This window comes from Peromyscus californicus, unplaced genomic scaffold (assembly GCF_007827085.1).
Source record: "Peromyscus californicus insignis strain IS unplaced genomic scaffold, ASM782708v3 Scaffold_10__1_contigs__length_136768540, whole genome shotgun sequence".
In the NCBI taxonomy this organism is placed as follows: domain Eukaryota; kingdom Metazoa; phylum Chordata; class Mammalia; order Rodentia; family Cricetidae; genus Peromyscus; species Peromyscus californicus.
The window spans coordinates 80,901,390-80,973,478 of NW_026294391.1; the positions used below are offsets into that span (position 1 = coordinate 80,901,390).

Below are 72,089 nucleotides of genomic sequence, written 5' to 3' on the forward strand. Positions count from 1 at the left end.
CTGGTCATCCCCAAAGTTCCCCTAATAGGGTTTATGTTTTGTGTTCACAATATGTAGATATATGAAGTACCACTTTTAAAAAGGAATATTGGATTTGTGATGGAGCCAAGTTGGTAGCGTCCTTGTCTAGCAAGAATAAAACCCTGGGTTTGATCTCCAGCAACACATAAATCAGGTTTGATGGTGTACCACTTGCAATCTTAACATGCAGTAGGTACAATCAGAAATTTCAGGACTTCAAATTCCTCTTCCACTACATAGACATGTGGAGTCCAGCACAGGATACACAAGATCCTGTCACAAAAAAAAAAAAAAAAAAAAAAAAAAAAAACAGAAGAAAGATTCATTATTTTTATTTAGGTACTATCCATTTTGTTTTACCTGACCATAATATATTACATCAATAAGTAGCCCATTTCACACTACACAATTCTGCTAGAGCCCTCACTGACAGGACTCAGTTAGTCTCTCTCTGCAGGGTGAGTATGTGACCCAAGATAGGCCTATCAGATTTTCTTTACCGAGAATTTGGTTGTTGAGTGAATTTTGGATGACCTGTAGAAGTGAAGTCAATTGGATGTAGGAGATGAGATGCGAATACACTGGAGAGATGGTGCTGGAGTAGCAACAGCTGAGGTTTTTATATTGCTCTGGTTCTTTGACTTTCGGGAGTCTGGCTTTTCTATGTTTACAAAACTCCCAAGACAATAAATTCAAGTGAAGAAGAGGAATTCTGCAATCTGTCGGAGATGTAAATGTAAAAAAAATGTTTGCATCATGAGGACCATTACTATGGGATGAATAATTTTTAGTATGGGCCTGGAGAGCTAGATTAGTGGTTAAGAGAACTAACTGTTCTTGCAGAAGTTCTCAGATAGTGGTATATAATCATCTATAACTCCAGTTACTTTGGCCTCCTTGTGCACCAGGCGTGCATGTGGTGAACATTCATTCGTCCATGCAAAACACTCATATACATAAAATAAAATAAAATAAAAAATTTAATTAAATAATTTTAAATTAGTAAAGTCTTTTTTTATCCAGTAACTATATAGGTTGTCATATTCATTCACTCAACAAAATGGTTACTGGTGCTTGCTATGTGTAAGACAGATAAAATATAAAGAAAAAAGGGAGGTAATTTTTAGTTTTAGTAGTTTCTGCTGGATACCTGGAAACATTTCAGACTTTAGTAGTAAGGTTTATATTCATGAATATCACAAATTTTTCCAATAAACATATAAACATAGAATTTATAGTAATACCCAAATTATCTTCATTTGTAAAACACAAAACTTTCTCATCAGCAATAGGTGACATTAAAAAATTTGTATATACTGCAATTATTTTAGCTGTGGAACACAGTAAATGTGAACAACTTAAAATAATCTTTAGTGCTTAAAATTGTCTCTGTTAATGTAGAGAAAACTATGTATTGAATTAATCAATATGGTTACAGAAATGCAAAGGTAAAATTTCACATAGAGAGACTAAACTAAAAATAAAAACATAACATTATACTCCTCTGAACAACTTATTCATGAATATTCCACAGACATAAATCAAACATGAAAAACAAAAACTTCCCCAAAGTCTAATTTTCAAATAATTCAGTTTTGGATTATTCAAGCCAAATTGATCAATCATTTCTATTACACAAAGCACAGAATAGCAAGACATTAACACCCTGACATTATCTTTAACTAATATGACAGATTTAACAGATCATGTATTCTGAGTATGTATGACCTATTTTGTTTTGTGTTTTGTTTGGGATATGAAACATGAATTAAATGTAATTATATGTGCACTCATCTTTCCTTTGGGGGCCATGACAGTCCAATTTTCAGTATTAATTACGGGAATAAATTTATGAGTTGAAAAGGCATTTATGGTTATCTTTTTAATGTAATATTTTTATTTTTGAAATTACTATATAACTACATAATTTTCCCCCTTGCCCCCAAATCCCTCCCTTACACCCCCTTGCTTTCTCTGAAACTAGTGGCCTCTTTTCTTCAATTGTTGCTATATACACAACTGGCTCAGTCCATATAATACTACCTGCATGTGTAAGATTATCTTATAAATAGTTTCCTCCTCTTTCCCTCTTTTATTTATATCAAATCAACATGGTAAAACTCTGTGTTTGACTGAAAATATGTAAAGCTGCAAAACTGAAGAAATGTCCCTTGATGATAATAATTAACAATCTAAGAAATATCTAATAATTGCCACCTTAACATATATATATTTCTTAGACTTCATGAAGACATCAGCATATATGTAAATTTCATTCTATGCATTTAGCATTCCAGCAACAGTCAAGTATTTCTAAATGTACTGTTCTAAAATCATGGCAAAATTCTTTAGCTCCCTTATACTTTCTATTCTAAAAATATAAGAAGTAAAAGCAACCCCCACCGTGTTATTATCTCAGAATGTTCCAAGTACTACTTTATTATATTTTTCTTCAGAATACATTGTAATAATGGTAAGATGGAATCCTCTAAATGATTTGAGAGGATTCAGAGTAGCAATGAAAAACTGAGTGTTAATAATAGTGGAAAATATCTGGTTTAAGCACTTTGTATCATGAATGTACTTAGCTTAGTAGCAAAGTTTTCTACCTCTCCAAAGATGCAACATTATCACTCTCAGATATTCAAAGTTATTTATTTTTATTTTATGTGTGTGACTGTTTTGCCTGAGTGTATGTGCATCACAGGGGTGCCTGGTGCTCTTAGAGGCCAGAAGGCGGTATCCAATCCCCTGGAACTGGAGTAACCAACTGTTTTTACCATCATGCAAAAGGTGCTGGGAACAGATGCCAGGTCTACAGATGCCAGGTCCTCTCTGCAAGAAGAGTCAGTTCTCTTAACTCTTGAGTCATCTCTTTAACCTCCATTCTTTTAAAACAATCAAGTAGGTTGTCTAGATATACATTTGTATGTAGTTTCATTTAATCTGTGATAGACGAATAAACATGGAAAGGGAAAATGTCACTATTGATGAAGGAGAACTTCTGAATACCAGAAGACATAATACTAAGTTCATAGTCAGTAGGACTTCTACACATACCAGTAAGTCACACACCAGTGCTATAGGTCTTTGATCTGTGGGTCTGAAAACTCAGGCCCTTATCCAGCAAGGATGTTGTTAGAAATGGAATCTCAGATTCTGCTTGAGATAGATGCAATCAGAAACTCTGAGTGGCCTCCAGCAATCTATTTTAACAAGTTTTCCAGGTGATTCTGATGCACACTAAGGTTTGCAAGTCATTGGTGAGTGGTACATTTAATCTAACAAGTCAAATATGTAACTCACTAGGAGTGAGTAGTTCGTGAATTTTGTATTATGTTATCCTAAGGACTTTACAATTGCTTAACGTTGTAAAGAAAAAAATGAACTTCAGCGTTAAACACATCACAGCATAGGAACCTTGCAAATTTAATTTTCCTCCTTTCCTTCCCCAGCTATCTCAAAACAGTTTATGTCAAATTATGTCATTGCTCCCATTATAACCCTCTAATGGCTGCCTATCCTACTTAAACTGAAAACTACTTCCCTTCTTGCTATTTATATCTACTTTTGGAATACAGTGTATTCTGAATACATGTTATTGGAAATATTTCCCTGCTAGAATGCTGGTTAGTGAAAGCCATAGTTTTCATCCATTTCGCTCCCTGCTGACTTTCAAGTGGCTAAAACAGTGCCTGGCATATAGTTGGAACTTGGTAAATATTAGGAAAATGAGGGAAGGAAGGAGGGGTGAATAAGAAGAGAAGAAGGCAAGCAGAAGGGATGGAAATCTTAAGTCACTCTTTGCAATTAGTATGGTAATATCTACATAATATTAAAATTCTATATCTGTCTAAATACCTGAAATATATGGTTATACTTAGAATCTTTACTGTTCACCTATCAATGCATTTTTTAGTATCCCTAATCTAGGTTACTTCTTTACCTCTCAACTAAACTGAAAACCATCTTATCTACCAATAACATCACAATCCCAGCTATTTATAAAAAATTGCTCTTTATTATTTTTCTCGAATACATTTCCCATTCTTTTACTTGGAGTCTGTCTTACTCACTTTTTAAAAATATTTATTTCTTATAGCAGCTTGGGAGATGGCTTAGTTGATAAAGTATCTGCCCACAAACATGAGGACCTAATTTGTATCCCCAGCTTGTCAAATCCTGTTCATGACAGCAGAGGTCTGTAACCTCAGTGTAGGGGAGGTGGCAGAGACAGAAAGACCCCTGGAGCTCCTTGGCTAACTAGGTTTAGTGAAAGACTCTGTTTCAAAAATTAAGGTGGGCATTGACGGAAGAAGATACTCAACATGAACCTCTGGTCTTCCCACGCACACCTGGGCACATACATACACTACATACACACATACACAAATTGTTTACTTCTTATATTAAACTTTAAACTGTACTTACTTTATGCCTAATTAATTGGTAAGTTTAGCCAATTTTCATTCAGTGATATAATATATAAATTAAAGAGTCATGATATTTACTTTTTGTTTTTGTATAGCATCTTTCATAATAGTCTGTACTTGCTTGGCTTTATTTTATTTATAATTTTTAGAATTTTATTTTCTCTAGTAAGAATATTTAATGTGCTCTCTCTCTCTCTCTCTCTCTCTCTCTCTCTCTCTCTCTCTCTTTTTTTTTTTACAAATTTTAAGTGTAAAATATGGTAGCATTAACTATACATCAATTTGCATTGCAGATCACTAAGATTTATTCATCTCTCATAACTGAAAATGTATGCATGTTGGTCAGCAGTTCCTTCTAACTGCTTCCTATATATATTTCTGCTGTTTTCAACATCTTGTCCATTGTGAATAGTGCTACAGTGAACACTGGAGTCTTCTTTGAGATCCTGTTCTCAATTACTTTTAAGTACTTAGAAATGTGATTGTTGGACCATGTAATAGTTATATTTTTAATTTCTGAGGCTTTACTACCTGTTCTCCATGGTGGCTGCAACATTTTCAATTTTGACCAGCAGTGTCCAATCTGTCTCTTTCTACCACATACTTGCCGATAATGTATTACTTTTTTTTAATGATAGCCATCTTGGGGTGTCTGTGATTGTGAGAGTGTAAATTGTCAACATGAAAGACTCCAGGATAACCTGGGAGACAGTCCTCTGTGCATGGCTTTGGAGAATCATCCTGATTACCTTAATTGATTTGGGAAGACCTCATTGTGGGTGGCATCTTTCCCTAGCTAGGATACTGGGTGGTATAAATGGATAATGAGAACTAAGCAGCAGCATGTACAAATCACTCTCTGGTTCCTTATTCTGGTTATGTTGTAACCAGCTGTTTCAAGCTCCTGACACATTGACTTCCCCAACATGTTAGACTGTACCCTTGAATGGGGATATTACCCTTTCTTCCTTAAGTTGCTTTCATCAGAGTACTTTGTAACAGTAACACGAAAATAAATCAAGAAAGATATGATATCCAAATGTAGTTATGGTATATATTTCCCAAGATGAACAGTGATGATCCTTTCATATACCTGAGGATCACTTGTGTGTCTTCCTTGCAAAAATATCTATTCATGTCCTAAAATCATTTTTTAGTTAAGATATTCTGATTTTGCTCTTGAGTTGTATGGGTTTCTTGCATATTTTGGAGAACAAACCCTTTATTTGATGTATGACTTAGAAATATCTTGTTCCATTTCATGAGGTTTTTTTTTCACTTATAAATATTGTCAAGACTAATTTTATGACATTACTGGCCTATCTTGTCTTGTCTCTCACTCTGTAGCCTAGGCTGACCTGAAATATGGCCATCCTGCCTTAATCTCTTGAGTGCTAGTGTTACATGTTTGGGCTACCAGGGCCAACTTCCTACTTTAATAGTAAAAGAAGATTTGGGCAACATAAATTCTTCACATATGCCCATTAAATAATATGAATGGATACATATAATTTTATATATTTAAAATAAATAAAAGAGCTATAGATATAGATATTTTTAAGGATACTCAGGACAGGGGTAGGAGTGGAGAAATGGATTAGCGTTTAAGAGCATACTGGTCTTCCAGAGGACCCAAATTCAGTTCCGAGCACCATTTTTGGGTAATTCACAACCACTTGTAGTTCCAGCCCCAGGAAATCTGACACCATTTTCTGTCACTCCCACACACATTCGTGTATGTGCACACACACACACACACACACACACACACACACACACACACACACATTTAATAATAAAATAAACATTTAAAACAAAGAATGAGTTGCTGAATGTGGAGACACCCACCTTTAAACCCGCACTCCAGAAGCAAAGGCAGGCATATCTGTGAATTCAGGGCCAACATGGTCTACATAATGAGTTCCAGAACAGCCAAAGTATTGTAGAAGGACCCTGCCTCAAAACAACAACAAAAGAATTAAAAGAACTAGTTGTTCTTTCTAAAAACAGAACACACAGGACATTCATAAAAATGGACCAACATACTCTAAAGAAATTGTCAAAAATTTTATAGTATCTTGTACAGATGAATTTCCTTTAATAAAGCAATTGAGTTGGGTATCAATTAGGAAAAAAGGAAAATGACATTGATATTTTCACAAATTAAAATCTGTAGCATGAATCTTAAAAGTTCTTATTAATAAAATCAAACCTGAGGCCAGTTATTGGGGTGAAATGCTGGATGGTCAGAGAGACAGAACAAGCCACACCTAACCTCACCTGGCCAACTTCTCAGCTGATCTTGTTTCCTCAGACTGGAAGCCTCTGTGTCCTCATATCCAAATGGCTCTCAGCTGAACTGCTGCTAGAAAGCCTGAACGCTTAACCAGTCAAATGCTTAACCAGGCCAAATGCTTAACCAGCCAAATGCTTAACCAGCCAAATGCTTAACCAGCCAAATGCTTAACCAGGCCAAATGCTTCTAGTTTCTGGTCCTCATGCCTTATATATCTTTCTGCTTTCTGCCTCACTCCCTGGGATTAAAGGCTTGCTTTCTGGGATTAAAGGCGTGAGTCACCATGCTTGGCTGTATCCTTGAACACATGGATTTCTGCCTCTGGAATGCTAGGATTAAAGGCGTGTGCTACCACTGCCTAACTTCTATGTTTAATATTGTGGCTGTTCTGTCTCTGACCCCAGATAAATTTATTAGGGTTCACAATATTTTGGGGAACACAATACCACCACAAAAATCCCATTTCTAAATTACTCATGAGATAACTAGGAAATTGTAATGTAAGTTCTAAACTGCTTAAAATTGATTTTGAGATACCACAATCAAAAGTTTTAACTTCAGTAGAAATGGCATATTTTTCTACCGTCTAATTCTACCATTTCCCCAACTCTACACTTGGTGACTCCCTATTGTGTCCCCTTGAAAAGAGTGTGGAGGATTTTATTGTTTCAACTTCCTGAAACTACCTAGGAATTTGAAAAGGCTTTCAGATGCTTGTTCTCTACTTGTTTCTCATACAAGTTTTCATGTCAAACTAGTTAGTAAAGACTTTGGGACAGAAGAAACCTGACTTTATTTTATTTATACACTTGCATATGGTTCCCACTTCTGTGTTGTTTGGGCTCCAAATTGACTTTTTGTATGGGTTATAAAATCAATTAATCGTTTTAATGTTTCACAATGTATTCTTATTCCAGGACAGTTTAAAATAGTATATCATGGAATAATGCTGCCACAAAGATTCACTGGCTAGTCATGTTTCATTTCTCTTAAAAATCAGGTTTGTAGTGTAGAAAACTGTTTTTCAAATTCATGATCATTTCCAGGTTCCTGCTATTAGGAATAATGCTGCTATGAACATAGTTGAGCAAGTGTCCTTGTGGCATGATTGAGCATTCCTTGGGTATATGCCCAAGAGTGGTATAGCTGGGTCTTGAGGAAGATTGATTACAGCTTGGGCTACTAGTAATAGTAGAGAGGGTGCCTGAACTGGCTTACCCCAGTAATTAGATCGGTGAATACCCTAACTATCATCATAAAGCCTTTCTCCAGTAACTGATGGAAGCAGATACAGAAATCCACAGCCAAACACCAGGCCAAGCTCCAGGAGTCCAGTCGAAGAGAGAGAAGAGGAATTCTATGAGCAAGGGGCATCAAGATCATGATGGGGAAACCTACAGAGACAACCAAACCAAACTAATGGGAACTCATGAAATTTAGACCAACACCTGTGGAGTCTCCACGGGACTGGACTAGGCCCTCTGTGTAAGTGAGACAGTTATGTAGCTTGATCTGCTTAAGGGGCCCCCTGGCAGTAGGATCAGGATCCATCCCTGGTGCATGAGCTGGCTTTTTGGAGCCCACAACCTATAGTGGGACACTTTGCACAGCCTGGAGGCAGGGGTAGCGGCTTGGACGTGCCTCTACTGAATGGACCAGACTCTGGTGACTCCCCATTGGAGGCCTTGCCTTCTTGTAGGAGGGAATGGGGCATGGGTTGGTGGAGGGAAGGCTAGAGGGGTGGGAAGACGGAAGAGGGGGATCTGTGATTTGTATGTAAAATGAATAAAACATTTCTTAATAAAAAAATTCAAAGTTGTTCTTGGATATAACATCTGTACCTCTTGCTAAGCTGATCATTACCAATGTTCAATTTTTGGATGGGTGTGATGTGCAAAAATATGTTTAACAGAAATGAAGTGATAAGGAAAAAATGCAAGCAGACTCCAAATAAGCAAGATGAAATCTTTAATCAGCTAAGCATGTTTCATGTTTTACAATTTCGTTTGGAATACTAATAATGGACCAACACACTTGACAGGTGGAAGCGCTTGAGGGCCATTGAGCATTGAATTTTCCAAAAGTAGAGCAATTACAGAAACACCTGTGTTAAATAACCAAGCACTGATTTGCTATGAAAATATGCAGAGTGTTTAACAGCCCTCCAAAATCATGATTTGCTTTTGATAGACTTGGTGCGTTTACAATGAGTCAATAACTGTTTATTGTCATGTAAACCATTCCACTTTATAAATTAGTCCAAACCATCACTATCTTTATGAAATGCATATGGAAGTGGAGGTACATGCAGTGAAAAGAGTTGTTTGTTCTCTTACAGGAAACAGGAAGAAAGAGAAGGAAAGAAAGAAAGGGAAAGCAAACCTACACCTTCTTTGTTTGTCTCACGAGAAATTTTGTGTCTGATTTTAAGAGTGAGGTTTTGTACCCTGCCTTAAAAGTGGTCATTAGAGACCTTTATTTTTCACATCTGATAAAACAACAAAAGAGTTGAACTACTACTGTGGTAGTTGGCAGTGTATGATACACACAAGGAAAAGGAGGGCTCAGTGCTCTCCACTGTTGGAAGACGAGTGAGGAAAGAAACAGCATTTTCATGCCGAAAGCACATTGCAAAGGGGCTGTGCAGCACTTGATGTCAAGAGCAAGACAGGGCTCCATTTGCTTCCTATTTGCTTGTCCCTGAACATGTCCCCCACGTCTTTCCCAGACTTACCAGCTGTCTTTGAGTTTACTTCCTGGTTACAAGTTTTAAACCAATAATACCGAGCCCCTGGAGTTTAAGACTTTGAAAACAACGCTAAAATGACATGAAGGCAGCCTGAGGCTGTTGGAAATAAAGTTGACTCACCATAATGTGAACTTTGTCTACAACATCTATTAAAGCAGGTTTTTTGAGATCTGCTGGTCAGCAGTGAGATTGCTTTCTTTTAAGATATCCCAAAGAATATTTATTGGGACATTTCTATATATGCCATTTAATGCAGGATAGACTGTTCTTAGAAGCATAGATTGAGTCTTCTAAAATCTGCTAAAGTTTTATTTTGGAGTACTCATTTTTTTTTATTTTGATGTCTGATTATCTCAGAATTACTTTTTACCTCTATTCTAGATGAGCTCAGTGAACTAAATATAACTCCAATGGAGTTTGAAGAACTGAAAATAAACTGTAAACCAATCAGAAAAGAAATAACTAGTGTTTCCAATCCCTTTGGCCTTACGGCAGTGATTTGCCTTCCAGCCTACCTTCTGTTATTGGGCAAGGGAAAATAAAAAGAGCTGTTTCATGTTAAGTGAAGTATAACATAAACAGGATTAATTCTTCCACTGAGCCAGTTATCTGGATTAGAAGAGAAGAGAAGACTTGATTAATAGGTGTATAATGACTTTGTAACACTTTGTGTTTGGAAGGAATATCCTAAAACACACAATCCTTTAACACCACCCCTAAATACACACACACACACACACACACACACACACACACACACACACACACACACACACAATTTGAAAAGAAGACTATTTTCCATTTTCAAAGTTGAGACAGAGAGAAGTGACTTTTATGAAACTGTTAGAAGCAACATGAATGAAGGCACACAAATGCACAATCATACTTGTAACTGAAGTTTTTCTGTGTCCCACCTGGCCCATGGTCAGAACAAATGTCTCTTACCCTCCAGTCTTGCAGCCGCTTGGATCCAAGTTAAACACACAGAGGCTTATATTAATTAAAACTGCTCGGCCATTAGCTCAAGTGTCCTACTGACTAGCTCTCACACTTAAACTCAGCCCATTTTCATTAATCTGTATGTCACCACTTTTTCCATGGCTTTACCTATGTGCCATTATATGCTGCTCCCTGGATGGCAGGCTGGCATCTCCTGACTCAGCCTTCCTCTTCCCAGAATTCTCCTTGTCTGCTTATCCTGCCTATACTCCCTCCCTGGCTAATGGCCAATCAGCATTTTATTTATCAACCAATCAGAGCAACACATATTCACAGCATACAGAACATCCCACAGCACCTCTCCTTTTCTCTGTGTTTACTTGGGTCTGAGCAGCTGTGGGCCTGAGCAGGACTGGAGAAATCTCCAGCTACACATACTAGGGAATTATTTTACAGAATAGTTTGTAAAGTACGGGACTTGGGACTAGAGGTATGAAGGCTTATTGTTTATCTAATGGTACAATGATTTCTAGTAAATGAATACCCACAAAATCCCACTGGCATACAATATATGTTTGTGGTGATATTTTGTGTATGCTCAAACAGATAAAGCTTGCCTGAAGATCAGAGGGCAAAGCCAGCCACCAGTTAGCCATAGAGGCTAAGCAGTGGTGGCACACACCTTTAAACCCAGCACTTGGGATCTCAGTCCCTTACTATCAGTACTTAGGAGGCACACAGGCCTTTTATCCCACCACTAGGGAGGTTGAGACAGGAAGTGATATGGCTGGGCAGAGAAAGGAATATAAGGCAGGAGGAGAAAAGAGCTCACTCTTTTCAGCTGAGGAGTTGGTGAGGTGAGAGGTGTGTGTGGCTTGTTCCTTTGTCTCTCTGATCTTTCAGCCTTTACCCTGACATCTGGCTCCGGGTTTTTATTAAGACCAGTTAGGATTCATGCTACATATGCTTACTGTTTACATGTCTTGAATGATTTTTCCATTCTTTTTTTTTTTTTTTTTTGGTTTTTCGAGACAGGGTTTCTCTGTGTAGCTTTGCGCCTCTCCTGGGACTCACTTGGTAGCCCAGGCTGGCCTCGAACTCACGGAGATCCGCCTGGCTCTGCCTCCCGAGTGCTGGGATTAAAGGCATGCGCCAGCACCGCCTGGAGATTTTTCCATTCTTTTTTGTTGTTGTTTGGGCTTCCTCATGTGCCTAGTAATATTTAACTGGCTATTGATTCATCCAGGGCGACCTGGGCAACACATCTTTCCTTATTTCACATCTTTCATCATTACTTAAGGCATGTTCTTATGGCAGTGAGAAAGGAAGAAGAGAGAAATCTTAGACATGTAGTTCTTCCTAAGTGTCCTTTTGTTTCATTGTTGCTAATAACAAATGAGTTCATGCCCTAAAACCGAGGGTCACAGTAGAAGACCTTGGCATATAAAGTAACAGAGTCACCTTTCTTTGCAATGTGGTTACTGGTAGTCTACCTATGCCTGAGTGGATGACCCCATATCCCCCATATAGGAGAACTAATTGAATTGAGTGGGTTGAAAATAAAAGTGACATGAATATGGGTGAGAGATGTGTTGGTGGAGGCACTGGAGGAGGGACATTATCAAGATGCATTGCATACATGTATGGAATTAAAAAAAAACATGGCAAAGGGTCCTGGATAAAAGAAGGGTGAAGCTACTTTTATCTACTCTGGTTCTAATGGGAAAACTGCAGCCTCATCCCCAATGTTATAACTGAAACAGAAAGAAAAAATTATCTAACTTCTGGAGAGGTTAAGCTTTAGTTTGTTAATTTTCTATTTTTATATTCATCAGTTTGTCTCATATTCTGTGACAGTAATGTAAAACCCTGAAAATCTAAGCTTCAGGCGGGGTAAGGTCAAGCTCAGTTGAGTAACTCAGATATCTGAGTTGCCAGAAGCTGTCTCAACAACTGTTTCTATGTTTCTACATTCCTGAGGATGCAGGGATAAGAAAGCAACACGATGATCACTATGAAGGCTTCATCCATAACATGAGTCCTTTCCACTCATATTTTATTTGTCAAAGCATCACATGGCCTCAAGAAAAGATTCTGAGCATTTTTTCCATATTTGTTATATGTATCTAAATTTGATAAAAGTCTGTTTAGGGCCCATTTTAAACTTGATTATTTGAGTTTTTCGATTGAGCTTTGGTCAATCGTTTCCTACCATTCAATAGGGTGTGTCGTTGCTAATTTTGCCCTGGGCTACTGAAGTCCTCTGCAGAAAGTCATTGTCTATTTTGAGACCTTGAAGTGTTTGCATCTAGGAGTTCAAATGTATTACTTCTTCCATTAGGCTTTTGGATCATTTGAGGTGTCTTTGTAAAGAGGAAGGTGGAGGAAGTTCCATCTTCCCCTGCACCACTTGTTGAAGAGGCTTTTTCTTTTCCAGTTACATCTTTAGTGTTTTTGGAAAGTGCTGATTGGCTATAGATGTTGACATTTAGTTGGCTGTAAATGTAAAGGTTTATTTCTGAGGTCTCTACTCTGTTCTACTGGCCTATCTATCTGTTTTCAAGCCACCATAGTGTTTTTGGTTGCTATAGCTGTCTTCAAATCAGATATCCTAATTCTTGTAGCTTTGATCTTTGTGTCAAGATTGCTTTGGCAAGGTTTCTTGTGCTTCTCTATAAATTTGGGGTTTTGTTCTTCATTGAAGAATTCCATTGGTATTTTGGTCAGGATTGCATTGAATCTGTAAACCAATTTAAGTACTACAGATGTTTTGGCAATATTAATTCTTACAATTTGTGACCATGGAAAGTTTTTCCATATTTATTGTATTCTTTTCAATTTCTTTCATCAGTCTCTGCAACTTTAATTGTGCTGTTGTCTACTTGCTTAACCTACTCCTGTGTATTTTACTTTTTGTAGGCGCTGTGAATAGGATTACTGCCCTGATTTCTCTCTTAGAACTCTCTTTGGTGTACAAGCAGGCACTGATTTTTGTGTGAGTATTTTATGTTCCTGACCTTCTAAATTTAGTTGACTTTATCAATTCTAAGAGTCTTTTATAGTGTAATGGTTAGTTCTTTCTATGTACAAAAATCATATCATGTAGGAATGGAGAGATGGCTCAGCAGTTCAGAACCTCGGTTGCCCAATCACCCATATGACAACCTACAACTGTCTGTAACTTCAGTTTCAGGGTATCTGACACACTCGCTGACCTTTATTAGTATTTGGCATGCACCTGGTACATACACATATACACAAGCACATACTCATACATTTTCCTTGTCTAATTGTTCTAGTACAAACTTCTAACACTATGTTGAATAAGAGAGGGAAAAATGGACACCTGTGTCTTGCTGATAATAGGGGTAATGTTTTCAGGTTTCCTACTCTCTGAGACAGTGGCAGCAGATTTGCCATACACAGTCTTAATTATATTGAGATGCGTTCCTTCTACACCTAATTTATTCAAGTTTTATATCATGTAGGTATGTTGAATTTAATCAAATACTGCATCTGTATCTATTGAGATGCTAATATGATTTTTATTCTTCATTCTGTCGATGTGAGGCATTGAATTTTATTGATTTACATTTGTTGAATCATCCTTAAATTCCTAGCATAAATCTAATTTGATCATGATGAGTGATCTTTTTGACATGCTATTAGATTTTATTTGCTAGGATTTTTTTGACAATTTTTACAGCTTTGTTCATCACTCATATCAGTGTACAGATTTTTTTTTTTTACTGTTGTGTCCTTGTTTTGATATCAAGATATATTAGCCTCATGAGCTGAACTCAGAATTTTCTTCCCTTTCAAATCCTTTCAATATTTTGAGAAGAATTAACATTAGATCTTCTTTATGTATTTGGTAGATCAGCAGTGAAGCTACCTGTTCCTGATTCTTTGTTGTGTGATATTGTATTATCAAAGTAATTTTAATACTTTGCATTTCCTTGTTTTCAATTTCTATGTTTTTATAGTTTAATTTTGGTTGGTTATATGTGTTCAGGAATTAATTCATCTCATCTAGACTTTCCAGATTGTGAGCAGAGATGATTTTCTAATAATCTATAATAATATTACATATGTGTGTAGCATCATAAAATAAATCTAATTTGATCATGATGATTGATCTTTCTAACATGCTATTTGTTTATTTACTATATTTTTTTTGTTTTCTGAGATAAGATTTCTTTTGTGTAATAGCCCTAGCTGTCCAGAAACTTGCTCTGTAGATGAGGTTGCCTCAAAGTCACCAAGATCTGCCTGCCTCTGCTTCCCAAGTGTTGGGAATAGAGGCATGTTCCACCATGCCTGGCTTATTTGTTATCTTTCTATTTGCTACTATTTATCTTCTTTTTCATCTTCATTTTATTTGCATTCCTTCTCTTTACTTACTCAAGTTAAAGGTTTGTAGATTTTAGCTATATTTTCACAATACAAATTCTTTGTTTAGTGGGCCTTTTGTGCTATTTTTGACTTTAGTCATTTATTTGTGCTTTGATGTTTGCTATTTATTTCCTTTAGCTAATTTGCTTTTATAGGCCCTTGAAATACATCATTAGGATGCTTATTTGAAATAATTCTAGTACAGGGGCATTGGGAGACAGAGTCTCTGGTCTGGAACTCATGGCATAAACCATGCTGGCCTTGAACCTTCAGTGACCATCATGTTCCATCTTTCGAGTGTTGGGATTATAGGCATGTACTACCACACCTGGCTATTTCTATTTCATGATGTAGCCAGAAAGTTTGGTATGCTGAATTTCACTTTCATTTTTTATAAGAAAAAATGTTAAGATCCCATCTGATTTCTTCAATGATGTTGTTTATTCAGTAATGTGTTGCTACATTTCCGTTAATTTTTATTATTTCTGATGGTTCTTTTCTTCATCATCATCTAGTTTTATTCTACTAGGTTTAGAGAACTTACATGAAATTACTTCAACTTCTTTTTAACTCTTGGAACTTACATATTCTGGAGACTGTTCATTTGCTGGAGAAAACAATTTTGTAGAGGTTGGATGAAATGTTCTATAAATCTCTATTAAGTCTATTTTCTCTATATTATAGTTTAGTTTCTTTGCTGATTTGTTTGTCTTGAAGATCTAGCTATTGTTAAAGGGAAGACTTTGATTTTTTCTATTACAGTATTGCATATTGTATGTTACTATATTCTGCCTCTACCTTTAAATGCAGTATTATCTGTTTTATAAAATAGGATGCTGTCTATAAATACATATATGATATGTTTTCTTATAGAATTTATCAATCTATGTTAATCTTTTACTCTTTATAGCTCTTATTTTCAAATGTATTTTGCATGATATAAGCTAGGTGACTCCTGATCTCTTTTGGCATCACTTTATTATGATCAATCCATGTGAATCTGTTAAATGGGTAACAAATTTTTAAGATATATATTGAGAAAATACACTCACAATTACAGAATGGAGTACACAGTAGAAGTTGTCCTCTGATCTGTTTGGGAATGAATCCACCTTGTAACCAAGAGCTGGGAGAAGGGGCCTGTGTCCCTTCTCTAGCTCCTTATCAGAGGTCATGTACCATGGCAACAAGCACCGCCTCCTTTGGGCTATATAGCCCAGGGTCATGGGTGGAGCAAATACCACTACAATTCCCCCTTTTGTCTAAATAAGAAGGTTCTAATCTTAATGTAAACTATATATAATAAGAATAATTATTAAGTATTGTCCTGAAAAAACAAGGGTAATAACATAAAAAAAATGAAACTACAACCAACAAGAATAGCATCAAACAAGTGACACATACTAAAATCCAGAGAAGTCTGGAGCATAGGTAAATGGCACATTACAGAAATCATTCCAAAAAGTGTTCTATCCTGAAGAACGTGAATCTAATACTGAATATGTTCTAGCTAAGATACAAGAAGATTGTAACTGTTACTATTAGTCTTCAATCCCATCAAAGACCTGAGAAGGAATATAATAATACCTGAGAAATGGGAGTAGGATACAAGCAACTTCCAGGACTCTGGTGAGAGTAGACAGAGACAGCTGGCAACCTGGACAGTTACTTAGAGTGTCTCAGTATCATTGTTGTGTTCAAATTGGATACAGGCCTAGAGTATCTGTCAGACCATTTTCAGAAGCAGGTTTTTTTGAAAGACCATCTTACCCTGTCTTGGCAGAGTTCAATAGTCGCTTTTCCTTGTGTCCCGCTGGTTAAGAAGAGACAGTATTCATACTGTTAGCAGTCAAAGCAAGGGCAGTTCTTAGCCCAGTAGGCCATTTTGTGCCAAGAGGAAGACAAACTTCCAAAGGGGAATGTCTCAGAAGCCCAACATTCTCTTGGTATCTTTTCCCATCTTTTGGTTTCCAGTTCCATGCATATCATTGCTGACGAAGCTGTTTTCTTACAAATATTCTTTGGGTGTTGTAGTCACATCCATTCAGGAGTCTATACTTTAGCTGGGGAATTTAGTACAACAATATTCAAGATTTTGTAGAAACGTGAGGATTTATCTCATCAAATTTCTTTTATTTGATTTAAATAACATTTGTTTAGTTTCTCTTCCCTCATTCATTTTTTTTTCTGATTTGGTGATTTGTTGTTTGGATAAGATCTTATTGTTTTCCATTTCTCTTTTGTGCATCCATCTTACCAGTGGTTTGCATGCTTTCATGATTATAGCAATCACTCTTTTGATTCTGGATATAGGACTTTTTTAAGCATCTTTTGTCAAGCTAATCTGATGGTAAAAGGTATCTGCATTTGCTTTCCATGAAATTTTTTTAAAGTGTATCTTCATATTTTTTAAAGCATAGCTTTGTTGGATATGGTATTCCTGATTCATACTTATTTTCATTCAAAACTTGGACTATGTCATTCTATTCCTTCCTGCTCTGTAAATTTTATTGTGCAAATTGTTTTTTAGGATAATGGATGCTATATTAATGTGATTTAGTGTTTTCATGCTGCAGTTTTAGAATTCTCTTTGTCTTACTTTGTATTAACCACTGAGCCTCTTTTATGTTCATTTCTATATGAGGTCTTATATGACTCTTGATATCCTTATCTTTCTCAAAATTACAGATTTTTTAGTGATTATTTCATTGTATACATTTGGTATGCTTTTTACAGTCTCTCTTCTGAGTACCTGTAGAAGATTTTTTTTATTCAATTGTGCACTGCAGTTCTTGATGGTCCATATCCTTCTTTTTCATTTTTCTTTTTTAATTTTTGTCTGATTAGAATATATCAGAGATCTGTCACCATGTTTAAATATTCTTTTTTCTGCTTTGTATAATTTATTGTTAAATCTTTCAAGTTTGGTCTTTTTTAAAAACTGACTTACTTAGATCTCTATTTCCAAGATTTATTTCAACATCTCTAATTTTGCTGAATTTCATATAGTACACTGTTTTCCTAATTTAATTGAATTGTTTTTATTCTCTTGGATCTCATTAAGGTTATGATTCATCATTTTAAGATTCTTTTGTTGGTTACTTTGTCAGTATTGCTTTTCTCTACAATAAAGCTATTATGTTCTTTTGGAGATTTTGTGTTGTCTTATTTTTCATATTTCTTGTTTTCCTGTGTTAAGATTTAGCCATCTGCTGTATTTTATGTGATGGACCTCATCGCAAGTAGATTTTCCCTAAGGATTTGTCTGGATATGCTACCAGAGTATGTAATAGTGCCTTTTGTTACTGATTGACACCGTAGTGTAGCTCTTATATAGATTCTTTGTTTACAATATATGATACACTATCTCTTGAGTCTATTCATGTTTTGAGAACTTTGATTGGCTCCAACAGGTGCAGTATGGACAGCAGTAGATGTATGGCACTTACTGTGTCATCATCTGGGTAATGAATATATTGGCTTCAGTCAGGCAATTTTCTGTGGTACTGCCATGATATAATTTGGTGCTGGCAATGGCTTTTAGCTCTGGCAGCCCCAGCAGCAGTAGAAGACCTTAAGCTCTACCTTCAAACCAGATGTTCTTGTAGGTTCAGTCAGGCTATGCCCAGGAGAAAGAAGTAGAGAGAACTTCAGGATCCCCTTGGTTTGCTCTCTCTATATATCCCAACAGCAATGCCTGTAATCTGACAGCAGTGCACAAGACATAGAAATGGAGTGGCAGATTGTGGTAGGAAGTACACTTTATTCTCCAGCCACTGCAATGGTGAGTTCCTGAGGGTCCAGACATATAAATTCTAATGAATAACAAATCTCTATCCTCACTTTCAAAGAGTGGGCCAACTCTCACCTATTAAAAGTTACTGGAAAGTTAGTTAAGCAGGCAATAAACAATAGTAGAATTGTTGGTCAAAAAGTAAGTTGCTTTGATAGAGGAGATGTTGATGATGCCACAACAGTAGGAGATTCATCCACTTGTAAGGAGAAAAGGTATTTCTATTTGGCAATATTACAAGACAGCAAGGGTAACAACTGGTCACTCAGTTAAAGAGGCTCAGAGGCCAAAGGCCCTCTGTCACCCTAGTAAAACTGATATTGTTACGTGAGGTTACACCTTTTTCTAAGTGACAGAGGAAACTCTATATGACTAGTTTCAGAAGCATTATCTCTTGGAGGCTGTATTAGTTACTCTTCTATTGCTGTGAGAAGACAACATGACTAAGACAATGGAGAAAACATTTAATTAGGGGCTGGCTTACAGTTTCAAAGGTTTAGTCCATGACCATCATGGCAGTGAGCATGGCTGCAGGCAGGCAGGCATGGCAATGGAGCAATAGTTGAGAGCTTGAGTTTGATTCACAAACACACTACAGGGGGGTGGAAAACAAGAAAAAATAGAAACAGAGGTGTGCAGTGGGGGAGGCTGGGCCTGGAGTGGGCTTCTGAAACCTCAAACCCACCCCCAGTGATTCTTGTCCTCCAAAGAGGCCACACCACCTAATTCAACCTAAATAGTCTACAAACTGCAAATCAAACACCCAAAAGCCTATGGGGCCATTTTCATTCAAACCACCAGAGAGGCCATTACAATTCTTTGATTCTGTCATTGCATTGCATTGATATCTTGATAAAAAACAAATCAGTGCATTTATTCTGAACTGTAGACCTGCTTTACCAAAAGGAATGTTCACGGCCATGGTAGAATTAATGTACTGTTTGTTGAACCTTCTCCTTTTCTCTCCAGAGGAAGTGTGTCTGTGGAAGAAAGTCGCAAAGCAAGGCTCTTCAGGAGGATTGATTTTTCATAGTTCAATATCTTCAGCACATTTAGGAGAGAAGGGGAATGCCTGGCACCCTGAGCTTTTAAGAAAGGATGGGCTTTTATGCTTTTAAAGTTGGTTTAGAGTGTTTCTTGTCCATTTGTTTTACAGACCATGCCAAGCTTTTTACCTGTTTGCTTCAGCTTATTCTGAAAAAGGTTTAGGAGGTTTGGCTTCATTTGCTCCTTAGTGTGTCTGTTTCAAAAGAACATGACCACCTCTATAGATCGAAGGTTCCACCAGACCATCTCATATCATTAGAGTTTGATTGCATGAAGCATTTCATTCCCTTCTCACTCCTCCTTAGTTGTGTCCTCTCCCTATTCATTTAGAAAGGGGACAACCACTCATAGATACAGTACCTTGACTTGATTATATCACATATAAAGCAATCATAGTGCTAATCAGGCTGCTTCTGATGATCTTGCTCCATGCTCCATGGCTACAGCTATCAGCAGCACACAGCAGGGCCTGATGACTCCCATATTTATCAGCCCCACCCAGGATAAAGCATACCAATTAATCTCCAGTCACACTGGATTGAAGACTGATATTCATTATTTTAATGAAAACAGTAAGAAAGGCCACTATTGAGACAGTCAAAGCTATCCAGTTATTCTGTTGCATGTTCTGCTTACCAATACACAAAAAAATGCAGTCAGGATTAGAAAGACAGGACACTTGCATAAAAGAGAATAAAGAGCAGGTGCCCAGAGCCCTATGCTCCTTACCAACGAGCTCTCATAAAGCTTTTTAATCCTTTGCTAGAAGAGAAGATGGAGGAGGTCGCTCTTATCTCAGGAGGGAACTGTTTCCAAAAGACTGACGCGACATCATGTAAAATGCTGGTGTGTCTGCCTTTTGGTTTCTTTTCCTGGAGCCCATGTTACATTTTTTTCAGAGGTTTTTCTGTGCTCTTATTCTGCATTGTGCTTTGAACTGAACTCAAATCTTCAGAGGAAAAGGTTATTTTATCAACTGGCACATATGACAGACATAATAAGCACATTTTTTCTTTTCTCTTTTCCACAAAACTATCATTCCTGTAACATAAAAAGCTCTTTACAAACATCATAAAGTCTCTTTTAAAAATCCTCTTCATAGAAATATCATGCTTTCTTTCATATGTAGAACCTAATCTTAAAATTATGTGTATGTATACACAACAGAGAGAGAGAGAGAGAGAGAGACAGAGAGACAGAGAGACAGAGAGACAGAGAGACAGAGAGAGACAAAGAGAGAGAAACATTTAGGCCATAAGACTAGAAAACAGATCTTGAACAGGGAAGAAGAGATCTTAAAGGAGTAGAGTTGATAATGAAATACATGTAATAGAAGTGAAGGATGCAACTAACTTGGGGAAAAAGTACACCAGCTGCAGAGAGAGAGAGAGAAAGAGAGAGAGACAGAGACAGAGACAGAGAGAAACAGAGAGAGAGAGAGAGCACAGGAGTGAGATGGGGGAAACAAATGAGAACAAAGTATAATGATATACATGTATGATGATATCATGGTGGAAGCCAACACTTTGTATGCCAACCTTAAAACAATGACTAAACAAAGTCATTCTTGAGAAATTTAAAATAAGTGCTGAGACATTACTATGATATACCAGAGACTGCACTACATACAGAGGATATATGCTGCTTGGATTCTAATGGCTCCCTCTGGGGAGGGGGTGAGAAGGTGTAGCATCAATGACTCAGACACTGGGAATTCGTTAAAAGCAAATAATGAACACCTTTATTCAATAACAGGGAAGGCCTTATATACCCTCCTCCCAGCGCCCAGTCTGTGTGGTTGTCCCTCATTGGCACAATCAGGAACTCTGACATCACATCAACTGTTGCTAGGTCCTCAGGCAGACTCAGCATGATCTGGAACTCTGACAGCGACTAGGAACTCTGACAGCAACTGTTGTTAGGCCCTCAGGCAGACTCCAGGTTGGCTCTTAAGGAGTACATTATAAGCATTCCTTGGCTATTTGTCTGAGCCAATTTCCTCCACCCTATGGGCCTGTCCTACTACAGATATAACCATGCGTAATTCTGGAAATCCTGGATTTTGAGAAACTGTTTTAAATTTTGGGGTGCAGGTACAGGGATAGTTGTACACACTGCTTTTCTTGGTAAGCACTTCTGATATGGGAATATTTGGGTATGTCAGTTTCAGTCCATAAGCATGTGTGGCCTTTAGGTAGAGGTGCTTACTTAAGAGATAATAGAGAAATGATAACTATACTTTCTTCGGGCATTTGTGGCCTCTAGTACAGATATTCTCAGAACTACTGCTTTGGGGTCCTTGCCCTACTTGACCAGTTTTTGTCTTCTGTTTTCAGAATTTCTTTCTTTGAAGAAGTAATCCTAAAGTCATTTAGGAACCAGACCAGGGATCAGAACCCCCAAATACTTCCAACATTTGGGGCCTCCAGCTAGGACAGGACCAAGGACACTTTGGGATTGTGGCCAAGGACACAAATGGAGGCCCCTAGTCCTAAACTCCTTGTTCCATTTCTATCTCCTGTCCTCATCACTTCATTTTATATACTTTCTGTAGACAAAATAGGCCTCAAGAGGGCCTCTTCAATATTTGAAGTCCACTTACATGGGAATACCAGTAATTTTTGCTGCTGAGTACGCAGAAAGAGAGTGAGCGTTCAAAAATTTACAGTATATTCAAATAATGAAACTTAGCTAGAAATACACTCTTTGTTTTCTCTCTCTTTTTTGTGCATTATTTTAGATCTCTTTCTTTTCAATTAAACATAGCAATAAGTATACATACTAATTAGCAGAATCACAAAAGGCAGTGGGCTCTGGCACAATGTGACTCACTCTAACCTTTTCAGACATTGAGTCTTAATTTTTTTAGTGCACAGAAAACTTGAATTTTCTCTGGGTACAGTCACAGAGTCTGCCCTGGAGTCCAGCCCAGACTCAACTCTGGTTGAAAAGCTGAGCTGTGATTAGTGGTCTATACATTATGACATATTTCCACACTTCCTTATACATTTCTGGGAGACACATTTTACTGGAGGCAGAACATCATCTCTTTGTCTCTTAAAGTGTGGACAGCGGCAAAAGTGCTATGAGGTATTATGGAGCAACTGTTCATGGCCAAAGAAGGGAAGAAGAGACCTATTTCCTTGGCTTTCTCTGCTTCAGCAAACTCATTTCTAACTTCCTTTTATAACATTCCAATTCATTTAAACAGGAAATCAAGTCAAGTACATTTTCCAACCCATCACATCTCTAACTGGGATTTCTGGTTTATAAATAATTTACATATGGTAGGAGTACTTACCAAATGGCATTTGATCTCAGAGCCAACATTTTCAACAGAAGTGATTTAAAGTGATTCCTTTATGTATAGCATACAGGTTCAGAGTTCACTTCAGTAATTACTCATTACAACTGCCTTTGGATAATCCTTCCACTGGGACTTTTGTGACCACTTTCAGTAAAATAGGAGTGCCAGTATTAGAAATGGGATATCACATTTAAATCCTAGTCCCTAGTCAGTTGTGATTTGGAGTAAACTGCCTGACCTCTCTGTGCCTGTTTCCATATTTGGAAAATAGAAATATTATTTGTCTTCTTCATTTGCAATGTAAACTTACATAGCATAGTTGTTTCTTTTTCTCATTTCTTAAATTTTTTGAATGCTACCTGTTACAGGAGAGATGCTTAATATTTATTGAACAAAGAATATTTAACTCAGAGTTATTATATGGATTAAAAAATAGATACAAAGAGAGTAGAAATATCTGACACATTGTAAACCATCAATAGGTGTTAAGTTACTGTTATCATGATTATGCTCTCAATCTTGAATGTAAATGAGAAGGTTTCCTGCTACATTTGGAAGCTAGTTATTTTTAAAATCATGGTTTTATAAGGAAGTGCCAGGAAAGTTCAGAACTTGATCATATGTGGCCTTCTTATGACTGAAGACACGGAAGAAAGTTCTTGAAAAATCTAGGGCTTGTTGTAGTAAAAGCTATGTATAATTTCCTATTTATCCTTACATTCATCCCTTTCTCCTTTCCTTGAAATGAAAATAGATATATTAAATATAGAACTAGGGATGTGCCTCATTGGTAGAGTACTTGCCTAGCATTATCAAGGCACCAAGTTAGGGATTAATCTAATCTCACCAAGAAACATAGACAGAGATAGAGAGATATATGTATACAATACAGGTACACTGTCAAATATTCACATATTTCTTTAAAAAGAAAGGGATAAAATTCATCTATAATCTAATCAGTGTGTTAATATATATTAACTAGTCTTTTTACTGTGACTTTATATACATATATGTATTTCTCAGACTTCTTGGTTTATGTACATTTATATGTATATGTATATATGGACAAGTGAATGCGTATATACATAATACTTAGAGAGCAACAGGCTGCATATTTTTATCTCAGTGTTTCACTGAAGAATTGTTTTGTGTTATCAATGATAATTCTACAATATGCAACTGTTCTAAAATTGAACTTCTTCCAGAGAATTGCATTAGTTAGCATGGAGAATGAAGGATGGAGAACTCAAGATTTCAGCTTGAGTTCTAAGGAAATCCCTAGAAAGATGTTGAAGCCCTGTTAAGTAAAATTTCTGAGAGTCAAATGCATCCAGATTATTGCTCAGAGATGAAACTGTTTAAAATTAATTTTAATTCTATTTTATTGGGAGCTGAAACACATTAAAATCACTTTTAATTAATGACTATTCCCAGGTTGTGTTAGTTTCTGTCCAGTATAGGCTTTCACAATCATGCCTTTTAAGTGAGTTCTGTCATTTATTGAGGATGCATTGTATCTCAGCAATGGTGCTAGACGCTTTACAGCATAGTATTTCAAAGAATAATTTCAGCAGTATTTAGAGGGACCTAATGTTGCTACTTTCATCTAAACCACTATGGGAGATACAAAGATTCATGAGACTCATATTGGTTGCTTTTAAAACTCGTAACAATTATCTCTTGGGGCTATTGTAAGATTTGAGAAGATGTATGTAATATAGCACACATCAGATCAGTGAGATAATAAATTTTCAATGAATCCCATCACTAATACTGATCAGGATGAAGATGATGGTAATGATAATTGATTGATGGTGAGGATGATGAATATAATGGCATGATGTAAAGGAGTAATAACTGCTGTGGGATGTTCTGTGTGGCAAATATGTTGCTGATTGGTCAATAAATAAAACAATGATTGGCCATTGGCTAGGCAGGAAGTATAGGTGGGACAAGGAAGAGAATAAAGCTGGGAAGTGGAAGGCTGAGTCAGAGAGACACTGTCAGCCGCCATGATGAGAAACAGCATGTGAAGATGCCAGTAAGCCACGAGCCATGTGGCAAGGTATAGATGAATGGAAATGGATTAATTTAAGCTGTAAGAACAGTTAGCAAGAAGCCTGCCACGGCCATACAGTTTGTAACCAATATAAGTCTCTGTGTTTACTTGGTCGTGTCTGAGTGGCTGTGGGACTGGCAGGTGAGAGAGATTTGCCCTGACTGTGGGCCAGGCAGGATAACTCAAGCTACAAATGGTGTCCAACGTGGTGGCAAGAGTTTCCACCTAAAAACTGAGAAAAAAGATTCTAAAACGGAGCTAAAAACAGTTCCTAATTGTCTCTCTCAAATGAGCAGCAGCTGCCAGTTTGAGCTACTGGTGGGTTCCTAGCGTGCACGCTCAACCTGCCGTATAGTGGGAATGAGGCCTCTGCAAGTGGCACATTAAGCTGCGTGGTGGCTTTAGCCTTTGCTAGTACAAAACAAAAAAAAGAGGTTTCTGGGCTACACGCTGCTTGGATAAAAGCATAGACCCAACATAGATCCCAGAGCTGGCGGTAAACCACCACCATGTTGGGAAGCTGAGGTAGGCGGAGCCAGCAGCCACAGCTGCTGCAGTTTAAAGCAATAGATTCACAATAAGACAGATTCAGATCGCCGTTTCATTCTTACAAATGATGCAGTTTAAAGCAAGAGATTCACAATAAGACAGATGCAGATGTAATAGTTTACAATGTGTGTAAAATATATGTAGGCTTGAAAGAGACAAAAAAGGTGATATATACAGATATAGAAACAAATACATAGTTTTAAAAAATAAAGTCTTTAAAGAGACAGTAAAATTAATATAAAAAATAAGCCACGTGAAGATGAATATTACACAGAGAATCTGGATTGTGTTGTCTTTGGGATTCTTAACTGCAGAGAGATATTTGATTGTAAAGGAAGCTGAGTTAAACCAATATGCATATTTTAAAGATATCTTGACTTCAAAATTTGGATGTAAGAATGTGTTGCTTTGGTAAGGAGACTCTGCTTTTGTTCCCACAGAAAGCCAGAGGCTATGGATTTGTTCCAGATTAATATACATCAGGTTTGACCAGCTAAGACCCCCTGAAATGTCTCAGATGGCACCATGGCCGAGATGATCCAACATCCAGAATGGTTTCAAGGCAACTGGCTCAGACGATACACCCTCATGGACTACTCCATAATCATAAAATTTTCTTTGTGTCCCCACAAGATACAGCGCCCCCCTCCAGCAGGAAGTAGTAAGAGAAGCTACGCCCAAATTCCCAAATTATATGCAATTTTACTTTGTTAAGGTTAAAATCTTCCTTTTTGAAAAAAAAAAGGGGGAAGTGCTGTGGGATGCTCTGTATGGCAAATGTGTTGCTGATTGGTCAATAAATAAAACACTGATTGGCCATTGGCTAGGCAGGAAGCATAGGCGGGACAAGGAGGAGAATAAAGCTGGGAAGTGGAAGGCTGAGTCAGAGAGACACAGCCAGCCACCATGATGAGAAACAGCATGTGAAGATGCCAGTAAGCCATGAGCCATGTGGCAAGGTATAGATTAATGGAAATGGATTAAGCTGTAAGAATAGTTAGCAAGAAGCCTGCTACAGCCATACAGTTTGTAACCAATATAAGTCTCTGTGTTTACTTGGTCGGGTCTGAGTGGCTGTGGGACTGGCAGGTGAGAGAGATTTGTACTGACTGTGGGCCAGGCAGGAAAACTCAAGCTACAAATAACCATGGAAGGTGAGATGAAGCCAGTGCATCCTCTGAGTATCTGGGTACTCTGGCTGAGGCAATGGATTTATCAACTTGTTATCTGTTTCTCTTTTCTTTAAAGAACAGTTGGAATAGTGACATTAGGAGAGACATCCAAGGTCAGTGTCCTTAATGGTAGACACAATAGGAAGGGGCATTTTTTATGTTTCTGAGTTATTTGATGACCTTAAGAAATGTTTCTCAGCCTTTCAAATGAAGATCAAAATTGAATTAATTTTTTTTCAATTATTTTTCCAACATTACAGTTTAAATAATGACTATTTTTTGGTCAGTTTTCACAAGGTGGTCATGTGGGAGTGGAGTTAATTATAAAGAAATACACATTTATTACCATATCAGAACACTCCAGGTAGTGCTTAATTAAAGATTAATATTTTTTAAATTAGCATATGACACCTAGTGTTTCTAGAGAAAAGAAAGTCAGGGTTTAAAGTTAAGAGGTAAGGGACTAGATCTTGAAGGTCAGAGATCCCCTTAGACAGAAGATGACCCAGTGAACTTGAGTTATATATCATCTCAGAGGTTCATTTTCCAATTCTTTTCAAAATCCAGTTTATAATAGTCATGTTGCATATTTACATTTCAGTCTATGGTATGCAAAGTATCCTCATGTATATTCTCTTCTTTTGATCTTTACAGTGACCCTGAAAGGAGTTAGGCAAGCATTATTGTACACATTCAGCAAATGAGAAAATCTAATTTCAGAAAGATAAAATGACTGTTAAAGTCACCTAGCTAATGTGTTTTATAAGAGTCAAAATCTTTGTTTATATGCTCCATACAATGTCTTTGTATTACTTGAAGCAGAATATCAGTGATGTTGATTTTTGATTTTTAAGAAAATATTTATTTTGTTTTATGAATCTGAGTGTTTTGCCTACATGTATATCTGTGCTTCATATGCAGTTTGGTGCCCCCAGAGGCAAGAAGAGAGAGTCAGATCCCCTGGGACTGGAGTTAAGGATGATATTGAGCCACCACGGGACTCAAACACAGGTCCTCTGGAAGAGGATCCAGTACTCTTAACATCTGAACCATCTTTCTAGCTCCCCATTTTTGCTTTTATTAATTTTAAGAAGGATCTTGTTCAGTACATATGAATGTTGTAAACATTCATGTTTTTCCAAGATGCACAGACCTGAGTTCTAAGTCCAGTTCCCCCACCAAATAAGTGTGTGATGTTCAACAAGTGACATTCCTTCTCTGAGTCTTTCCCCTTATCCATAAAATGAAGACACAATTCATTTATTCAGGGCTTCTTCAGAGCATGTGTTAGTATCATCTTCATAAGTAAAGGGCCCTAAGGAAAGAAAATGTACATTGCTTTGTTCAACACTGCACAGGATGTGATAGAGATGAGCTGGTTTGCTACCCAGAATGGTCTAAATTTTGCATAGCAAAGGGTAATTACCTATAAAGTTCAAAAGTGTGAAGAAGTGAACAAATCCATTTCTAATGTGCCACTATGCTTCTGGACATCTACTTCCTCAGTGTAACAACAGGTAAAGAGCAGAAATTCCCTACTGTCTCACAATTCACTATAATCCCCAACTCTAGGAAACCCTCTACTAAGTGATGACAAGGATGATGGATATCTGCAATTACTCTACAAAGCAGTGCCCCTCACCTAACTGAAAAAGGAGGGTGTTTGTGATTCTTTTCATTTATGGACTAGGTACTTTATTCCAAAGCTTAGAATTAGGTCTTGATAGTGCTGTTAACAGAGATGATTGCTGGTGAATAATAAGTGCATGCCATCAAATGGCCAACTTGTTTTCATTTTTGTTAATGACAGGGTCTGATGTACTCAAGATGTCTTGAACTCTTTTCATAACACAAGGGTGGTTGGAACTCTTGTGTCTACTTTGCAAGTGCTGGGATTACAGATGTGAACCAACATGACTTACCAAGGGCAAACTTTTTGAGGAGATTTGTCTTTAATTAGATTTTTATTACAGTATATGCTATGTATTCTCTATGCCCAGGAAGCCAACATTTGATGGCATCTGCTCCCAATTTTTCCTCAGCTAATTCCTCATTATTCTTCATATCCCAGTGCCACACATAAGGTTAATGGCAGTTCTAGTTGCTAGAAGTCATCTCTGTTTTGTTTTGGATCTTGTAGTTTTTGTTTGTTTTGTTTTTCATGAGCACCAAATGATTCTGCTTCTTGGAAATACAACATTGTATTTTATTGACTTAGAATGAAGTTCTTCTCACTCATGAAGTGCTGATAGGGCTATCAATGAAGGCTATTTCCTTTTCTCTAACCAAATAATAGGAATGTGATCTGCAGTAGGCTACAGTGACTCTCCTGCACAGTAATACGTACCCTTAGCAACATTGCAGCAGCAAGAAATTGAGGCAAATCCTTTGAAGATCCTATCTGATTTTTCCTGATTTCTTTATGTCTGAAGCCCCTCTGCTTCTTCTGACTTCTCAGATCTCTGGTTTATAGCGAATTTCCTTTTATTCTTTCAATACTTTCTCTTTGCTTTTGCTAAACTAACAGGTTTTGGTTCCTTGTAAGCAACCAACCACATCACACATCTTTGTTGTGTGTTCTCATGGTGCATATATACATTTCCTTAATAAAACTTGCTATCTTTAGAGAATCTACATTTTGCTTGATTCTGGCTAATGTCAGTCACTTTTAGTGGGCAGTGAGCTCTAGGAGAGAAAATAAATATCCTAAATTCTCAGGATATTGTTTGTGATTTTTGAGAACTTGAGTATGTAATGGTTAAAAAAAAAAGAAAGGTGAAGTGGGTACCTTTCAGGCCCTGCTTAGGTACGCCACTAAGCAAACACTACATGCAACAGAGTTAGTGCAAGAGATTTATGGGGGGGGGGGCAGAGAAGTGAAAGAACAAAAGGCCCTTTTGGAGTGGGACACCAGAGAGGCAAGCAGAGAGACAGATGGAAAGACAGAGAGAACAGGGAGGAGACAAGAGGAAGAAGAGAGGCAAGAGAAATAAGAGTGCTAAGAGAGGAGCAAGAGGTAAGAGAGAGAGAGAGAGAGAGAGAGAGAGAGAGAGAGAGAGAGAGAGCGAGCTATGCTTGGAGGGCACTTTTTTGTTCTTTTTGTTTTGTTTTGTTTTCTTTCCATTTTCCTTTATTAAGAAATTTTCTACTCACTCTACATACCACCCACAGATCCCCCTCCTCCCTCCTCCCACCCTCCAGCCCTCCCTCCCAAGCCACCTACCCCACATTCCCCCATCCCCTAAATCAAGTTCTCCCATGGGGAGTCAGCAGAGTCCGGCACACTGAGCCTAGGCAGGTCCAAGTCCCTCCCCACTGCACCAAGGCTGCACAAGGCATCACACCACAGGCACTGGACTCCCTAAAGCCTGCCCATGCACCAGGGATGGATACCAATCCCCTTGCCTGGGTGCTCCTCAAACAGTTCAAGCCAAACAACCGTCTTCCATATCCAGAGGGCCTAGTCCAGTCCCATGGGGGCTCCACGGCCACTAGTCTACAGTTAGTTCATGGGCTTCCACTAGTGTAGCCGGTCATCTCTGCACGTCTTCCCATCATGATCTCCACATCCCCCGCCTGCAGAATCCCTCTTCTCTCTCTCATCGATTGAATTCAGCCTGGCGCCTGGCAATGGATCTGTGCATCTGCCACCATCAGTCACTGGACAAAGGCTCTATGATGATGTTTAGGGTATTCACTAGACTGGACACCACAGTAGACCAGTCCAGGCACCTGGAGGGCACTTTTAAGGGGTGTACATGTCGCATAGCTGATGGTGGAAAGGCACCTGGTGACAGGTGACGAAGTAACTAACTGCTTTGTTGGCATAGCAGAAACTAACAACTTTGATTAACTTAAAGAATAAATGAATGATGCGGGGGCATCTTTGTGGATTTCTGTGGGCCTCTCTAGTACTTTGCTTCTTCCTATTCTCATGTGGTCTTCATTTACCATGGTCTCCTATTCCTTGTTCTCCCTCTCTCTTCTTGATCCAGCTGGGATCTCCCGCTCCCCCAAGCTCTCTTTCCCTCGACCCTCGCCCTTCATTACCCCCATTCACATCCAGGCTGTTCATGTAGATCTCATCCATTTCTCCGTCATTGGGTGAGCCCCGTGTCTTTCTTGGGGTCCTGTTTTCCAGGTAGCCTCCCAGGTGTTGTGAGTAGAAGTCCAGTCATCCTTGTTCCACATCTAGTATCCTCCTATGAGTGAGTACATAACATGTTTGTCTTTCTGAGTCTGGGTTACCTCACTCAGGATGATTTTTTCTAGATCCATCCATTTGCCTGCAAACCTCATGATGTCATTGTTTTTCTCTGCTGAGTAGTATTCCATTGTGTATATGTACCACATTTTATTTATCCATTCTTCAGTTGAAGGGCATCTAGGTTGTTTCCAGGTTCTGGCTATTACAAACAATGCTGATATGAACATAGTTGAGCAAGTGCCCTTCTATTTTTTCTTGCTTTACCTACTCCCTTCAAAATGGAACCACAACTTTCACTTGTAAATCCCCATCAACTAGCATGATACCTGGGATCGATCCAGTAAGTGCTCTGCTCATTGGTGTTAAAAAAAATGACTTGAATGTTGAATTATCCAGCTAGTTGAAGTCTCTCTGCCTCAGTTTTAGTGGCATATTTACAATCCTCTTTCACACTATTTGTGACTTTCAACTTTTTATTACAGATGACTAGACACTTAATATACTGTGATTGTTATTATTCTTTCTTCACACATATATACACATTGGCAGCATCTGATAGCTTTGTAACAGAATAAATCCCAAACATAGAATTTCAAATTGGTTCAAATGGAAGAGAAATGGGAACGCTTTTATGATGTTTCTTAAATGGACAACTATACCATCATTCTAAATAAGACCAACTAAGGTTGAAATTAGTTTGAGGAAATATTAAGGTAGTTGGTAGTAGGTGAACATTGGAACCTTCAGTAAAACACTAGATTTGTTTTGGAATAATACTAATTCAATGTATAGAATGAAACCTGTAGTCGGAAGGTTTCATGGGTCCCACCTGGCCCCCACAGATCTGCCGCCACTTGTAAAATAATCACTCAGAGGCTTAATATTATTTATAACAGCTCGAACCATTAGCTCAGGCTTATTACTGACTAGCATTTACACTTGAATGAACCCATAATTCTTGTCTATATTTAGCCAGTGGCTTGGTACCTTTTCTCAGTTCTGCCTTGTCATCTTGCTTCCTCTGTGTCTGGCTGGTGACTCCTGACTCTGCCCTTCCTCTTCCCAGCATTCTCCTAGTCTGCTCGTCCCACCTATACATTCTGCCTGGCTACTGGCCAATCAGCAGTTTATTAAACCAGTGTACAAGAGTATTATCCCACAGCAGAAACCCCAATTTTTAAATTAGAAAAAAATATAAATCTTCATTTTTACTAAAATGTGCCATGATAAAGGAATAATGAGGAAAAGCTAAAGACTAAATAGGCATATTTATACAATGAATCATAAATAAATCTTTGTGTTAGACCTCCAGTTCAGTGTACTGAAGAATCAAGTTTATTAGAATAATGTTAGATGAGGCAGTATTTTCGTAAAAAATTATGCGGGGGCTGGAGAGATTGCTCAGCATTTAAGAGTACTGGTTGTTCTTCCAGAGGACTGGGATTCAATTACCAGCACCTACATGCTAGTTCACAACTCTCAGTAACTATGGTTCTAGGAGATCCCATACCCTCCGTGGTTTCTGAGGGCACCAGGCATATATGTGGTACGTAGATATTCATGCAGACAAAACATCCACACACATCAAATAAGCTAATAATAAATAAATAAATAAATAAATACATAAGTAAATAAATAAATAAATAAATAGATAAATGGAGTACATTTAGTACTTTTTTAAACAGTATGCAGGGCCCAGTATATTTGTTTGTAACAGTTTAGGTGCTGACATACTTTTCAAACTCAATTTGAAAAAGAAATCCTTTTGAAAGAGCTATATCCCTAGCCTCAATTTTCCTAATATCTCAATTCAACCTCCCATGTATATAGAGGCAGAGAAATCACCTTTTCCATGGCACCTCAAGCAATAGAACTACTGTTTTTCCTTCTCTTATCACTAAGAACACCTTTCATTCCACATTGCCATATAACACCAAATTCTATTATTAGGTCTCATGTTGATATATGAGTATGAGTTTAGGAGACAGATAGACCTAAGTTTGAATCCTAGCTTTGCTTTTCACTGTCTTCATCATTTGGCACATCATTTGACTCTTTGAGTGTCATTTTTTCATCTCTGAACTGTATTATAAGTATTCCAGTCATGGACGTATGAAACAGCTGTTACATTGTTTACCATTTGCTAAGCAAAACAAAATATTGTTACTATTATTATTTTATTATTAAAATAATGTGCTGCTGTGAGATATCTGTTAAAATTCAAATTGTCTTGAGAGTGACACATTTGGGCATTGTCAACAACTATCACTATAGTTTAAGTAAACCAGCAGATATTTGAGCACAGGACCTGCATGTTTTAGTCAGTGGAATCTTGGAGCCAGAACAAAGTAACTGGAGATTAAGACAGATGGGGGCCCCACAGACCCCACACGCTTTTGTGAAAGGGCCCTAAGGTAAGGTGGTTTTAAGGAGAATGGCTGCCATAGACTCATATGTTTGAATTCTTGGTTTCCAGTTGATAGAACTGTCTGAGAAGGTTTAGGAGGTGTGATCTTGTTGGAGGAGGTATGCTACTGGAGGCATGCTTTGAGATTTCAGAAGGCCACACTATTCCCAGATAGCTTGCTCTCTCTCTTCCACGTGGTTGTTGTCTCAATATATAAGCTCTCCGCTATTACTCCAGTTCCATGCTTGCCTGTCTGCTGCCATGCTCACCACCATGATGAACATGGACTCACCATTTGAAACTGTATGCCACACATAAGCTCTTTTATAAGTTACCTTGGTCATGGTTTCTCCTCACAACAATAAAAAAAAGTAACTAAGGCATGCAGAAAGCAGATTTGAGACCAGTGTCTGGAGAGCTAAGTTAATATATTAATGTTATAGGCAATTGTTAACCGAATACCAGCCCAGAACATAGAAACAGACTAGAAAGAGACAAAAGAAAGGATCATAAAGAAACAGCAATGGGAATTAACCATCATTTCTGTAACAGAATTAAATCACCAGAAGATATCAATCCTTGTGTTATAATTTATGCTTAATTACTTAAAATAAATTATATACTATTTTTTAGACAAAGTGAATTTGATAGCTTCCAGCTATTAAATTGGCAATATCTTTTTTATTCCCCAGTGCATGCAATACCTCACTCTTTCTAACCTTTGTAATGTTTTATTTTAAACTCTCATGCTATCTTCAAAGGAATATTAAGCTTTCACTTTACATTTTAAATGATATGTACCTGGTTTACACATCATAATACAACTCCCTGTGCACCCAAATTGCTTTGACAAGTGGAAATTTGAATGGTAAGAGCCTTTTAATGGAAATTCACATTTTTGGTGTAATTCTCTACAATACAGGGATTGTACATTTTCTAAATAAGATATGTGACACCACAGGCAAGGTTAGATTGCCCTTATCTTATGGAGCTGAGCAGAGTTTCCATTTTTTGAATAGTATCAGATAAGCACTCTATAAAGGTACTACAACAGTTCATTCACTGGCTCTATTTTCTCAAATGTGTAACTACATGCAGTGCACAACAGGTTGGAAAAAGTGAAACTGCATTTAAAAAAATTCTGTGGTCGAATTTCTATATTCTTTGCTGCTGATATCACCACCTGGAGCGTTCAAATAGGTAATAAATCTATTTGAGCAAAGTCATAGCAAATGCCTCTGTACAGAGAAAAGGGCTCCATAAGGGAACCCACAGGACTGCAGGCCATTCTCATGTAGCAAAATCCCACTTAAAACAAATCTCCCCTTTCTCTTGGGATCGCCTGTAATCCCGGGATTAGGTGGATCAGCATTGGCAGTGGCTGCTCTTTGCTCAGAGACTTTGCTCAAGTTATATGGGGCTCATTCTGTTTTTCTTCAAATTTCAAAACCTAGTGTAGAGAACATTTTACTTAGTAATGAATTTCTCAAGGTGGTCTTTGATCCATGATTCTACTTTATATTCTCCAGGGGCAAATCTGATCCTCAAAAGCCTAATTTCATCACTTTGGGATGAATCACAAAAGCAAATGTTGCCTAGAGTCTCTATCTTCCCAATAGACTGTGAGAAAGACATGACTTACTTTACCTTGTTTCACTGTTCTCTACTGTAGTACCCCATGCTGTAATTAAACACTAGTTAAATGTTTGTAAAGTGAATACATGGCATACTGTACTAATGGATGTAGCTAGCACTAATAACACACTTGTTTGCTATTGGACAAAATTAGCTTAAACTGGGTAATGTATATGAGCACTTTTAAACTTTGGCAAAGACATACATGTTGAATTAATGTGTAAAGAGCTTGACAAACTTTTGGTTTTTCAAATTTCTCTTTGTGAAAAAAAACAGGTCAAATGAAAACTTTCTATATATTTAACTTTAGGTGATTGAAATATTGAGAGTAAAGCAGAAAACCATAGTATTTTTCCAAAAGATTTCTTGACTTTCAACTCACCTTGCTTTCCTTACTGCTAAGTCATAGGTGTATTGATCTTTGGCAGGGTCCAGCAATGTTAATTTTACTCATGTTGGGCAAATGAGATGTCTTTTCTTTGAATGTGTTAATTCCTGTCTATTGCACATACAGATGCACAAACTATTGTAATGGGGATTTCTCCAATGTGTGTTATAAATATAGTACATTAAGTAGATATATGTGCTATACATTTTTCATAAATTCAAAAGATTTGAGAGTCAGGAAGCTTTGAATTATAAATGTTATTTTCTTTAGTTTCCATCTGAAAATTTCCAAGAGATCTACAACGTTTAAACTCTCATCCCATTCCTCTAAGAAAGAGTAGGAGGAAGATATTAAAAAGAGTTTCTGCTCCACCTTCTCAGATCATTACTTTATTTTCCAGAAGTGTATCCTATTCCGGGAAGACAGATATGTCCCATTGATTTTAGAAATATGTTGTTCCATGGCTGCAATTTCTTTCTCTGAAATCATCTTCTGGTATTTTAAATTTATTACCAATTGGCTGCTGCAGTGTGGTTTTCAGTTGCTGAAAATTTAGAGTCCATTACAAAAGTGAGGTTTGGAGTAATTTCCTGGACTATGTTGGATGCCAAAGTCCCCTCACACTGATTTTTTTGTCACTCTTTTGGCTTCCAGTCTCAATGGGCAGATCCATCTTTGTATTTGTGAAGATATGCTACAAGGAACACTTTCCATGGAAGCCTTCATCAAGAGTGTAATCTTCTATTTTGTAAGAGAGAAACCCGAAGCAGAAATATTAAAACACATCTGGAAAACAAAATCCACACCAGAAATCCGGATCTGATCTGTTGGATGGCTTCATCTGCTCCTAGGCCTCATGGCACAATCAGTGCTGCTATTTGTCATGAATGTCTAGGTCATGGAAGTCAATACTCAGATTCATTCCCCTGAAACAAATGATTAATTTTCCTATACACAATGATAGAACTGGTGGTCTAGGCCAAAGAGGAAATAGCCCTTTTAACGGACAAAAGCTCAGGAGACCTCCTCCTTCAAAAGGAACAGGATATTAAAAGAAGTCTAAGTAAAGGTCTAATTTTGATGATGCTTCTTAGGAACACTTCACCTGGCAACTCTTAGTTGTCTCACTAGCATTTGGTTGTAATTAGGCAGAGTTCCAAGAACATTTGGAAGAAAGGTTCCTTCAGTTACCCTTGGCCACAGACTCCAACATTCTTATACTAAGCATGACACTAGGTATTTAGAGTTTGGTGGCACAGGTTTAATTTAAGTCTCAGTGTCCATCAGTAACCACGCTCACTGAAAACAAAATAAGAACTCACAGGACTTGGATAATGTAATAAACTAGCAGTTGTCAGTAAGTTTGAGGTTGTCATCAGTACACATGTTTTAACACACCCTTACTATTTTCAATGGATGTTCTGTAACTGTTTTCCTTGCCCTAAATTGGATACTGAAATAAATAAGGTCCTATATCTCTGAAAATAAGTGAAGATGCTTACATTTCTTATATTCTGTATTTTTATTAGACCAAAACATTTGAAAAAATCAATTTCTTTTCCACCTGCCTATCAAAGCCTGGATTAAGGATTTATAAGAATTGAAGACAGCAGTTGCGAAGCACAGAGCACTCCCTGACTGCTCCTCTCCCTTCACTTCTCCCAGAGCAATGCCAGAATACTGATTTGGGGGGAGGGTTCATTTCTGGTGAAGGAAATGTACTTTTAAATATTTCGCTTTGAAATGTGAATGTGATTATGATTATTGTACAAATGCTGTTGGCATTGCTGGCATATTTAAGTTTCAGCACATAATGCACAGTCTTGATTTAGAAACTTAAATAGTTTATTTTTTAAGAGCTTTCCATTTCACCTTTAAGCTTGTGTTACATAAGCTTAATGGACTCACTCAGCTTCATTGTGGAGAGATCCACCAGGTGAATAGCAGTAAGCTCATGAGCTTTGAAGGGCTTATTTTGCCAGACTTCACCTCCAGCTTACTGTTTAGAGATGTACTGTTCTGTATGCACTGATTCTTTCACCGCAAAACTCTGATAATATTTATTGCAGAATGAAAATGTCTTTTGCCCCTTTCCTCCCCATTTCTTTTTGCACAAATACAGTAAGTTGGATTTTAACTGAATTAAACTGACAAATCCAAATGTCTGAAATTTAGAATTGAATTTATGGATTTCATCTACAGCACATCAGCATCAAAATGTCAGAGACAGTAAGTCACAGCAAGGGGAAGTTTCGATGGGTTTGGAACTTTCAGTTCATGTCATTGTTGTGTCATCTCACATTGGGCAGAGCAGTGGGACTGAAGGGCTTGGTGAGACAAATTTAGTGCTTAAATATTCCTTCAAACTTGAGATTGACTCTGGCATAAGTGTGGAATAAAGCATATCTTTAGAGGAATGTGTGCAGTTTTCACAGAAAGAAAAGGAAAAATGCTAGAGATGATTGAACCAGAACCCATTTCAGCAAAAACACATACACTAGATTGTGATTTGAAAGCTCAAATACCAATGTCTTTGGTTATTTAGGAGAAATAGAAATAGATGTCTTGCTTTGTTCTTCTGGTTTTTCTTTTTCTTTTTTTTTTTTTTTTGGTTTTTCGAGACAGGGTTTCTCTGTGTAGCTTTGCACCTTTTCCTGGAACTCACTTGGTAGCCCAGGCTGGCCTCGAACTCACAGAGATCCACCTGGCTCTGCCTCCCGAGTGCTGGGATTAAAGGCGTGCGCCACCACCGCCTGGCTGCTTTGTTCTTCTGAAGGAAGACAACTGTTCAGTTTTTACTCACGGTTTTAAAGTATTTCTACCATTCTCAGGTTTCTGAATGTTTACCAGATATTTGAACCTCAGATGCTTCCAAATATTCAAATTTATCTGAGAATTTTATACATCTAAGGAGATATATAAACTGTGCAAATGAATTGTGTGTTATTTTTCAAAATAATATTAAAATATGCTTATGCTATTGTTATGGGGTACCCACCAGAGATGACCACTCAGACACAGTCTATAGCAAATTGAAAGTATTTATTCCAGTTATCTAGGACAACCCTCAGATGTTTGGGGACCCATTTAGAGCAAGAGGCTTTTAAAGGCAAACTTACATCCTGGTATCTTGCTATGCACGCATAAGCAAGCAGATTAACGGAAGCTAAGATAAGATAGCTAGAGCATCTTGACCTTGGGTTCTTAGAATAGAGTTGGGTAATTTTCCATGAGATTCTCCATTAAAAAGATCAAATTCTAGTTAACCTAAATGGCCTCAGCAAGAATCCAAGGTAGAAAAATCCCTGCACTGCTGTGCCCTGTTACACTATGAAGGATCATCCTTGGTTAACATTGTATGGTGATTTCCTCCAAATTGCAACCTTCCCTCCTGGAAATGGGAAGGTATAAGACTCAAGAGGTAAACAAAATGTCACATGTGTAGGAAAGTGAAAACTTGGAAAATTCTTGAAGGTCCATCTCCAGCTTTATAGAAAGAGCTTTAACAACTACTAGAAGAGGAGACTCTGACCACCAGTCAAGCTGTTAAGCTCCTATAAATAGCCCCAATAAAATCTCACGGGTTCACCAAGTTGACCTATGGCACAATCATTGCTTTTGTCTGACATGGGTCCCATTCCTGGGGTGAGTGAGTGAGTGTGTGTGTGTGCACAAGTGTGTATGTGTGTAAGTTGCTTCTCTCCAAAAAATTCTGTCAGACAGCAGTTACTGAAATTTATGCAGAAAGAAATTTTAGATTTGGGGCTGGATTGTCCTGTGCTAGGATCTTTCCAAGCAGGGGCTGTGTAAAGTGATAACATGGAAACTTCTGACCTCTATTCCATAGCCCTACAGCAGAAAAGCCATCTCCCTGCCATGACCTCACAGTATGTAACACTAACTATTGCCAATACCATTGTGCAGGTCTTGTATAGGCCACCATGTTATTGAGATTGTATGGGTGCGTCATAACTGTCATGTCTAAAAGATACTTTTTCACACCAGATTTCCTGGTCTTCTGCTTGGTAAAACCTTTCTGACCTCCTTTCTGTGATGTTCCCTGAGCCTTGAGAGTAGAGGTTGTGTTGTAGATTTATCAATTGGGGCAAAATACATGACACTTATTCTCTTTGTTCTGACCAGTTTTGGAATTTCTGTGGTGGTCTCTGCCTGTCACACGCACACACACACACACACACACACATACACACACACACACACACAAAAAAAAAACAACAAAACAAAACAAAACAAAAAAAACCCCCACAAACCCAGCTTATTTGACGATTAAAATATACTTACTTGTGGATACAAGGACAAATACTTATAAGCAATTGGGAATTATACTGTGTTTAGTGATGTGATAGCAGTATGTTTTCCTCCAGGGTCTGTGACTTCACCAGCTGTAGGTAGTTGCCTAGGTTTTCTAGTACTAGGTGTGAATTCTCTACTATTAAGCAGGGCTTATGTCTAACTAGGCAGCTGCTGGTTACCTTTAAGATAAAAGTGCCACTATTATATCTTAGGATATCTTTCCTAACCAGTCACTGTTATGGTTCTCAGGCTTAGGGATAGGTAGGACTATTGATTGCTTTTCCCCTAGACAGCTCAGCTCACACAGTACCTTCAGATACTATGAGAGCTAATCCTCAGGAAGAAAACTTACAGGTAAGTTCTAGCTAGATTCCTCCAAGTGCTGTGTCCAAAGTGTGTGATATGTTTAGCAATAGTTCTGGGAAGCAACAGGGGCAATGACAGTAATGTAAATTTGTTTTGTGTTTCTCTTGAACTCCTCTAATCAACAACCCAAAGAGAGATTTCCCATGCCTGACACTGGGCAGTGCCTCTTTAGGGGGTGGAGTCATTATAGCTCGCTCTCTATATATACATGAATAATATATGTATATATATATAATTTTATTCACATGAGTGTTTTGTTTGTATATATGTCTGTGTACCATATATGAACTTGTTGCCTGAAGAGGCCAGAAGAGGGCATTGGATCCTCTGGAACTGGAATTACAGATAGTTGTGAGCACACATGTGGTGTGGGTGCTGGGAATCAAATCTTTGGAAGAGTAGAAAATTCTCTTAACTGCTGAGCCATCCCTCTAGCCCCCTGTATACTAACTTTTAAGTAAGTTCATAAAGATAGTTTTTCCATGGCTTTTCAAGATATCCTTATGGTTATTTATCTGTCTTCTTATTTCTAACTCTGTATTCCCCTTACTCTTCCTCCCCAGTTAAAGTATCCATGTTTTTCCCATTTTCTACTCATAGCACATACGTCATATTATCTCCCTCTATAGAGTCTTGTCAACTCTGTCAATAGTTTCTTTCTACTTTCCTGGCTTCTATGGTTGCTTAGGTTATATACTTAACTCTAAAGACTCATAAGTAAAATCCAAAAATAAGAGAGAGTATGCATTTTTTGAGGTTGGGTCACATTGCTTAATATTATACTTGCCAGATCCAACCATTTACCTGACATGTTCATGATTTTATTTTTCTTTACAGTTAAATAGTATTCCATATTGCACATGTACAACATTTTCCTTATCCATACATTACTTGAAGGACATTTAGAGTATTTCTATTTTCCAGCTATTGTGAATAGAGCAGCAATGAAAGTAGATGAACAAGTATCTGTAGAACAGGATGCATATTCCTTTGGGAATATATCAATGAGTGGTATAGTGGGATTACATAGTAGATCTACTTTTAGCTTTTCAAGAATTCTCCACAGTGATTTCCAGAATAGCTGGACCAGTTTGCAATGTCACCAACAGTGAATGAGTATTTCCCTTTTCCAACAAACTAAGCAGCATTTGTTATCAGTTGTTTTCTTGATTTTAGTTATTCTGACTGGGGTGTGATGAAATTACAAATTACTTTTAGTATGCATTTCCGTAATTGTTAAGAATGTTGCCTTAATTAGGGTTACTATTGCTGTGATGAAACACAATGATCAAATAAATTGGGGAGAAAAGGGTTTATTTGTCTTACTCTTCCACATCACAGTTAATAATCAAAGGAAGTCAGGACAGGAACTCAAGCAGGGCAGGAATTTGGAGGCAGGAACTGATGCAGAGATCATGGACGAGTGTTGCTTACTGGCTTCCTCCCCATGGCTTGCTCAGGCAGTTTTCTGATAGAAATCAAGACCAGCAGCCCTGCTATGGAACAATCTTTTTGTATAATATGAATATGCATTACTGTCATTGGTTAATAAAGAGCTGATGTGCCAATAAGGAAGCAAGAATTTTCAGGGTAGAAGAATGCTGGGAAGGAGAAGGACAAAGTCTGAGGAGTTGTGGGAGATGCAGAAGAAGCAGGAGATAAACCTGCAGTTGAAAGAAGGTACTGCCACATGGCAGAGGATAGATAAGAAATATGTGTTAATTTAAAATGTGTTAGCTAGGAACAAGCCTGAGCTATTGGTCATGCATTTATAATTAATATTAAGTCTCAGTGTCATGATTTGGGAGCTAGCAGGAGGGCCAGGAAAATCCACCTACACAGCCCAGGCATGGCACCACCCACAATGGACTGGGCTTTCCCCCATCAATCACTAATTATGAAAATGCTCCACAGATTTGCCTACAGTATGATCTTATGAAGACATTTTCCCAAATGATGTTCCCTCCTCTCTGATGACTCTTGCCTGTGTTAAGTTGATGTAGAATTATCCAGCACAGATATTAAACAACTTAAAAATTTCTTCTTACAAGTTTTATTTCTTCTTTTAAAAACACTCTGTTCATATCCATATACCATTTTTAATGGGAGTTGCTTTTAATTATTTGTTTTTGAGTTCTTTGTATAGTCTGGATATTAATCCTCTGTCAGCTATATAGCTGACAAAAATCATCTCCCATTCTGTGATCTTCCTCTTCAATTGGCTATTTCTTTTGCTATAAAAGGGGTTTTTAGTTTTATGCTGTCTTATTTATCAATTGTTGGCCTTGATTATTCAGAAAGTCCTTTCCTACACTTACATCTTGTAAGGTACTATCTTTATTTTCCAAATTTTTGTTTGATAAATTGTGTGTGTGTGTGTGTGTGTGTGTGTGTGTGTGTGTGTGTGTGTGTGTGTGTGTGTGTGTGCAGGATGCCAGGTATGGCTCTAATTTCATTTTTTCGCATTTGAGTTTTTCCAGTACTGTCCGCTAAAAGTGTTTCATCCTATCCCTTTCTTTTGCAAGCCTCTTCTCATCAGGATGAAAGAGAGAGAGAGAGAAAGAGAGAGACAGAGAGACAGAGAGACAGAGACAGAGAGTCAGAGAGACAAAGAGTGAGAGAGACAAAGACAGAGAGAAACACAGAATCAGAACGTACATTATATTGTAGATAATGGATGTAGAGAAAATTATTCAATTTAATTTTCTCCCAATTTAAGTGTCCTTGATTTCCAATAATTTGAATCAAATGAAACAAAACCAAGTAGAAAAAAGCAAGCCCACATTGCCCAGGTGACTAGCTCATTTTAATTGAGATCTTATTTCCAAAACAACAGCCTTCTGTACAAAGCAATGAAGGGAAAAAAGAACCTTTAAAATACAAGAAAACGTGAATTTGGGAAAACTAGACAATGTTGAGAGGTAGAGCACATATGGATAAAGGGGATAAAAGAAATTTCAGTAAGAGGTGGAAGAAAATAAAAACAGGAAAGGGGGACAGAAGCAATGAAGGGAATGTCGTAGAACTCAAAGAATATTTATTTATCTGACTTTGAGTGGTCAGTAACACTTGCATCAAAACCATAGTGTTCAGTGTGGTCACATCCACTGAACATAGAAAACAAATTATGTGCATAATATTTTAGGATAAAAATGAAAAGACAGAAGTTGACAATTTGTTGACAATTAAATAGTAATGTATATTCTTCTGGGTAGAACTACAGTATGTCTAACATTTCAGAACATCAGATTTTGGCAACTCTGGAGTAATAAGACAAATTCATTTTGTGTGTTTAAATAACATGAATGTGTTTGCCAAAGTAAAATATCAATCTTTATTCATTTAAAGAAAATGAAAGCTTGAACCTATGATTCAAATATAAAGACATTCTTCTATATATATTCCTTAAAGTTCATAGTTCATAGTTCCTAGCAATGTTATATCCTGCCAGGAACTCCAGACTATATAGAGTTTTGTTAGAACTGCAAAAGGAACAAATAGGCTGTGTTATATTATAGAAGATTTTTATAAATTTATTTCATCTAAATTAAACTACTCCTTTATTATAAACAATGAATAAGTTTATGGATTATTAGAGAACATTACACTCATGTATAGAGCTTTGGATCATCAAACTGGAGTTTTATAAGATTCTTACAGACACTCATGAAGTTCTTAAGACAAGGAATATTTCCTAGATTTTAAGGATGGAGAAATTGAAGCTCAGTACCTTGACTTGTGTAATGAGTTTTCTCTGTTCCACCACCCAGCTCTCAAATAATGACATGGACACTTATTATAAATTATAAAATCTTGGCCTACAGTGTAGGCTTGTCCCATTATCTCTTATAACTTAAATTAACCTATTTCTATTCATCTACGTGTTGCCCCATACTCATGGCTTTTACTTTTTCTCCTACACATCTTGCTCCTTCTGCGTCTTCCTGGCAACTGAGTCCTTCTTCTTCTCAGAGCTCTCTCTGTCCAAAAGTCCCTGACGCCTCCTACTTAGCTATTCCCTATTTACCTTTTTATTAAACCAGTCACAGTGGCATAACTTTACACAGTACAGTGTAGTCAAATATCTCACAAAATTTCCCCCTCTTTGTCTGAGTAAAAAGGAAAGGGTTTGAATGCTAACACAGTAAAACTATATACAATATTGAGTAAGAATTACATTTACAATGTCCAGTCCATTTGCATTTGACAAATTCAGAGAAAATACTCCATTATTAATCCTATCTTGGTGAGACCAAAGTTTTGTACCTAATTTACCTTCTATCATAACTAAGGAAAACTAAATCTATAACTATGTAGTCTTTGACTCCATCAAAGACACCAGAGCAAGCAGAGCAAGCAACTTCCAAAACTAAATCTATAACTATGTAGTCTTTGACTCCATCAAAGACACCAGAGCAAGCAGAGCAAGCAACTTCCAAAACTAAGAAATGACAGAGACATCTGAATGCCTAGACAGTCACCCCAAGGTTCCTCTATAATGTTGGGGCATCCATCTTTGGCCTGCAGGCCTAAAATTTTTGACAGGCTTTACTGTGAAGCAGGAATTTTGAAGGATTGTTCTGCCTTGTCTTGGCAAAGTTCAGTGGTTGCCTTGTTTTGTGTCCTGCTTGTCCAAATTGGACAGCATACACTTAGCAGTCAAGGACAGAGCAGTTTCTTGCCCAAATGGTTAGCTTTTGACACAAAGAAAGCAAACTCCATATGGAGGTTCTTTGATGCTCATCATCTTTTTTTGAAGTAAATTGGTGCTACCAGGAGCAGATGTATCTTACTATTCATGAAAAGCCATATGTTATTAAAATATTTTAAATAACATATTATGGCTTTGCAGTGTTTGAAGACCACCTATCTAAAATATACCTCTCTTTGACCTTGAAAACATACCTACCATGACATTAAGTTTGTTATAGGTAACTAACTACTAATGTGCATTTCTTTATTATCCTCAATAGTTTGTAATAATTGCTGTGGGATGGTCTGTATGTCAAATGTGTTGCTGATTGGTCAATGAATAAATCACTGATTGGTCAGTGGACAGGCAGGAAGTATAGGCGGGACTAACAGAGAGGAGAATTGAGAGAACAGGAAGCTGGGTGAGGGAGACACTGCCAGCCGCCATCAGGACAAGGAAGATGTAAAGTACCAGTAAGCCACAAGCCACGTGGCAAGGTATAGATTAATAGAAATGGATTAATTTAAGCTGTAAGAACAGTTAGCAAGAAGCCTGCCATGGCCATACAGTTTGAAACCAATATAAGTCTCTGTGTTTATTTGGTTGGGTCTGAATGGCTGTGGGACTGGCAGGTGTCAGAGATTTGTCCTAGCTACAATAATAGTTTTCAAGGACTAGAAATTTACATTACATTATTAAATGAACTTCATAGGTACAATACTTTAAACAAGAGTAGAAGAAACATATGTGTACAGTATGTTCTAACATTTATAACCTTAAATTTGTATCAATATACAAAATTCTATCCCAATATAAAATATTTGAGACTAGTGGTTATTCAAAAGTAGACTTAACAATCCACCCTTTTATCCCATCATTTCGATACTATATCCTCCTTTTTCCTTTTAGAAAGATATCCTTGAATCTAATCTTCTGTGTTTCACTTTCTCTCTGACCATGACCAATAACAATGTGTAACCAATCTTGCTAGATGATGATAAACATTAATAACCCACTAATTGACCAAAAACCACCCACCCCACTGCTTGGGAATGTGGACATATTGTTCTCTAAACTGCTTCCTGTTGACTGAGAGTGAGGACATCTTTGAGGGTCCCTGAGAAAATTAGGATAATGGTCAAGTCCTGGAAGAGCTAGTTGTAGCATTTGTTGTCCAGTATCTGTGCAATGGGAAAGCACAAAGCTTACCTGCATTCCTGGCTAGAATAGTTTGTGAGGCTGGACCATCTCAGTCAGCAGTCTTGAAGATGTTCTGGATGCAGAACTCTGAGGAAATTGCAACAGAGGCACTCTGAGATCCTGGATCACCTGAGCCATCCATTTTTATTGATGTCTAGTCTGCTTGCTCTGAAAACATACAAACTTTTAAAGGTAACATATATATCTGTATTGACACAAATATGGACTGACTATGCACTGGACATAAGCCAGCCAAAGGCGATTTTTTGTTTTATGTTTGAGCAGGTAAGATATATGTTACCTGTCTAATAGTTTCACTGTTTTTTTTTATGTCTGTAGTCAGGATTTTCAGGGGTCTCCACTGATCAAATCTGATCTCTATCAACCATGAAAGCTTGAATGAATCTACTACCTTTCATTTTCTGTGGAAACAAAGCATAACCTCTTCCCCAACACGACATATTTTTTTACTTCCATTTTGAAGTTAAGACATTTTTAAAACATGTAGGTTGGTTTAATTTAGCAATTTCCATAATCCAATGTCTCTCAGCAACTATTTTTTGCTTATCAGCAATCAAAAAATTTAAAGTCAATAAGACACCATATATATATGTATATATATATATACACATATATATATATGTATATATATATATATACACATCCATACTCTTTGTGTATTTTCCATTTTTATGTGGCTTATCCTTTTTATATTATTGTATTCTCTCTTTAAAGACTTTATCTTATTATTTGCAAACTATCTTTTTATGATTGTATATACCCATTTTTTAAGCCTAAGCATGATTTTTAAACACAGTGTAACCTGTTTAGAGGTTTATTCTGTCTGGATATGTCTTTACAGAGCATCTGCAGTGTTCTCTGATCATGTGAAACAAATCTTAAACTGCTAAGTCTGCTGCCATGCAGCTCAGCTTAGTGCATGGTGCTAGTGGCTGGCTCCAGACTTCATGCAGAGGCCAGTAGCTGTGTCTCTGTACTCCACCAAGCCTGCCTAAGAGACTGTGGCTCTGAACTCTGTTTTTTCTTTTTGAGATTTCTCAGGCCTTATGTGAATATAGTGGTGAGACATTCAGTGCCATATGTAACAAGTCTTCCAGACAGGTCCCAAATAATGACACAGATACTTATTATTAATTGTAAAAGCTTGGCCTTAGCTTAGGTTTGTTCTTAACTAGTTCTTGTAACTTAAATTAAGCCATATTTTTTAATCTACATTCTTCCATGTGCTTGTTACCTCATATCCATTTTGCCCATCCTGCTCTCTCTCCATCTGGCTGGTGACTCCACCTTTCTTCTTCCCAGAAATCTCTCTGTCCAGAACTCACTGCTATACCTCCTGCCTAGCTATTGTCTGTTTAACTTTTTATTAAACCAATCACAGTGACATATCTTTACACAGTGTAATCAAATATCTTGCAACAGACTTGACTTGTGCAAGATCATAAGAATTTGTAACTTAAACTCAGATCTCCCAAATACAAGTTTTTCCATTAACTATACTGTTCCCCAAACTAGGGAAAACACAATTCATGAGACTACACTGAATGTGATCATTGAAAAACCTTAGCAGAAGATTTAGAAGATGTTCTAGGAGATACTCCAGTGATTTAGGAAAATCTGACACCTTTCCACCTCTTGGTCATTGCATTTCTGAATGCTTTATACACCAGAAATCTTTGACCATTAACAGCTTGTAGCAGTTCTTCCCTCGGTATGCAATAGGTATTTGAGAAATATGTATTTAATTCAATGGGATTATTATTTATAATCAATCTGATAAGATGTTAGTGTTTCTATTTACCTTTTGAATTGATGGACAGATTCAATAATTAAGGGATGCACTATGTTAAAACCACCAAAGGTGCATCAATTTCATTGATCTGCTTTTTTTCAGGAGTGTGCTATAAAGCCTTTCCTTCTGTTAACTTCAGCCAGCTTGTCATGCAATCAAGAATATAATTGTAAGGTATTATAGGTTTCAAAATCTATTTATTGATTTGCGCCCATAAAATTAAAACTAACTAAAATAACATTTTGAAATAAATATCTGTGTGACAGGTATTTGTGTTATATGCAGATTCGAAGGAATACGCAGGTTGGATGCAAAAGTCTGTATATGTATGTATTTAATTTTCTCTAATACATGCAAAAACTACTAAAATCAAATTCAGAACCATGAATTTTCTATTACTATTATTCGATTCTATTTCTTTTTTTCCATTTTTAAATAGGCAAACATATAAATCAATTGTTTTTCTTGAAATATACTATTGGGCTAATTCAAGGTATTTAATTTGAAATATAAAACACTAATTTTGCAGGAAATATTCTAAAACAGGGCCTGGTTGTTCATAGGTCATGCCATATTTGTATTCCTGGCCACCACAGGAGATCAGAAAGTCTCAAAATACTAAATTTGTTGTCTGTAGAGAAGCTCATAAAAATAATGGCTTCTGAAGTATCTTGGACAAAAAAGATAGTTCCAGATGTTGTCCATGTCTAGCATATTTGCTAAAATGGAAATAAAATAAAGGAAAATCTGTAAACTAACAGAGGAATTAATCCTGAACCATTTTTTTCAAAGACATGCTCTATTAGCTACCTTTCTTATTACTGTGACAAAATACTTGACAGAAACCATCTAGGGGAAGAAGGATTTATTTGGAATCACAGTTTTAGAGACTTTAGTAGACGGTTATTTTGTTCTCTGTTTCTGGGACCTTGGTAAGGCAGACCAAATCTTGGCAGTGTATTGGGGTGTGTGAATGAAGAGAGTGTTCATCTCATGGTGGATAGGAAGCAGAGGATAGGAGAAGAGGCCAGAATAAGATAAGGTAACTTTCCCAAAGCATCCTTGGTGAATAACTTCTTCTAACTAAGCCATACTTCCCAAAGATTTCAGTCAGACTTCCTGAGACAGCACCACCATCTGGAATGAAACATTTAAAATATGAGCCTGTGAGGGACATTTCACATACAGATCATATGTATCAACTTTGTGTTGCTTTTGGCACCACATGTTATACTATTCACATAACTTTATAGACTAATTTTATTGTTTTAATTATGCGTGTGTGTGTGTGTGTGTGTGTGTGTGTGTGTGTGTGTGTGTGTGTGTGTGTCTGGTTACATGAATGTAGTAGTTATCTGCAGAGGCTCAAGGAAGGTCTCAGATCTCCCTGGATCTGGTAACAGGCAGTTATAAACCTCTTGATGTGGGTGCTGGGAATTGAACTTGTTTTCCTCTGGAAGAGCAGGACATTCTCTTAACTGCTTAGACAGCTCTCTATTCCTATAATGTTATAATTTAATGTCAATATTTTTATTGCCATTGAAGTAGCTTAATGAAAGCAGGGATCCTAGTTAACTGGTTCCCAATTTTATTTTTAACATCAAAAATTATGCATAGCATGAAATAGATACCTGCTGAGTGAAAAAAATCTGAATTAAGAGAGTAGGTTTAAATTTAGAAGACTGCTTCAAATATATACAGAAAACACAAATATACAAACAAGGATTGAAATAAAATGCTTTTTACAGAAAAGAATGGCCTTTGTTAGCAGAAATGAATATATTAAGGAATACATAGCTGTTGACATCCTCATGTTGGGAATGGTCAGTTCATCAATATGGAATATATTTAATGGTTGGTTCAAAAGTCAACCTTCCAGATACAATGTCTGAAAAAAATATAGAGATCATGTTGATAGAACAGAGAACCTCCACAGAAAGAAATCAAAAGTTGGAGACTGAGTAAGAGACTGACACCAAAGGTCAGATGCAATAAGGCAATTCATAGCATGTTGTCCCATTTTTGTAGTCTTTGAACAGCCAATTCATTTTCAGGAGTTCTCAGGAGACCAGTGAACATAATAGTAGATATTTTGACTGAGATAGAAGTGTGTGAGAGTGTGTGTGTGTGTGTGTGTGTGTGTGTGTGTGTGTGTGTGTGTGTGCTGATGTGTTTAGATGATGTAGAAACATTTCTACATTTCAATAAGTCATAGGTACCTCACTGTCCTTTACAAGCATATCATCCAGGAGAGTTTTTCTCTGTCTGAAGAATTATAGTTTCAATGAAAGGAGAAACTATGATGCCTCTGTGGTAGGTCTAAGAAACACCAGACAGTGTTGCTAACAAATCAAAATGAGACTTAGAGCAATAACCAAGTTTTCTGGGAGGTAAAACAATGATGTGGGAGGAGGCGTTTTGGATTCTGAGTCAATTTTATAGAGCAGTAGTCATATCACACCTCACTGGAGACCAAACCGCTACAAATGCTTTTCTTCTGCTTTTATAAAAAAGAGGTAAATTAGCAAATCATAGTTTAGTTATTTAAGGCTTTTGAGGAAAAGAACTCTTGGCTTTGGTACTCATAACATCTTAGCAGCTAAATCTATTTCATCATGTTTTTGATGATGGTAACTGAGTAAGGAGACAACATTAAATAAAAATTATATTTCATATAATCTAATCGAGGTTAATGTATTTTAGGTATGTGCCAGTTTGGGAAAAATAAACAGGAAATTTAAATACAACATTGATCCTTACAGGATTATATCCATCCACGTTATCTGGAAATCCAATTGGCCAAGCCCCAGTCTTTCTATATGATCTATGTATATCACTGCCTGTAGACCAGGGATTAGCAAAACAGTGGCTTTAGCTCAAATGATGGAAATGCACCAATTTCAGTTTATACTCTCACAATTATACAACTTTATTCCAGACAGTAAAGCATAGGGATCTCATCACAAAGTAGAGAGAGAAAAACATAGTCTTACTATTTTGGAGCATATATCTATATCTGTATCTATAATGAGATCTGTGATCCTAGACTCTTACCCAACATAACCTCACAAATATCTTAGCCAAAACCATATTTTAATAGAGCACCTGCTAGTAAGATCCCCTTCATTAAATAATGGTAGGAACAACCCAATTTATTGTTGTGATCTTTACTACATATTTTCTAATAATACCGTAGGCAATTTCTCCATTCCATTTTCATATGGGGCCATTATTTGCAACTATTTTTAAAAAGAAGAAACATTCTTAGCATGTGCTGAGATGAATTCTGTCCATTGTTACAGTGTTTGTAGTTTGTGAGATGAACATTCCAAACAAGTAAATGTAGTGGGAACACATTTCCCAGGGAACTACTGGCCCAGAGTCAGTGCCACTTGATGCTAGAAAGCTACTGAATAAGCCACTTTGATTCTGTGATCTTCCTTTTGAGCCAGCATGTGTATCTCCTGCACAGAATGGAAGGAAAACAAGATGATTTTTAAGAGCTGTCACTTTACAATTATTCATAACATTAATTCTGATTTGCCTAATTGCCAGTGAAGTACATTTATCTAGTATTTTTCTAGAATATTTTTTTCATATTATGGATTCTACATAATGCTCTCCTGACTGTTTCAGTGCATCCTCAATTAGAAAAAAATGAAATAGCTGTGGATCTGGTAATCCCACATTTGGAAAGGTGCTCACTCCCCAGTGCCTAAGTCAGTTATAATATATTTTATTGATATTATTCCCAGAATCTAGGACTTAAACTTTCCAAACTCTCCACTAAAAGGGAGAATGAAGCGTTTATATGTTCATTCACTTAGCACTTATGCTGCACTTGATTTAGTCTTGAGGCCTGTAGTTTTCAACTCTTTAATGTTTTAATCATGCACTCTTTATTGACACACTTTTAGGTTCCTTTCCTGATACACTCCAATATGCTTCCTTCGGTGTTCTGAAAGTCTTCTTCCTTCTAAATCAGTTTGGGCATAGAACGAAAACAAAGGTGACTAGCTAATGAAGTGTTCATGTAGATTACCTGTAATTCTTACCACAGGTACAATGTTTTCTATGAGTAGTCAGAAGCAATTTGACTAATATACTAATAGTGACATTTTCTGTCTAGACAACATGAAAGGACTTTGGAAACTTTTTTTTTTTTTATGGTGAAAAAGTATATTTAGAATTAGCCAGCTGGACTCAGTTTAGATGATCTCAATTTTGTTGGCAACATCCAGAGCATCATAGTCAGGCACCAACCGAACATACACCTTCTTTTCTCCATCAGGCCTTATTAGGGTGTTGACTTTGGCCACATCGATGTCATAGAGTTTCTTCACAGCCTGTTTGATCTGGTGCTTGTTGGCCTTGACATCCACAATGAACACAAGTGTGTTATTGTCTTCTATCTTCTTCATGGCTGACTCAGTGGTCAGGGGGAATTGGATGATGGCATAGTGGTCAAGCTTGTTTCTCCTGGGCGCGCGCTTTTGAGGATATTTAGGCTGCCTCCTGAGCCGGAGGGTCTTGGGCCGCCTGAACGTGAGTGACGTGTGGATCTTCTTCTTTTTGTGGCTGTGGACGCCTTTCAGCACTGCCTTCTTGGCTTTCAAGGCCTTCTCTTTGGCTTCGGCTTTGGGAGGGGCAGGAGCTTCCTTCTTTGCTTTCGGCGCCATCTTGACAAAAAGGAGGACTTTGGAAACTTAACTCAGCTGAAGTAGGCCTTGTGTGGCATATCAAACCACACACATAGAAGATGTGAGGCAAATGAAGAAAATACATGGTTAGTTTTCTTAGATGGCTTGGCAGATGTGGGCAGTTTGGCAACAAGGGATGCTTACAATCCACCAAGTCGATGATTGCAAGGGTAATGTATGATTGATTAAGTGCAGTGGCTCTCAACCTTCCCAATGCTGCAACCATTTAATATAGTTCCTCAGGTTATGGTGACCTACAACCATACAATTATTGGTGCTGTTACATCATAACTGTAATGTTGCTACTATTATGAATCATAGTGTAAGTATCTGTGTTTTACAGTGGTCTTAAGCACCCCAAAGTGGTCATGACCCACAGGTTGAGAACCACTTCACTAGATCCTGAAACTTTACATCATATCTATTATGGTCTGAAATTTCATCTAATACGGTTCAATACTATAAAGAGGTAGAGACTTTAGGAGGTAGTTGAGGCATGATTGGAACTCTCATGAAGAATGTGGTTGAGATAGTCCCTGCTACCATGTGAAGATACAGCCTCAAGGCACTGTCTATGAAGCAGAGAGTGAGCTGTTAATCAGTCACTGGACTTAAAACCTTAACATTGCAGTAGATGGTAACAGATACAGACACTCACCATTGGACAATACACAGAGAGTGGCTCATGGAACTCTGTGGAAGAGGAGGTAGAAAGATTTTAAGAGGCAGTGGACATGGAGGACACCAAGAAAACAAGGCTTTCTAAACACAGCAAGACTGATGCATATTTGAACTCACAGAGACTGTTGCAGCACACACTGGGCCTGCAAAGGTCCAAGCCAGATGGATTCCTAGTGCTGAGAACTTGAAGTGGGTGCAAACCCCCATCCCGAACCCAGGAGCTATCTCCAGGTGATAACCACCCTCAAATGAAAAATTAGTTTTCTCCAGTGGAGTCTCATTGAGGATACCAACCACTCTTAAGGGCAGACACCATGCCCAGGAGTAGTTGGTCAACACAAAACGAACTCAATGATATTTTTTCAGGTGTTTTGTTTGTTTATTTGTTTGTTTACCTCATAATGCTTTGTCTGGGCATTATTTTATTTTTTTCGTTCCTTCCTTCTTCCTTCTTTCCTTCCTCCTTCCCTCCCTTCCTTCCTTTCTTCCTCCCTTCCTTCCTTCATTCCTCTCTTCCTTCCTTCCTTCCTTCTTTCCCTCCTTTCTTCCTTCTTTCCTTCCTTCCCTTGCAGGTCTTTCATGTATATATTATGGTTTCTGGTGTTGCATTGTTAGATTTCTGCATGTGCCAACGTGTGTGTCTCTGCATATATATGTATTTCTTGTGCATTTCTTTGGCTCTTTTTCTCCTGGTAGTTTGTTTGCTTTGTCCTATCCTTGTTTTTTATTTTATTTTATTCCATTATTGTTTATAGATGCCTGTTTGTATCCTAATGATAGAGAAAGAAAGGAAGGATGTGAATTGAGGTGGGTGGAGAGTTAGAGAGGATCTGGGAAGAGTTGGAAGAGGAGAAACCATAATCAAATGTATTGTATAAAAAAATCTATTTTTGATTAAATAAACCTTAAATTGTACAGGTTCTGTTAATGGATATTGTTATTTATGTGAGAGTATTTAAATAGCAGAGTCACTGTCTGCAGTGGTATAGTTGCTTTTCTTTTTTCTTGTCTGCAATCAGCTTTTACATTAAATAATTTCCAGTGCTTTTTTTCCCATTTCATTTCCTACCTAAAATATATTGACTCATTGTTTATAATATTCTATCTGTAGTGTCTTTATAATCACCTTTTTGTACTCTTCATTTTTCGTTGGCTAAACTTGCTATAGTATTAAGTATTTTAGTGGTCTGTTCAAGGAAGTTGCTTTTGACATTTTTAATTTATTCAGTATTTCTTAATTACAATTTCATTAATTTGATATCTTTATCATTTCCTTTTTAAATTATTTGAGTTCTATATACCATTTCTAATTCCATCAATGTTTATTTAAAATGCATATTTTATTGTTAGTACTGTTCTAGTTTCACTCCAGGAATTTTGTTCTGTAATATCTCCATTGTAATTAACTGAAAATCTTTTCAAATTTGCATGTGTCTTTTTTCACCCCAAAATTGTTTACGATTCTGTTTTAATCTTTCTTAAGTTTGTTTTTAGGTTGTTATTAATTTCTAGTCTTTCCCCCCTTTAGCATTGTTAGACCATGGCCAGTTCTCTAGTTGTTTGGACTGTGTTTTTATATTTATAAGTTTCTTATAAAGTAAAATACATGCTTTCTAAATGTTACCTGCATGAGTTCTATTTCTAACCATTTGTCAAAGGTTAGCAACTATGGTCTCCAAATCTATAACCTAATTGAGGTGACCAAAAGAGGAAGACAAAAGAGAGCATGTAACCAAAACAGCTGGGTTATAAGGAAATGAGATGCTGAGGAAGGGAAGCCTATGAGCTGGAGAAGTTTAGGGTAGAAAGTGGAATTAAAAGAGCCAAGAAGAGCCAGTAGTCACAGTATCAAAAGGAGGCCATCATGTGCTTTGTTGCGTTAATAGGTACCACAGATATCCATTTGAACCTGGTATGTTTGCTTCTCTTTGTAATTATTTCAAGTATTACTTCATATATTGAAACTATATCATTAAATTTTATAGCTTCAGAATTATTCTGCGATCTGCTAAATTTCTCCATTTCATTATTGGGTAGTATCTCCCATAATCAGTAATGAATGAGTCTTTGAGGATGAGATATATTAATCTGATAAAGATGAGCTTACAAAATCTTTTATTTTGAATTATGTTAATATTTGCTCAATGATGTCCTTTCTCACTCGTTGTATACTTCATTGTTTTGTTCTTAAAAGTGCTTACGTTTTTAGAATGTGGTCTTAAAATAACCCATAGCTCTTTTTGTTTGGAATTTCTATAACATAAAAATATGACAACTTACAATTTTGGTGTTTACTAAAATATTGGGATTTGATTTCTTTTTTTTTTTAATTTATTTTGCAATACAATTCAGTTCTACATATCAGCCACGGATTCCCTTGTTCTCCCCCCTCCCGTCCCCCTCACCTTCCCCCCAACCCCCCCCCCCCATTCCCATCTCCTCCAGGGCAAAGCCTTCCCCACAGACTGAGGTCAACCTGGTAGACTCAGTCCAGGTAGGTCTAGTCCCCTCCTCCCAGGCCGAGCCAAACAATCCTGCATAGGCCCCAGGTTTCAAACAACCAACTCATGCAATGAGCACAAGATCTGGTCCCACTGCCTGGATGCCTCACTTTGCTTTCTCCCATACTATTATATGGATTGATTTTTTTTCTGTGTTTCTCTTTTTCTCTATTCAGGTTTTGAGAATAATGTGCCTTTTTCCTTAGGTGATTGTCTTTATGTTTTTATTAGTTTATGTAAATCCACTAATTAATTTTGCTTAAATGTTTTGTTTTGGGATAATTAGAGATCCATGTACAATAGTAAGAATATAAAGTGCAGAAAACTGCATGTACTCTGTTGCAGTTTTTCCCAGTAATATTCTCTTCCAAAACAATACTGAAATATCATAATCATGATCTGAGGATGTAGCTCAGTGGCAGAGTATTTGCTAAGCTCACAGAAAGCCCCCGGTTTGATTCCTGGCTCCAAAAACAAAAACAAAACAAACAAACAAACAAAAACAATGGAGGGCTTTGCCAAGCCCAGTTCTGGGTCCCACAGCTAGCACTCTCTTCTTCCTTCTCTTGAAATGCCACACCATTGCTGTCTGAGGACCTACCCTACATAGTTTCCACAAGTGGAACTACCCCTGTCAGACCTCAAGCTGCTTCATTTGAGGAACAAACCAAGCCTTGTTCAGGTGTTAGCCAGACAGCACTATCTTCTTCCTCCCTCTCTAAGTCAAGCCACCACATTCTGAGGACCTATGGTGAGCTGCTGGCACATTCCAAAATATTACTTCCTTCTGCCTTCCCTTTGGAACTCAAACATTGTGAGTTATATATCCTTGTTGAGTTCTAGTTCCCAACACTGCACTGGGAATTTCCATCTTCTCTCTGGTACTCCAGCCTACATTTTCAAAGAACTGCTAGCCGCGAGGGTTCATTCATGAGGCAGAAATTGTACCTTGCTCTAGCTGAGTGAACTACAACTACTTCTGTATGGCCCCAGGACTGGACCTCAAACCCCACCTAGCAGAGCAAAACATGCAAGGAAATAGAAATCCAAATATCCACTCAATAAGGGTGGGACAGGTATTGATACCAAAAGCCAAACCAATGACTTGACCTCATATGCCCTAGTACCATGAGAAAATGCTACAAAATAAAACTGTATGCCTCCTCCAAAAACTAGTACTCTGTAGTAATGTCTCCTGAGGAAAGTACCCCAGACAGTGAACTCCAAATAACAATTATGAATTTGTTCAAAAATCTCAGAAAAGATACGAATAAATTTCAGAATGAAAACATAGAAAAAACAAATAAATAGTTGAATGAAATTAGGAAGACAACTCAGGATATGAAAATAGAATTCAATAAAGAAATATAAATTCTGAAGAAAATCAAAACTGAAGTGAATTTTGTAATGAAAAATTGGGGAAGTAAATAAAAAGTTCTGTGGAAAGACTCACCAATAAAATAGGTGATAGACTATCAGGGTTTAAAGACAAGGTAGAGGAATTGGATCACTCAAAGAAAATGATAAAAATTTAAAAACAACAGTGAGTATAAAATATAGGATTTTGAGAAACCACAAAAAAGAAAAAAACTATGAGTTATGAATATAGAAAAAGAAGTAATCCAGATTAAAGGCACAGAAAACATTGTCAACAAAATCACAGAAAATTTCCCAAATCTAGAAAAAGAGATGCCTATGCAGGTATGCACACAGAACATTAAATACAGGGCCAGAAAAGAAATTTCCAATATCATGTAATAGTCAAAACACTAAATGTGCAGGACAAAGAAAGGATACTGAAAGCTTCAAGACAGAAAGACCAAGTAATATAGAGAGACAAGCCTAACAGAATAAGAGCTGACTTCAGTGGAGACTTTAAAAGCCAGAAGAGTTTGGAATAATGCTCCACAAGTTCTGATGCACCTCAAATGCCAGTCCAGAGCAACATACCCAGAAAAACTTCCAAAATTGAAGGAAAAGGAAAAACTACATGATGAAAGCACAATAAAACATTTATGACCACCAAACTAGTCTTATAGACAATACTGGAAGGAATACTTCAGGTGGAAGTGAAGAATAAATACACCCAGAGGTATCAGGGGGAATAAAACAGTGTTAGCATAGTAGTTAAACAAAAGAGGACTAAAAAAACAAACACCATTAAAATAAACAATATGATAGTAACCAATACACATCTATTTATTGAATGTAGATGGTTTCAACTCCTCAAATCAAAACACACAAGTTAGCAGACTGGATTATTAAAAGGCAAGTTTCATTATTTGCTGCCTCCAAGAAACACACCTCACCACCAAAGACAGAGGATATCTCTAAAAGGATTAGGAAAGGTATTCTGAGAAATGAAACCAGGAAACAAACAGGAATTGCTATTCTAATATCTGATAAAATGACTTCAAACCAAAACTAATAATGAAATAATGTCACTTCAAACCAATCAATGGTATAATCCATCAAGGGAATATTGTAATACTAAACAAATTTGGGCCAAACTATAAACCCTCTTCAGTTAATAAAATATTTAACAATACTAAGAGCTCAGTAAATATTGAAAGACTGAACAAGTCTATAATTTAATACTTTCTTACTTGTCTTTTACCATTTACATTTTAATGGTTGTTAGCAGTAATAACATGACTATAGCACACATATATGCACAGAGTCATTCATTACTTAATGAGAGACGTATATTCTGAGAAAGATGTCATTAAGAAACCCTGATACTTAATGAGGATCACAGAGTACAGTTACATCAACTAGATCATATACATCAGCTACTCAAGTTGACCTTATAATGTAGTCAAGAAATGTTGAAAGTATAACGTATATGAGGATGCTTCTGAGTTGTAAGAATACTGTTTCATATTATGAGTTTTATAATTAGAATAAGTACCAACCAAAGTAACTATAAAAGTATAGTAAGAATACACGTGCAATAACATAGTGTTTATTATCAAGTATTATGTACAATGCAGAATTATATAAATTTTTTTATTTTTTATTTTTTAATAAAAGTTTCTTTTTTATAAAACTGCTCAGGTAAGTTTACTTATATTAGCTACACCATGAGGACATGAATAATGAATTATAACACCATACCATTATGTGATATGAATTTTTTAGTTCCACTATAATACTTTAGGACTACTGTCATATATGGGTTTTGGAGGTAACAAACATGTTTTGTGATGAATGATTGTATGTATGTGTATGCACTATTTTGTTTTATACATGTTCACTTATTTAATTACCACAACATACCATGTATCCCTCTTTTTCAGAAACTATGTCATACATAGTAAATATGACTTGTCTATGATCATAATACCCAATAAATAGTCAAGTTGGAATTTAATAAACTCAAGTAGTTCTTTTCAAAATCCATGACAATTCTGATGGGGGATGTCTTTCTGTATGCTGCAAAAATGTGTTGCTCTGATTGGTTAATAAATAAAGCTGTTTGGCCTATGGCAAGGCAGCTTAGAGGTAGGTGGGAAATTAGAAGACAGGAAGAAGGCGGGAGGTGGTGGTGCTGGTGTGGGGTGGTATGGGGGAGACACCAGCGAGCTGCTCAAGGAGCAACATGTAATGGGATGCTGGTAAAAGCACAGAACATGTGGCAATATATAGATTAATAATTATGGGCTAATTTAAGATATAAGAGCTAGCAAAAAGGCTTGAGCCATGGCCATGCAGTTATAATTAGTATAAACCTCTGTGTGTTTATTTGGGGTATGCGAGTGCCAGAAATTTGTCGCGACCGGCAGGCTGGGACACAGGAAATCTTCTGACTACATATCTTAAAATATGTTAAGGAACATTACATTACTGATAGTGACATAGACTTCATGTGACATATATAAAGCAAAATTTAATGTAAAAATTAACCTTGGCCTCATATGCTGTTGTTATTCCAGTATTTATCATTCTCTTTGGCTCTCTCTAATCTTCTCTACATCTTTTTCATGGCATTTATGATTTTTATATATAAACCAGGTTAATTACCATGAAATAGCATTGAAAATCCAAAATGCACAACTTTCATGATTGCCAAGAGCAAAGTTTGTATCTTTTTAAAGACAGAGTCTCACTATGTAGCCTGGAACTTGCTATGTAGATCAGGCTGTCTCGGAATTCACGAGATCTGCCTGCCTCTGCCACCTAAGTGCTGGTATCAAAGGCACATGGCACCATACTAAGCTTGAATTTTGCATGGTAGAGCTAAGGTTTGTTCTTTGATCTTTCTTATCCTAAGTTCAGAAATTATTCCAATCTTGTCTTTTAGTCACATGTCTTTTTTGAGTCTTAAATTAGGCAGCTTGGATTATCATAGCAGAAAGAGATTGGATGGGTGATTCAAATGACAGAAACTATTTCTCACAATTCTGGAGGATTAAGAGACCAAGATAGGTTTTGCTTATCAGCTGCCATCTTCCTGTGCTTATACGACTGTTGCTTTGTGTACACACAGTATATGATCACTGACTTCTTTTTATGCAGTCAGTTAGTCCATCATGACAGTGCTGTTCTCTGGCCTCATCTAAACTTCTGTGCCTCCCTGAAGTACCTTCTCTAAATACCAACACATTGAGAGTTAGGACTTCAACTTATGAATTAATTGAGGAACACAAACATTCAATTTATAATGAGCTTGGGAATGATGAAGAAATAAACAGCAACATTAAAGACTTGTGTAGATAATTTAAGCTTTCTAAACAATCATTTTAAAAATATTTTCTCAAGCCAAAATCAAAGTATAGTTTAACACATAACAGACACATATTTGTCATTTGTTTCTTTTAGATAGGCATCAACATTATGGTCAATCATAGCTCTTAGAAGTTTCTAGTTACTTGCACAATGTATGATTATTTTGGAAATCTTTCCCTACTCTGAGCTTCCCAGAGCTCAAAGCAATTATCTAGCAAAGAATTGTATCAACAACCAAGAATATAATCTACATTTCAATAATTATTAACCTACTGCAGAGTGGAAAAGGACACTAACTTATTCTTTTGTGTGGCATTGCTGGATCCCTTATTTTCTTGTACACATAGGCCTGAATCTCATAGATGGGATGCAAAGCTATAGGCCCTATATGCTGATAAATGAGTGCTAAATTATTTCACTGTTACTATTGTATGTATATGGGGCAGGCCAAATCTATGTTCCTAATTAAATGATTAAAAATTTAAACTCTGAAGAGCCGATGCTCTGTAGACACCACAATCTAAATGAAGTTAGTGAACTCCACTGATATGACAAGGCAACTTCCTCTCCATTTTATTTCAAAGAAGAGGCAGATTGTGACTCTCTCTCTCTCTCTCTCTCTCTCTCTGTGTGTGTGTGTGTGTGTGTGTGTGTACAAGTTGCATGATAACTCGTTCTAGTAAGTAAGTGCTATATATTTCTTGGCTCTCCAGACCTAGACTTTTCCTGATGATGTGGGGAAAGAATTGATTTCTTTAATGCTTTTAACAGTTCTGCTAGGTGCCTTCCTTGTTCGTGGAGTCAGAGCTATTCTTTCCCTTTCTCAATGTTACCTTTTCCTTTCACTACTGATTTGGCTTTGACATAAGACAAAAAGGTTAATGGACTGCCCAGTTCTTTCCTTGATCTTCCTTGCTCTCCTCTGACAATCATTGTATGCTCTGTCTTCTTTCACATTGATTTGGGAGGACCTTTTATACTCTTGAATAATGAACCCCTAGAACTGAACTTGTACACCCTTTCAAACAGCAAACACATTTTGTATGACTCTTGAAACCTGTGGAATTCCAACTCTGGGGTGAGGGGATCCTGGTAGGCAGTCTTTGTCTTCTCCGTACTTACATTTGCCAAAGCTTTGGCACTTGGTAAGTGCAGCTGCATGCATGTGCTTATTTGGAGAAAACAAATTGGCTTTCTCAATAAAGCAAATGACCTTGTTATTTATAGATGCTGTCTGAATATTCTTCTTTTAACAAAAGGAAAAAAGAAAACATGTTCTTTACAGTTAAATCTATTTGAGTTGTCACCTTCCCAGTGCTAGCCAACTTTTTGGGAAATAAATTGCTTTGTCTTCCAATGTCAAATTTTTCTGGACCTGGGGTGTTTGTTTTTTTGAGTAATCTTCGTTGAATTTTAAATATTGCCTGATTTTCAAATATGTGCATAATTTCCCTGCCCATAATCCAAAATATGAAGGAAAAATGTCATTGGAATCATTCTCACAATAAATAAAACATGCACATATTTGTTGGAGAGAAAGAGGTAATGAATTTTAAACATACCATCAAGTCTTGAAGGAGTCATGTTTTACAAATATAATAACCAAACATTATTTATTTTGTTGTTTTGATTTCTTTGTTTTCAAGGATTTGAAGTATAGACCCACTAAAAAGTTAGAATAAGTATTTGAAAAGTGTTTCCTGAGTCACCTCAGGGAAAGTGTTGAGTCACAGAGAACATACCTTTTCACCTTTTCATGAGGCAGGATAAGTCACTTTGACTGATTCACTGTTTGACCACTGGGCAAAGAATAAATCATGTAGGAAAATGTCAGTTGAAATGTTAGTGCACTGTAAGGTCATCTGTTGAAATTTTCCTGTGTATCTGTATCATCTTCAAAAATCTCCAGTGCTAAAACATAGTTGTAAAGCAATGAATATTTACTCTTTATTATCTCTCATTAAAATGGATATAATGCATTGTGCTCAAAATCCACTTCAGGACCAATATGGTAGGAACTAACTAACACAAAGAATGAAAAAAACAGATCTTGGTAGTTCCAGGTTCAAATAGAAATCAATTTAGCAAAAAGTAAAACTCCTCCCTTCCTCTCCAAAAATATTCAAAGAATGTAAAATAATAATATTAAACAGACATACAGGAAAATTGAAATTTACCATAATGCCCCAAAAGTGGTGTTGAAGCTAATATATGAAAATTATCTGAGTTACAAAAAATTGTCATTTTCTCCCCATTATACTAGCCAAGATACTTTATCATGTTTTGGCAGCAATTCAGAAAACAGTTTCCTTACCATGTGTTAGTTCATCAGTAAACATCCTTTTCAACAATATGTTATCAGACTCTAGCTAGCAACTGGTACTTATACAGAGAAGGAAGGCTAACAACAGAGTCTGAAGTAATTTTAAATACTTTTTAAAAATCAACTATGTATTCTTCCATCTCCTTAAATAAAAATTAAAACATGAGACAAGCATTATATGGCTGAACAATTAATATTGAAATGAAGCAACATCTCAGCATGGTAAAGGATAACAGTTGCAATTATTACAGCTAACACTGTGGAAAATTGAGTATGCGGTGCTAACTAACACTTTCTACTATACAAAATTTCAGGAGCAATTATAGCAATTTATCAACCATTTGCTGAATGGCTATATACAATATGCTATGCACTGTTAAACGTCATTAAAATGGAGCAGTTCAAAATATTTAGGTCTTTGAAAAACTCCAAACTTAAAAAATACATTAAAGTAATAATCAAAACCAATTATAAAATGGTTGACAATTATCTTGAAGCCATTAAGGTAGAAAATCTATTTTGTAAAAGCAAGAAATGAATTACTACTATTCACTGTAGCCATTACTCCTCATCAATCAGACAGCATTTTGCTATTGGACACTTTGTGCCCAATATTTAGATGAGTGAAGGCACATGACAGACACATAACTATGTGTTGAATGAAACAGGTGTAGAATTGACAAGCAAGTTAAATGATTGATGGCCTCTTATGACCCAACTCTAAAACAGGTCAGTACGAATGGAGATACTCACAATAACCACTGAATGAGAAGCCTCATGGTTTCAAAGCACTTTATGATTAACTCTACTCTAACTGCACATTTATAGGATATTTGTGTTTTAACATAAATCACTAAAAAAGTAGTTGTATATATTAGTTTTCCGTGCTGCTACAGCAAAGTACCATGACTCAGTAACATAAAAACCAGAAATCTGTTTCTTTATAGTTCTTGAGGCTAGCAATCCAAGGTCCAGGTGTCTGCAGGGTCACTGTCCTCTGAACTCGATCACCTCTCTCTTGCTTATAGATGGACATCTTCTTCCTGTGTTTTCCCAGAATCTTCACTCTGTGTGTCTGTATCCTAATCTCTTCTTATAAAGGTAGTAACAATATACACAGAGACTGCTTTGAAATAGGAATTGAGGGCTCACAGTTCAGACTATGACACCATATAACCCACAAGAGCAAATACAATTATACGACAAATGAGTAATAGAAATATAAATCATAAAATACAGTTTAATGTGTACATCACTGAACTAATTGTTAATGCTGCAAAGATGAACAGAAAGATAACAGAAGATACCGCAACAGTGTAAACTATACTCATAAGTGCTGAGTGGACTTGGAGAAAATACACATTCATCATAGATATTAAAGGCATTTCCTGGGCTGTCTTTTTTCATTTCAGTGTTGTTGCTGCTGCTGTTTTGATTTGTTTAAGTTTTAGGTTCATAGTTTCTTAATAAGGGCTATAAGGGTCTAGAAAATTTAATATTTCTACAAGATATGATCAATTTATTTCTTCTCAACCAAAACAAGACTATTAAGTTGTACATTCCCGAGGAGTTATATCTGCAATAATTATTCTAGCAGATGGTTAATATACTGGAAACTCTGATTTTAATGGAATTAAGGGGATCTATTCTGGCTCCCAGGAGTATTTGTTACTGAATTACACACACAACACACACACACACACACACACACACATCAAACAAAAAAACAAAACAAAAAAAATCCACTTTTATTAGTTGTCGGGACAAAAAAACACCAGACAAAAGCATCTGAAGGAAGGAGCATTGCATCTACAGTTAGGAAGCAGAGAACAATGAATGCTTGTGCTCAGCTCTTTCTCCTTTTTATTCAAGTCTGGTCCCCAGCCCATGAAAGCGTACCACCCACATTTAGAATGGATCTTCTTACCACAATTAACCTAAATAAAATAATCCTTCAGAGATGTGCAGAAAGTTGTTTCCATGGTGATTTGAATACCAGGAAGTTGCCAATCATTATGAACTACAGCAAGCTTCATTATAGAGATGTATAGTATTGAAGTATAATCTATGAAGTCAGTAAGTAATAAATATTAAGGGGTAAATAACTATTACAGAATGAGAAAAATTAAATATCTCTGGTTTTATACAAAACAAAACTAAAACACTCTCAAATTTGAGAGTGACATTGGCTATTTTAGGAACTAAGCTTAATTACGTCAGTTATAAGAAAACATGTCCTAAAACTGTACTAATTTAATTACGCTATAATATACAAAATAGCATTGATCTGTAAGTTTTCTGTACACTACTGTTTCTCTATAGAAAGAATCTTAAGCTGCACAAACTCCAGAGGAACTTTTCTGGACAAACAAATAATAAGTGAGCTGTGAAGGTAAAGTGTGGTCAGACAAGGAAATAGGAGCTATGTCTTACCCTAATGGTGAAAGGTGGAATTGTGTCATGGTTACTTAGCACTGTCTCTAAAGCAACTTTGGAGGCAGTTTTTCCAAAGACTTCTGTAATCATTTTAGGGCTTTCTGAAATTAAAGATTCTAAAATAAGAACTTAGAAAACATTGCTGAGTGTTGTTGAATTGTTTACCTTATGCTATCTATAAATGAAATGGTCAGTGGCCATATCCTTCTGAGCCTTAGCATACTTCTAAGGAAAGAACTCAGCAAATACTCATCGTTCTGTGAAATGAGAGCTGGAATGAATATGATCAAAGTCCATGATGCATATGCCATTATGGAATCCCTTACATCACACAATTAAGATATCCTAATAACAACTTTAAAAGCAAATTCTCATGTTAACTCAGGTAACAAGCATATTATAATGAATACATCTTTACCCATCACTCTTCCATGTAATTCCTCAAGTAATGATTTTGGCAACTAAATTGGTGGCCGTGCTTCTACAATTGATCTAGTAAAGAGTAATTTGAATCACATATGGTGTATAAAGAGTTCTGTTTTCATCATTAGTTGCCCCCCGAGCTTGTGCTGCTTCAGACATGCTCTCCTTGCACTGAGGAATGGGAGAACTGGGAAAATGAACTGAGGGAACTGAGAAATTAATGTTTCAATGGCTAGGTTTAAATTTCTTCTCTTGAAAGGACAGTAAGAAGTGCTAAGGTTGAAGAGGAAAAGTTTCTCTCTGGCTTGAAATAGGTATTTTGTTCTCTTTGAAAATACAAAGTTACATAATTTTGTATTTGTGTGTGTATGTGGTTCCAAGGATGAAACTCAGGGTCTTGAGCATGCTGGGCAAGCACTCTAAAACTGCACTACATCCTCCCATACATAGATTTAATCTCTAATTTTACAGAATTTAAAGCCAATGCAATTCTGAATCATATAGAAGCCAAGTTGCCATAGTGAGGCATGGACCAGGCTTGTCACAAGGACTCAAAACATCCACAGAGATTCTTTGAAAGTGACTTAATAGGTACTAACCCTTCATTGACCCTCACCCCAGTAAACCAAGCATCTCTTCACCTTTTGACTGCTTTCATGTCAGTCTCAAATTATAACTGAGGTAAAAAAAAAAAACTAGTAAAAAATAACCGACTCATTAACCAGATTGTTACTTGAGATTGGTGAAGCTTTGATTAAATAACAAAATCAGTACATTGTGTGGCTAAGATAAAAAGCACTGAAGACAGCTTATGCTGGAAAGGATGCAGAGCAAGGGGAACACTCCTACTCTGTTGGTGGGAATGCAGACTTGTACAACCACTTTGGAAATCAGTATGGCAGTTTCTCAGAAAATTTGGAATCAGTCTTCCTCAAGACCTAGCTATACCACTCTTGGGCATATACCCAAGGAAAGCTCAATCATACCACAAGGACATATGCTCAACTATGTTCATAGCAGCATTATTTATAATAGCCAGAATCTGGAAACAACCTAGATGCCCCTCAACTGAAGAATGGATAAAGAAAATGTGGTACATACACACAATGGAGTACTGCTCAGCAGAGAAAAACAATGACATCATGAGGTTTGCAGGCAAATGGATGGAACTAGGAAAAATCCTGAGTGAGGTAACCCAGACAAATATAGTATGTACTCACTCATAAGTGGATACTAGATATAAAGCAAAGGATAACTAGACTGCAACCCACACCTCCAGGGAGACTAGCTAGTAAGGAGGACCCTAGGAATGATGCAAGGATCGCCCAGCGATGGAGAAGTGGATGAGATCTACATGAACAAACTGGGGGTGAGGGGGTAATGGAGGACAAGGGGGACGGGGGAATGAGAGCCTAGGGAAGGGGGAGGTTCGAGCTGGAATGGGAACAGAGTGGGAGAACAAGGAAAGAGATACCATGATAAATGAAGACACCATGGCATAGGGAGAAGCAGAGTACTAGAGAGGTTCCCAGGAATCCATAAAGATGACTCCACCATAGACTATTGGCAATGGTCGGAAGGGTGCCTGAGCTGACCTACTCTGGTGATTGAATGGCTGAATACTCTAACTGTCATCATGGAACCCTCATCCAGTGACTGATGGAAGCAGATGCAGAGACCCATGGCCAGGCCCCAGGCGGAGCTCCAGGAGTCCATCCATGAGAGAGAGGAGGGATTCTATGAGCAAGAGATATCGAGACCGTGATTGGAAAAAGTACAGAGACAACTAGCCAAACTTGTGGAGACACATGAACTATGGACCAATAGCTGAGGAGCCCCCATGGTACTGGACTAGGCCCTCTGGATAAATGAGACAGTTGTTTAGCCTGAACGGTTTAGGGTGCCCCCAGGCAGTGGGAATGAGACTCATCCATCCCTAGTGTATGAGCCAGCTTTTTGGAGCCTAGTGCCTATGGTGGGGCACTTTGTGCAGCCTTGGTGCAGGGAGGAGGGGCCTGGACCTGCCTCAACTGAGTGTATCAGGCTCTGCTGGCTCCCCATGGGAGACCTTGCCATGGAGGAGGCAGGAACAAGGGGTAGGTTGGGAGGGAGTCCTGGGGGGTGGTAGGAGGCAGGACAGGGGAATCTGTGGTTGGTATGTAAAATAATAGAAAATCTCTTAATGAAAAAAAGAAGTTAATATACAGAAAAAAAATCAGTACATTGTGATGGACAAATGCCGGATGAGATTATTAAGAAGTGAGCTAAAGGCTTTAGAGATCTTGATTTTTTTTCTCTGTGTGTGTGGCGGGGGGGGGGGGGGGTGTAGGCACCTGTGTGTGCATGTTGAGGACAAAAGGGTGGAGTATGTCCTTCTCTATCATTCCTTGTCTTATTCCCTTGAAACAAGTCTTAATGAAACTGAATCTGGCTGCTTTGGCTAGGTTGGCTTACTAGTAAGCTTCCAAAATAATAGTTAACTAGATTGTTGGGCATGACTTCTGATTTTCATGATGCAACCATCCTGCATTCAACAGAAATGTCAGCAATTCCCTCACCAGAATTTGACGTTCTATCACTCTTCTATAACCTTATATTAATCAGTCAGTTCAGAGATCTGCTTCTCCACACCCACCAGAACTATGTACATGTGTGGCCACATCTAGATTGTCCATGAATGATGAAGTTTCAAACTCAAATCATCATGACAGTCGAGTAAGAATTCTTCTCCACTGACATCTCTTCTGCTCCATGGTTCTTTTGATTTTTTGCACATCTTTCAAATGCCATATATAACTAATCAGAAAACAGCATTGTACTATGTTCAAAATTTACCTAGTGTTCTGTGAGCTCTTACCACATTCACCACTAACAGCGTGGTGCCGAACACCATCATCTGTAAAAGCTGACAGGATCCTTGCTTCTCTCCTTTCCTTGGAAGATACATTTTTTCAAGGTCATAACTGTAATTCCATGTCATTTAGCCTCTCTGGTCTCAGGTTAAAATCCTGGAGGATCCAGAGGGCCTAGGGTGATGTCTTGGGAATCCTTGAACACTAGCTTTATCTCTGATGTTGATCATAATCACAGCACTCAATGACAAAATAATGGATATTGAAATCCTGAAGGATCAAAATTCCTCCAGGTAAAGATTCCTAAAATCTAAAAACCCTCAATCTTCATATCCTGAATGAGGAACTTCTCACATGTTCAAATACTAAAAATGAAAATCCTCCAACCACACTTCTCACTGATTAAAATACAGTTATAGAAAAGTGATAGAAAGCCAAATTCTGGTGAAGGAATTACTGACATTTCTGTTGAATGCAGGGTGGTTGCATCATGAAAATCAGAAGGCATGCCTAGCAATCTGGTTAACTATTATTTGGGAAGTGTCTGTGTAGTTGCTTCTGGAGGACATTAAGGTGTAAGTCTGAGCAGACTAGGTGAAAAAGAATGTCCTAAGTTGGAGGGTGGGGCAGGGGGTCATCCAGAACTTCAAAATTTAGATAAATATCATGGAAATTATTATGAACTACCTTAGGCCGATAGCCTTTAATCTATCCCCAAACACACATTTTTATATATTGAATGTTCTTTTTAGCTTTTTTTCTGTTGTTTTTTCTTTTTCCTTTTCCCACTACCTTAAATTGTCAACATTTTAAAAAATGACTCGTTACCTTGTTTTACTTTTTTGCATCATTTCCAATGATGGAGGTTTAAGTTGTCTAAAGCCTTCTGGAGGGTTTCAATTTGTTTTATGCATTCTTCCTAAATTTGCTGCTGCAGAATTCATTATCCCAATGTTGAATTTTTGTGTAGGCATTGGTGTCTATATGTAAATACTGGAACTTCAGTAATTGAAGAAGTGTTCATTTATATGTCTTCACTTTTAAAAGATAAAATATTTTAAAATCTCAGCTTTGAGAGACTGTGTATGTGGTGGTGACACATGGTGGTTCATGATTAATGTGTTGAAAAAGCTTAGGTTGTCTATCATGTTACTACAACACCATAGACTGCACACAATCATCATCCACAGTTATCCCTGTTTATAGATTTCAATTTTTGACCTATATCTAAAACATAAATCATCTGTTTGTAAATATTAAACCAATGAGACTATCATAAGTATATCTGATATTTGTGTTTTAAAAAATATGTATGATACTGTTGACAATTTTATTGGGTAGTCTTACATAAGAATTTCTGTCATGTCCCTATTTTTCTTAAATCTATCTTTAAAGTGTAAGTAATTGGAGGCTGGAAGAATGGCTCAGTAGTTATGTGGTTGTACTGTTCTTGTAGAGGATCTGAGTTCGATTCCCAGAATCCACATGGTTGACTCAAAATTGTGTTCCAGGGATCCAACACCCTTTTTTGCCTCCATAAGCAACTGCACTCACATATGTACACACACACACACACACACACACACACACACACACACACACACGAGAGAGAGAGAGAGAGAGAGAGAGAGAGAGAGAGAGAGAGAGAGAGAGAGAGAGAGGAACACATAGATACACTAGATCTTTTAAAAAAAGAACTAGTTATGGTTAAGTGTGCTATGTGCTAAAAGAGTAATGTAGAACTACTAGAAATGTTTGTGAATCACTCAGATGGTAAGTGATTAATATTCAAAATATACAATGAATGTGTACAACTATAAAATGAAACAAAGAACTTCTTCAAAAATGGGCAAAATTGGGTCTTGGAGAGATGGCTTAGCAGTTGGGAGTACATACTGTTCTTGAGGAGGACCTTAATTCAGGTTCCAGCATCCATATGAGGGCTAGGCAGTTCAGAACTGCCTATACCTCCAGCTCCAGGGAATCCATTGCCTTCTTCTGGTCTCCAGGCACTCCTGCACTCATATTCACATACACATACATACACACACACACACACACACACACACACACACACACACACACACACAAAATTAAAAATAATTCTTTTTAAAAAGTTGTCTCTTAAAGAAGCTAAAAGTATTTTTACAGAGTGTGGGTTTTAGGGTTTTAGATGATGGATATTTTAGACTTCCAGGATTTGAGCCTCCCTGAACTCCATTGTACATAGTGCTGTGTTTCTGAGGACATTTTCATACAAGTAACTGCCACGGCCTGGATGTTTGTTCTCAACCTTCTCTACTGGTAGTCCTCTTTGTTCTCCTGGAAATATCATTCTGCTTTCATGGCATACATCTCTACATGATTTTATGTATCTCTACAAAACCTAAGGACCACATATCAGAGAAACATGATAATTGTTTTTCTGAGACTGGTTTAATTCAATTAATATGATGATCTTTGTTTACACTTTTCTCCAAATTCATTTCCTTGTAAATAATATAGTTTCATTTTGTGCTGAAAAAACATCCCACTGTGTATAAAAATTACATGTTCTTTGTACCATTGCATACCTAGGTTGGTTCTATAACCCAGCTACTGTGAATGGTTCTGCAATACATACTAATGTGAAAGCAAAGGAAGATTTTGTTTTGAAAATAATATTCTGAACCCATTCACTTCTACCAGTTCTGCTTTGAGCAAATCCTTAGGAGGGAGTAAAAGCTGATATGCCTTCCCAAATGTGTTCCTCCAGTTCCAAGTAGAACTCAGAATAGGAGTAGCATGCCCTTTACAGAGTCAGTGCTAACCATTTTGTTTTGGGTAACCGATTAGGGGGCTCTTCCTTGAGACAGACTTAGGAGGTATCTTTGTGTGTGTGTGTGTGTGTGTGTGTGTGTGTGTGTGTGTGTGTGTGTGTGTGTGTGTGTAACAACAATAATCAAAGAAAAAAGGGTTCTCAGTTTAAGAGTGAGGGAGGACATGGGGAGGGGTTAGTGGGAGGGCACATGAGAGGGGCCAGAGAGAGCAAAGGAAAAAGGGGAAGTGATGTGGTTACATTTTAATTAAAATCATATTTTTTTAAAAAAAGAATACTATGCTAAGATTTACCTTGCACCCAGGAAGGGCAGACTTACCACATCTGTGTTATAATTTAACTTTCTATTAAAAATCTTCAGCTTGGAAAGCTAGTCAAAATACGTTCCTATGAAAACAGATATGTTACTGAATGGCCACTCAGTTCCTTTGTGATTTCATGTTAAATGTGACCTCAAGGGATGGGGTCCAGTCTCAGTTACACTGTAGCACTGGCATTCCCCTATTCAATGGAACTTCCAACTTAAGGATTTTAATGCACTGAAAATCCTTATATAGCTGCACTGCCTTAATTGTTTCTGTCTCAGAGCACTCCTCACCACCAGCCTTTCCATTACTACCTCACCATCATTCCCACCAACTTCCTGGAGCAAAATAAGTGGATTAGCTGTAACAAATAGCTATAACTCTAAAAAATGTATAAGCAGTTACCCAGGCATAATTTGTGAAATGTGGATTGTAATTCTATTTGCTTTACAGTGTGATGAAATAGTTTTTCCATTGAAGTAGCAAAGGAAAACAATAAAAATGAAATATATTTAGTCTTTATTGCATATCAAAGCATC

At 37.1% G+C, this 72,089-nt stretch overlaps 1 protein-coding gene across 1 annotated transcript; it reads right to left on the bottom strand.

Annotated features, from left to right (window-relative positions):
- Window positions 1-51,991: 51,991 nt before the first annotated feature.
- LOC128115374 (60S ribosomal protein L23a-like) lies at window positions 51,992-52,462 on the bottom strand. Its single transcript, XM_052745968.1, has one exon. It carries the CDS (start codon window positions 52,460-52,462, stop codon window positions 51,992-51,994), a length of 471 nt encoding a protein of 156 aa, XP_052601928.1.
- Window positions 52,463-72,089: the final 19,627 nt, after the last annotated feature.

Excerpts from the sequence above, each read along its gene's own strand:
- LOC128115374 (XM_052745968.1), bottom strand. The coding sequence starts at position 52,462 with ATGGCGCCGAAAGCAAAGAAGGAAGCTCCTGCCCCTCCCAAAGCCGAA.